At 42.3% G+C, this 72089-nt stretch overlaps 1 protein-coding gene across 1 annotated transcript; it reads right to left on the bottom strand.

The window, feature by feature from the left end:
* Positions 1-26787: 26787 nt before the first annotated feature.
* LURAP1L (leucine rich adaptor protein 1 like) lies at positions 26788-54169 on the bottom strand. Its single transcript, XM_007053424.4, has 2 exons — positions 53185-54169; positions 26788-27517 (listed from the first exon to the last, which is right to left on the bottom strand). Exons 1-2 carry the CDS (start codon positions 53416-53418, stop codon positions 27140-27142), a joined length of 612 nt encoding a protein of 203 aa, XP_007053486.1. The 5' UTR covers positions 53419-54169; the 3' UTR covers positions 26788-27139.
* Positions 54170-72089: the final 17920 nt, after the last annotated feature.

The following is a 72089-nucleotide window of genomic DNA, read 5'->3' as shown; positions in this document are numbered from 1 at the left end:
AGACTCAGATCAATACATGACCTGTCACCTAGGTCGGAGGTACATTTTATGTTGTGGTTTCCTGAACCTTACCAGTTTAGATGTTCCACAAACTATCTTGCCTGGATCATCTTGGTGGAGTCTCTGAAGCACCCACTTTTCAGATGTGGAGGTTAGTGAGTGGTTTTCTCCATGAACAACGTCTTTGTGAACCTCTGCCCTGAGATAATTCAGTTGCTGGCTGGTTCCCAGCATTTTTCATAGTGTCTGTCAGTCCTTGTCTTTGATACACACAGCCCTATTCTGGGGTGTTTTTCAAAGAAAGAATTGCAGTAGCTTGGAAAAACAGACTAGATAGTGTATAGTAGTACATTGATCTAGTCTTGGAAGTAAAGTCAAAGATTTCCATCTGCCATTTCTGGAAATCATCTGTGAAGGGGTCAGCTCACCACTGGCACCTCCTCATGGCCAGGCATGATGTGTCAGCTTTCCCTCTGCTGAGTCTGCTGCTGCTGGCTGCTCTGGCTTTGCAGCAGCCTGCATCTTCCAGTGACTTGGCCCTCCGACCTGGTCATTTCCATATCCCTCCCCTTCCAGGGTAGTCCAGAAGCAAAAAAGCAAGGGGAATTAGCACCAACTAACTGTGTTAGCAAGAAAGGGGAATATCTCCTTCTCAGGACATATCAGGATCCCTTCTGTTGGGGAAGATCCTGCATTCCCTTAGCCCTTTCCTCAGTAGCCGCGGGTTGAAGGTCTGTTCTCTTCCCTCGTTGGCCCACAAGTGAGCTCTTTTGCATCCCTTTTAACTCCTCCTCCAGCCTGTGCATGCCTTGCAGGTATGGCAGGGCAAGGCAGGGCTGGACTGGCTGAGCCCAGAGCAGCACTTTAACCCCTTCTTGTCCAGTATGGGGCTTGTATGCCCTATTACATATTATAGAAGAGAAAAATAAAAGCAGCATAGTTAGAGGAAAGGACTAGGAATTGGGAGAGCTGTTTTCCATTCTCTAGTCCTCCACTGACTTGCTTTACGACAATGCACAAGTCAATGACACTTTGTTCTTTTGTTTTCTGATCTGTAAAATGGGGGAAATGCTATTTACTCACCTTTGTAACGTGCTTTGAGATACTTGACAGAAAGGTTTGAAGTCAGTGAAAAGCAGTGTTGTTCTTTATTGTACAATGGATGACAAATCAGAGCCGTATTTCCTGCAATGACAAAATGTACCTGTAGGGAATCCCAGCAGAAGCAGCACATTGCAAAGGGGGCATTGCTAGATGAGGACATTCAGAGGGCTCTTTGATGTAACAGATCAAGGCATAACAAAATCTAAATGCCAGAAGTTGATGCTAGAAACATTCAAACTGGGAATAAAGTGCAAACTGTTAACAGTCAGGGCAATTAACCATTAGAATAGCTTGCCAAGAAATGTGATAGATGCTTGATCACTGGAAGAGTTTAAACTAAGACAGGAAGTCTTTCTCAGAGATATCTACAAGTTATTGGGCTCACGTCAGGAATTGGTTGGTGAAGTTTTATGGCCAGGAGATCAGAGTAGATAATTATCGTGGTCCCTTCTGTCTTTAAAATCCATTAATGTAATTGGGGATTTTAACTCAGACCCCAAACCTTTCTGTACATTTGAGGTTTTACTCCTGCATAAATCAGAATCGGAGGAAGTTCTGTTCCTGAATTAGACATCACTACCATTATAATTTCTTATAGGAGGTGTGACAAAGTTCCTCTTCTACCTTGGTGGGTCTTGCGCTTATTGGCGGATTTGCTCGCTTTGGAGATTCACAGCAGCCCTTGGTGTGGCCGTTTTCTTGAACCCACAGTCCAGGTCAACTCCTCCTGTGTCTGACCAGGAGTTGGGAGGTTTGGGGGCAACCCGGGCCCGCCCTCTACTCCGGGTTCCAGCCCAGGGCCCTGTGGAATGCAGCTATCTAGAGTGCCTCCTGGAACAGCCATGCAACAGCTACAACTCCCTGGGCTACTTCCCCATGGCCTCCTCCAAACAACTTCTTTATCCTCCCCATAGGACCTTCCTCCTGGTGTCTGATAATGCTTGTACTCCTCAGTCCTCCAGCAATACGCCTTCTCACTCTCAGCTCCTAATGACTCTTGCTCCCAGCTCCTCACACGCACACCACAAACTGAAGTGAGCTCCTTTTAAACCCCAGGTGCCCTGATTAGCCTGCCTTAATTGCTTCTGGCAGCTTCTTGATTAGCTGCAGATGTTCTAATTGGCCTGTCTGCCTTAATTGTTTCCAGAAAGTTTCTGATTGTTCTGGAACCTTCCCTGTTACCTTACCCCTGGAAAAGGGACCTACTAAACCTGGGGCTGATATATCTGCCTTCTATCACTCTCCTCGAGCCATCTAGCCTGGCCCTGTCACAGAGGTAGTACGTGTCCCCTGAAGGCCTTTTTTTGGGGGAGGCGGCTGGCGGGGGGTCACCTAGCCTTTTTCTACCTCTTGGAGGGATAGTAGGAATGAATGCATCTGGTCACATGTAATTTTTATTTCACCCCTTTTATTAAGAGATCTCCTTCTCTGGCCTGTTTTACTACTAGTGAAATGAACTTTTTAACTGTAATACGATAAATCTATCCATGCAGTAATTACTCTTTATCCATTATTTACATCTATGAGGGGGTGGATGACAGTGCCAGCTCTCTATTTTCCTTGAAGTCGTTTCAGCATAACTCTAGGGGACATTCAAGAAGGCAAGTTAATATTTTAGGATTTCCTTCATAGTTGAAGAATGCTATGTTCACCTTGGCCTAATGCCAAAAACTAAATCTGAGAAGACAAAGTCTAAAATTAGCACCTTCATTACATTTAGCAGTGACTATAACATCAAGGCATGCCACTTCTATGCCAAACCCTAGCTGTGGCTTTATTTAAAAAAAAACCACCACAACAAAAATCCACAGCCCTTTATTAGCTCATTAGCTCTATTACCAAGACCCAAAGGATAATGGAAAAACAAATGCCTTCAAGTCTGCTTATTTCACAGCTGGTACACTATTTTAATGCCATAATGGGAGATACATTGTTTATACTTTTTCCTCAAGACTATCTGCCACCATAAGGAAGTGGTGGATTAAAAGAACCAGAGGGCTTGTCTACATAGAAAATTAGAGCACAGCACTCCAGAGTGTGACTCTACAGTTCACCAGCTTGCTGCACACTGACTTGCCACGTAGATCCTGCTACCATAAACTAAAAGTTCCACAGTATGGTTTGATACAGGTCAAAGAGAAGTGCATAAAAGCATTACTATGGAACTTTTGGTGCACAGTTGCAGGGTCCACAAGGCAAGTTAACGCATGGCAAGTTAATGCGCTGTATATTCATACCATTGCTTGCTGTGCACTAGCTGACCGTGTAGACAAGCCCTAAGAATGTCAGCCTTTAAGTGTCCCCCATTAAGATCCTCATCAATTCCTGTTTAAATCAGTAGCAAAACTCCCATTGACTTCACAAGTGTTCATAAGAAGTGTGTGCAGTTCTGGTCTCCCATGTTTAAGAAAGATGAATTCAAACTGGAACGGGTGCAGAGAAAGGCTATTAGGACGATCCGAGGAATGGAAAACCTATCTTATTGAGAGGAGATTCAAAGAGCTTGGCTTGTTTAGCCTAACCAAAAGAAGGCTGAGGGAGATATTATTTCTCTCTATTAAAGAGAGAAATAGAAGTTAAGTGCCAATGTGGACACCGGAACAAATGGATATAAACTGGCCATCAACAAATTTAGGCTTGAAATTAGACAAAGGTTTCTAACCATTAGAGGAGTGAATTCTGGAACAGCCTTCCCAGGGGAGCAGTGGGGACAAAAACCCTAACTGGCTTCAAGACTGAGCTTGAAAAGTTTATGGAGGAGATAGTGTAGCCATGACATGTAGCCCATCTGCAACTGCTAGCAGCAAATATCTCCAGTGGCTGCTGATGGGACACTAGATGGGGAGAGCTCTGAATTACTACAGAGGATTCTCTTCCAGGTGTCTGGCTGGTGGGTCTTGCTCACATGCTCAGGGTCTAATGGATCACCATATTTGGGCTCGGGAAGGAATTTTCCCCCATGTCAGAATGACAGAGACCGTGGGGGGTGTTTGCCTTTCTCTGCAGCATGGGCATGGATCACTTGCAGGTTTAAACTAGTATCAATGGTGGATTCTCTGTAACTTGAAGTCTTTAAATGGCTTTAAATTACAGGAGTGGGTGGGCGAGGTTCTGTGGCCTGCCATGTGCAGGAGGTCAGACTAGATGATCATGATGGTCCCTTCTGACCTTAAAGTCAGTGAGTCTAAGTCTCAAATTTGGTCAACAGCAAATTTTTCTCTGCTGAAAAGGATGGAAAATATTGCAAGTATCCTGGTCAAAATAGAGCATTTTCACTAAAAAGATATATTCTCTTGTGAAAAATATATTTGTTTGAACTGAAAACTGGTAGAATTCTAAATGAAGCCACAACATTTTGGTTTTTGACAAAAATTGTTAAAAATGGGACTTTTCCTCTCTGTTCGGTGGCAGTGTGCCTTCCCCTACCTCCCAAGCTCTAGTGTTTGTGAGAAGTAATTTGAGGATTCCCCCTTCGGCAAAGTTTTTATAGAAAAATGCTGGAAACATTTGTAAAATTGCCTAAAACTAAATCAGCTTCTGCATACCATGTTGCATATTTGCCCTTGTAAAACAGGTTTTCCATAACATGGAATCATAGAAATGACAGACAGACAGGACCTATTAGGGGATCCTATCATTTCTCTACCAGTGCAGGATTGTTCTTTACTATGCAGTATAATTTCAAGAGCCTCATCCAGTCTAGTCATAAAGTACGGACTTAATTCCCTAGACTAGAGATCTCATACTTGGGAAAAACTTTCCTGATATTTAGTCTAATGTTTCCTTTAGTCTGTTTAATTTTCTCATCTGTGCCTGGTGTTTATACCTTGCAGTTACTTGTGGACAATGCTGTGGCTCCATGTATTCTTTGTTTAGACAATCGTGTAATGATTTGAATCTTTCCTCATAATTCAGGCCTTCTTGATTTTTAATATTTTTATAGACCTTTTCTGAATACATAGAATTTATTAAAATGAGTTTTTCCAAGGACTGAGAACAGTCACAAAAAAACAAAAACAAAAAAAACAACCAACCAAAGTTATCTGTTGCTCTTCTGCTTTGGGGTTCTGTAGGCTACGATAGACTGTGTACTAAGAAGGAGGGGATTACAGAGTTTATGCCAATCTTGATCCTGCTCTCAGTTAAACCAGTTTTACACCAAGTTAACACTGCTGATGTCAGTGGAGCTACTCCTGATTTACTCCATTGCAAGTGAGAATGGAATCAGGTCCACTGTTTTTCCTTCTCTCAACTAACTACATTGTAGACGCTAGTAGAAACCGCATCACTAGATATGTTAATACAAACTGTAGCCTAGGGATCCAAACATTCTGAGCATAATTTGAGCCAAAAATGGAATTACATATTTTCAGAAAGGTATTTGAGGACCATGGGTCTGATTCTCGTTTACACTAATGTCCCTTTACACTACTCTGGCAGAGTGAAGGGCCTTAAAGTGGGCATAAATGCCAAAGCATTGTAAAAGGGCCTGGGTGTAAATGAGAATCAGGCCCATTAAGAAACACTCTGTGGTAGCAGCAATGATAGTAAAACACCCCATTCCTGCTTCTGTTGAAATAAGTGACAAGACTGACAGATTAGTTCTTTGTTACTGATCCCAAGCTAAAAATGTTAACCCACTGATTGCTTCATTTAATGGCAATGAGGAAAGTTTAAGAGATTTTTTAAGGCCAGAAAGGTCTATGTGATCACCCAGTCGGCTCTCCTGCATAGCACAGGCCAGACTTTCACCTAGTTACCCCTGCATTGAGCCCAACAACTTGTGTTTAGCTAATGCATTTTTTCCAGAAAGTCATCCACTCTTATAGATAAACAGAAATGGAGAATACACAACTTTTGTTGGTCGTTTATTCCAATGGCTAATGATTCTCACTTAAGAATTTCTAACTTGAATTTGTCTGGCTTGAACTATTGTTCCAGCCCAGTATCTTGATCCAAGTGATTAGACAGCCATCCACTGAGGCAAACATACATATATAGTCATGCCAGCTCAAAACTAAAAGGAAAACATTTTATGAAAAAATAATCTCTTTACCCCTTTCAATTCTCTTTACTGCTGTATGGTTTCCCCTTGTTTCTGTTGCCATGGATCTCTGCCCATCCAGTCTATAGGTTAAAATGGCAGAGCAGAATCTTGATACTTGGCTGCTTCACCATACTGTATCTCAGTTTAATCAAGAGAATGAAAGTGTTTTTTCTCCCAATGCTTTCAGATTGAATCTCTGTATTGAATTTAGCCCTGGAGAATGATACATTACAAAGTAAATACTTGTATTTTAATAGGGGAACCAGCATTAAACAGGAAAAACATTAATTTCCTCCTTTAGAGTTTTAAATGGCTTTATTGGTAATAAGAGCACAGGCAAAATGTGCAGCTTAATACTAGTGAACAAGCATTGACAGATTTTTCTTACTACATATGCTGACCCTGAAATGCACTTTATTTATCCTCCGATTCTTACAAGTAAATCCAGCTAAATAATACTCTTTTTATATTAGAGAAGGATAAAATCCATTTTCTTAATGATTCTGAAGCAGTTTAATAAGGGTCTCTCCTCTCCTTCTGTCCATTCTGCACACAGATGAAAGAGCTTTGGAAAGCTGGGAACCTTACAGTTTGTATTTAGTTTTCATTTTTCTTCTAAAATTCTCATTATATGTCTGTAGAGCTGTGCCTTTGAATTGTCTCAAAAAAGTGAGGGCAAAAAGGATCTCCCTATTGCAAACAGCAATGTGAATGAAAGAGTGGCAAATGTTTTTTTCCACCAGTAATGACAAATTTGGCATTGTGTGTGTGTGTAAAATGACTGGAGGATAGCCAATATGACTCCAATTTTTAAAAAAGACTCCAAAGGTGATTCCAGCAATCATAGGTGCCGACTTCATGGGTGCTCCAGGGCTTCTTGCCCGGCCGCTGCCAAACAACTGTTTGGCGGTAGGCTGGGAGGGAGGGGGAGGAGTAGGAATGTGGCATGCTCAAGGGAAGAGGCGGGGCCGGGGTGGGGATTTGGGGAAAGATTTGGGATAGGGGCTGGGAGGGAGTAGGAGGGGGCTGGGCCTTGTGGAAGTGGTGATGGGGCTGGGGGCAAAGCGGGGGTCGAGCACCCACAGGTGGGAGCAGAAATTGACTCCTATAATACAAACTCTTCTTCAAAGTCTAACTTCCTCATTACCCCTATCGTCCAGAGGAGAACCTCCTGACAATCATTCCATCACATTGTTTTTAAGCTGTGCTACGTGGAAGAATCTTTTAATCTACTTAAGAGCCATTTGATGTTATCCATCATCTATGACTTTAGCTGTTCCCATGGGAAAGCCAACCACAGGTGGATAAAAAGGGAGGAAAACACCACTAATACATTCTCACTTAAGCTCGCCCTTATCATTCCACTAGCAGGCAGGAGGAAATAGTTTGCCCAGTTTTCATCATAGGAATAGATGACCCGATGGCTTCTGCACAGAACACAAAATCTTTCCACGCAGTGCGCCTGAGTGTCTGCTTCACTTCTAGGGCTTTATCAGACCTCCCTTCCGGTCCCTATCAGTGTGGTGCCATTACAGCCACCCTGCCAGGGCTGCCCCAGGCTCAACAATGGATGCTGGGAGGGTGAAGCTTCAAGTAATAAGAGCAACCAAAAGCATGGTCTCATTCATATACTGGGTTTGCAGTTTTGTTTATTTGCTTTCAGTACCCCGCAATATCTTCCCCTGGGATTTCACCCTGGTGTGGAATACAGATGCCCAACACCCCTGGAAAGTCATGGGAGAATAGGGAGCATAGCCCATGACAATCTGGGGACTCTGGTAAGTCTGCTTTCTCCACTTTGCAGAGTGTCTTTCAAAAATTTGAATCTAAAAATCTCAAATTTCTTATTAAAGTGCAGGAAGACTTGGGAGACTCTAACCAAATTAATAGGCACAAAAATGTTTTCATGTGATTTTTCTTTTTTAATTTCAGTGAACATTGTTTTCTTGTTAAATTAAAACACATTTCCCTGCCATGATGGAAACTCCAGCACAACAGTTTGTTCTAGGGTTTGAGATCCAGAAAATGAAACGTGACCACAGGAAGTGAAGAGAATTAAACAAACCAGAAGAATTCCCCTGCCCAAGCTGAGGGGAAGGCAAATGTTAAAAGAGAAGGAACCAGCAAAAAATAGTGAACACTGAATTTCATTTTTTTAAAAATGTGAATTATTTCATCCCGGGACACACTTGGTAAAATATGCATAATGTGACTTCTCTGCATAACCTCCTTCTAACCACATTGTAAATCCTAGTCATCCATGCGGGTACCTCTCTAGCATGTCTTACTGTACAAATTGCTCATCCTGTTTTTTGAATTATTCTCAATTTTTCATCAATTGTCAGCTACTTGGAGTGATCAACAGGACATGATATTCACACCTTTCAATTGCATCTATTACTCAGCTCCAGTATGTATATTAAGACGTGGAAATAACAATGAGTTAAGGTTTCATTTTCTCAGAGCACTCTCTCTTGTGGTTTCACAGAAGGAAGATACCGATGATTTGTGTTGTCTAGATTTTAAATGTGCCTTCTAAATCGGAGGAAATGGTTAAAGTTGAGATTTGCCAATATTTTTGGGAGGCCTAACCCTTTCCTCTCACATTTATTTCCTCCATGCCTAGCAAACTTTAAATATTCCGAAACTATTTCTGTCTCTCAAATGAAAGCTGTTATGAATGGGAAGTGCACTGTCTGATGAATTGAAGGTCTTTTCTACACCACTTTGGAATTGTGGATGACCTTGTTTTATGATACAGGTGTTAAATCATAGAAATTAATGTATGTATGTGGATTCAAGATGAGTTAACAGGGTTGTGTATTGTCTTGGTGGTCACTTTCACCCCCACCCCGCCAAAAAAAAGGGAGGTAACGTGGTAAAAGAACTAGAAAAAAGAAAAACAAAGAAAAACTCTGAAACCTCCAAGAAGGAAAATCTTGTAAATAGAAAATGATCAAAGAAACATTCTCCAATCAAATACTTAAATTCAGAGACATAAAGGAAAGACACAGCAGTCCAGGTAGGACCCTCAAACTCCAGTCTCAAGGTTCCACACAAAGAAAAGGACTGTATAGACATCATCATGACCACCTGGTGTTTGCTGCATGTTTGCCTTATACTGCTCTTCTCTACTGGAATCGCATGTCAGCGCTGTACCATGCTTCACTTCCAGCAGAACAAAATGATCAAAAAGAGCTTGGAGCTTCTGAAGAAAATGAGTGGAAGTTTCCCCCCACAATGCATAAGTGAAAGGGCAGCTTTCAAGCCCACCCAGGATGTTGTCCAACTTTCAGTGGCCCAGAAGGAGAATGCCAAGGTGGCAACCCAAGAGATCCTTTAAGAGATCTTCAACATCTTTAGCAAAAACCTCACCCAAAGTGCCTGGGATGGGACTTCCCTAGTCAGGTTCCAAAGTGCACTTTACCAGCAAATTCAGTGGCTGGAGGCATGTTTGAGAGCACAAATGGAGAAGGAATTAACCAAGCCAGAAAGTGAGGACCTCCAGCTCACCAGTGGGAGAGTGAAACGATACTTTCAGGGGATAGATGCTTTCCTGAAAGAAAAGCAATACAGCCTGTGTGCCTGGGAGATCATTCGCGTAGAAATACCCAGATGTTTTGTACTGATTGACAACTCACTAGAAGACTTAGTAACTAAGGTACAGTACAAATTTTTTCCTTGGAGTAAATGAATTACTATTAGTGTCAATTATACAGCTGACCAGAGATAGCAGATATTTTATAATACTGTTTATACAAGGCCTGATCCTTCTTCTACAGGGTCAATAACCAAATAGCAATTGATTTCCATGGCAGCAGCTTCAGGCTCTTCCCGTCCTCTGCTGGAAATGGATTTGCAAATTACATGGATTTATTTTTCTGTGTTTCTTCTGTTATTTAGGTTTGCGATTCTTCATAATCTCCCACATATCAGGTGCTGTTATGCACTACATAATTGGCAGTCCATGCAACAAAGTACACATATTTGGAATCCTTAGCCACCTCACCAGTACTTTGATCATCAAATAATGATGGTTTCCCTCCACCTGCAAAGTACTCTGACTTCCAGATATGTAGTGTGTTTCTATTATGATCATGGTTGCTATTTATTAATTGGTCCTCATCATATTCCACAGCTTGACAAGTTTCCTAGAGACATTTATAAAACATATGAACTGAGCACAAGACTCGTGAGATTATGAGGCATGGAAAGATATTTTCATTTAATGTATTGACATTAATACAATGGAAAATGTATTTTTCCCTTTGTGTTTCAACCAAATCTCATTTCATTCCATCTGAGGATGCAGCGAAGACGGAGGTTAAAACAGTTGGATGAAGTTGTTCCGTGCAGTGGATTCCCTCCTCTCTACTGATCTTTCCCACAATGTCTTCTAAGACTCCATAATACTTGGCCTTGTATTATGCAATACACTCACCCCATAATGAAATGCCAACATATTACAATTTATGTGATAATACTCTGTTGATTTACTCAAAGTTTAAATTGCAAAATGAAGGATATTGATGCAAAAAAGTTACAAGAAAATTAAGGGTTAGACCTTAAACATTGTTGACATTATGTGTTTGCTCTATATTTCTGTGGTTCAACTCCTCTCTGATCAAATCTCATCTCTGAACCGTAACATGCAGCATAACCACACTATGACAATTGTAAACTGGAAAAACTTTCAAAGAAAAAAAAAAAAGATGTGCATAATTTCCCTCTAATGTCAGAATGGAGAGACACATTTCAGGTGGCCCCAAGGGGTTTTCAAGCCTCGAGTGACCCTGAAGAGGAATGGCAAGGTGGCAATCCAGGAAATTTTCCAACTTATTTCCTGCCACTTTTGCAAAAATCTCTCAGAAACTACCTGAGGTGAGAGTTCCATTCAGAGATTCCAACACAGACTCATCAACAAGTTGGGCATCTGGAGACGTGTGGTTGCAGTGATGGAAAATGGGACTCTCTGACCAGGAAGAAAGCACCTACAGTTTCCCAGGATGAATGTGAAGAGATACCAATTATTTCATAAAAGACAAGCCATTCAGCCTCCGTGCTAGCAGGAGAATCCATATGGAATGATGGGGTTTTCAAATATAGGACATACTCACAAAAGAAGTTTAGAAATTTAAATACCAACATTTTTAGAAGTACTAACTGAAATCAAGTACTATTTTACACATGATTTAAAATGAGAGGAATTTTAAAAGCTGTTGTTACTATTTATTCTCTCTGTACCGTGAAAATATTTTCAGATCATTTTACAATATTTGTAACAGGATATTTATGTCAGTCTATTATTTATTTATTCTTCTTATTTATGTATTTACCATAGATATTTGTTACTTATAAATAAATATTTATTTTATATAAAATGACAACCTATAGTAGTAATGATTTGAATTAAATACCTATTGAACCAAAAAGAAAAAAGGAGAATAAAAAAGCCCTGGCATTGTTCAGCCTTAAAACCCCAATTCAAAAAGAGTACTTATGCAGGTGACTAATTCAAAGTATGTGGGCCATCCCACTGATGTTAGTGCTTCCAGTTAGGAACATGCTTAAATACATTGACGAATCAGTGTCCCCGTTCACGGTAATTCCATATTAAAAATAATCGTTACTGAATGATAATTATCCTTTCCATTCAAACAGACCACACACCCCACCTGAAGTCTGCCACCTTTTCCTATTCTGCTTTTTACCAGGTTACTTTTCCCCCAAAAAACTTGTCAGTTTGGTGTAGTAGACGGTTGTGTTGGAAGACGCTAGATTGGTCCTCTTTCCCCCACTAAACAAGACTGCATGCACCCCTTAATACACATCAATTTTTAGTTTGTAATTAGCCTGACCATATGCCATCAAACAGGTTTATGTGCATTCACATACCCTCCCCCCCACCAAAATCAAATCTGGTTTGTATATATCCAGCACCTATCCACAATATATTTACTAGCACTGCCCCCAATATTAAGTCTGTGCTCACATGCACTCTTGTCAGGTTTGTGGCCCCACCACCTGATCCTCTATGTGCCCCCAGGCTAAATTCATTCTTGGGCGAACACCACAAACAAAATTACATGTGCATAATGAGAGCAGGAACAGACCATTTTGTACTAGGATTATGAAAGTTTCTTTTTGTCACCTCTAAAAATGCAGCTCCCCATTTGGTGGAATACATCAGTCAGTTACTACCCAGGAAAAATACGGAATTCTTCTGAAAATGTCTAACACCAAACCCATACAGCTCTGGGGGAAATCTATTCCCCTTCATTCCATCACACCTTTAATAAAAAAGGGCCAGGCTGAACAGAGTGTTCTGTTGAGCTCTTTGACACTATCACCCAAATCATAACAAGCAGCCATCCCTGTGGGGAATCCCAGCTCGCATTTCTTAAAAGAGAGAAAATATTTGTGAATATCTCCCTCTGAGGTTCTCCTACATCCTTTCAATCATGGGCAGGAGGGGCGGGTTAATCTGTCAACTTCCTCATGGAAGTGGCTGTCATTCCATCTCCAGACTCAGCAGATTCTATGGTCTCTCCACTGATCGAAAAGATCTCTCCAGACACAGAGAACTGCATCATCTGTCTCAGCTATGGTCCCACTAGATTCCCTGTCCCCGTCCTTTCAGTGCCAAATAGTATTTACAGAACTACTATCCACCCACACAACTTGATCTGAACCACCAGCAGGTTTATTACTATAATTTTGAATGTTGGATATCGGTAATTTTTAGGCATTGTTCATGTTAATTCTGAAAGTTTAATACACTCTGTGCACCAAACTGGTTCTTGGTGGCAAAGAGCACACAAGCCTGATTTGGAGGGTGTGGAGGGGTGACACTAGTCGGTCAGAAAACTGAGTGATAGAATTGCTGACTTGAGTGTACACATGCCTGATTCATATGGCTTGATTTGTTTGTGTGTGGGGTGGTCTGTCTGTAAGACTTGTGAATACTAGTTGATATTCTGAAGTTGTTATCATGAAATTTCCTAATCATAGGAAACCAGTTTCGATGTGTACCCACCCTGTTGGACAGGACCTACAGCAGGAACTCACTAGGCTGAGGACCCTGGGAAACACTTAATTTTAAAAACAATGTTCTAATGACAACATAATTATCCTAAGTAGGGAAGCAGTTTGGCCAAGTTGGTGTTTAGGAGAATTGGGGATAGGAGAGGAAAGTTACTGAAGGTCGACAAAGAGTCAGATGACAAAAACAAAAGGTTCTAAAAAAATCAACAGGGGAAGACCCACAGGACATTTGGACAAGAGGAAGGAAGGGGATGAACTGGCCAAGGTCAGGTCATCTGAGCTGGGAGAGAAGGCTCCGTTTTTGTGCATATAAGTGCTGCATTGCAACAGAAGCATGTTGGATGACCCAAAGTAACCCTGATTGGGGCCCACAGAATGGCCTGGTGTGTTGAGGGAACTGAGGCAGTGAATTTGTTTCAATCTGTGAGACTCACTTGCGGCCACCAGCGGGGGCCAGCCCCGCTCTGGCCTCGCGGCCATCGGTAATTTATTTACTGGCTTTGAAATCCTGAGAGTGACAAACGCACAAGCAATCCTGAACCATGCAGGTCATGACCTCAGACAGGTAGTGAGCTGGTGAAAAAAAAAGAGTATTTAAGAAAGCATATAATTACAGGAAAATTTAAATTCCAGTTTTTGGAGAGAGTAGCTAAACCAGGGCTAATGAAACTGAGTCGTTTAGACATACATGCATACCTGGTTGGATGGGCTCTACACTATGCTGTTTAAGACACTCTAGCAAAACTTTCCAGACTGGGAAGAGGAAGAGTTCTGATCTTAGGTTGAAATAGTGCTGGGAAATGTAGTTCAGTGAGCAACTACAATCATTTTAATTTGCTGAATTGCAGCATCTAGTCTGTTCTATTATCCTGAGCGACAATGTCTCGGAACTACTCCACCATAAAAGATCCCACATTCCTTCTGCTTTTGAAGAAGAACATAATTAGGGCACTGACAAACATTTAGCATCTGATTTTCAAAAGGCTAGAATGGTGGGAGCAGGCAGGTATGGATCACTTTTGAAAGTCTATCCACTTCACTAAAGCACCCAAATGGGAACTGAGCTCTTGAAAATGTGGCAACAAGGGATCGATTCTGCTACAGCACACACTTTTAGTATCTTATTAGTAAAGTTCCCCACTGAAATCAGGTGACGACTCATGGAATAAAAGTACCCCCCAGTGAAAGTAAAGGAGAGAGGAAGCCAGCCCTTAATGCACAGAATGTGCCTTTTCTAGGTTGGAGTTTATTTATTGTTCCAAAGCAGCACAATCTATGTAGAATTAAGAAACAAAAACAAAAAATAAAAATAAACCCACCAACCAAATTTGGGCTAGGCCAGGAGCTAAGTAAATTCTATTCTTAGCATCACAATTATTTATATGACTTACCAGCAATACCTATCTCATCCAAAGAAAAGGAAGTTTCAAGTAGGCAATCTTTGATTTCATTTTGTATGAAATTTCTTCCAAAGGACTTATGGAATATGGAAGTAAAGATTTCAAAAGCAAGTGCAACCTGGAGTGATTCCCCCCACCCCCTTAACCTTGTATCCAATATGGACAAAGTAAATCACTTCATGTTAATTTGCTGCTGAAAGAATCCCTTCTGCAGATAGGGGCCTGGCAGCACATGTACTCACGCAATATAAAAAAGTGACCAAGGACAGTCAGTCATTTACTGTTTGCCAAAGGTGCTATCATCAGCGAGCCTGCCTTTGAAGGAAGTAGAGCTGGATGTAGACTAGGGTGGAGATACAGCGCTTGCCATGAGGTGTAGGAAAAGAGTGGACAAGGAAAACTACAAAAATATAGTTGTTTCAGACATGCTGCAGTTAAAGCAATGCAAGAAAAAGCATTGTAACAGGGTTTACTCACTGCTATGCACTTCCTCAGGGCCAGGCATGGCAACACAGTGTCCTTGTGGGGTAGCAGCCCTTGTCACCAGTCACTCTGGGGCTGTGGTGGTTTCTTTCAGATAACTCATCCCTCCAGCCAGGGCACAGTCTTTAGCCCGTTCCTTCCAGGGTCAGCTATCCAAACTAAAGTTCAAAACTACCTGAACAGAAATAAAAAGCATCCACTCCCTCCACAGCTCTTCTTCAGCAAGGTCACATTCTACCTGCAGCTCCCTCGCTGGGCTCAGCTACCCTTGTACACCACTTCCTTGGGGCTGGTAGGGGAATCCAGTCCCAACCTCAATTCTGAGTTACAGCCCAGGGCCCTGTACTGCACAGCTACATCAAATCCTCTACCCATATTGCAGTTTTCCCTGCACCATTTCCTTCCTCACCTCTTTACTTCCCTTCTAGGTCTCCCAATCTGTTCTCCAGTTATTCAGGGTGCCCCCCTGCTCACTCAAGGACCTGCTGGCCCCTTTTGACTCCCTGCATTCTCTTTCCTCCAGCCCTTCCTCAGCTGGGCCCACTCAGCAGTTAAACCTGGAATCACCCAATTTCTCTCAAGTGGGGCCCATTCCGTAATCAGGGCTGGCTTAGTCAGGGGCTCTCTATTATTATCTCAGAGCTCTGGATGATCTCTGAGTGTTGATCTCTCTCTCTCTCTCTCTCTCTCTCTCTCTCTCTGTATATATAAGAATTTTATTGTCAGGCTCTGGCTCTGACCCTCTTGCACCAATCACTGTAACTGACTTCTACTCTGGGTTATCTGGATTCTTCTAATGATATTGGGCCAGCCAATGGTGCCATGCTGCATTCCATGAGCTGAGGATCTGGCCCATTGTTCTCATGTTGGGCCAGATTCTGCCACCCTTAGGTTGACTAGTACAATATCCCACAAGCAAGGCCCATTGAAATCAGTGTTAGTAGAGGGAGGTATTACTCAGTGTTAGTAGGGGTGGCAGAGTCTTGCCTATTATGTCTAGCTATTCTTTCCACATGTAGCAATGTAAATTAAAAGCTATTTTCTAAATACTACACTTTTAAAAGTAGATTTTCTCCCTGCCTAGTGCAGCTGCCATCTTGTCCTTAAGATGCAGCATGTTACAGTCACTGTGTTTTCTCTGTCATGGAAAATTTCTATTTGTTCAGTCTTTGGGCCCAATTCTGAGAAGTGCTGTGCGCCCACTACTTCAGGTGGAGTTTAGAGTGCTCAGTACCTTGCAGGAAGAGGTTAGTGCCTCTTAGGGTTAAGCCCTTTCTTTGATGTTTTTCCGTGACCTGAAATGAAAACAAACCTAGACTGAAGAGTATGTTTTACTCTGTGAGTATGAGCATGAAAAACATCGTTCCTGTGACTTGGAAGCACCTTTGCCATAGCTTGTGGAGGTTCTTCACCTTGTGTAATATTTTGTGTTTAGGTAACAACTATAGCACCTCTGTCTTATCTATTTATGTCCTTCTGCTTATACGTCAGCCTGTGTTGTGATCCTGTGTGTCATATCAGTGCACTTACATTTTCTTATACATTATACAAAGAAGTATCTGACAGATGTTCAAGGAGCAGATGTATACCACACAGACTTATACATAGGGAGAATTGATGCATTCTGACTTGTATATTTAGTATATGTTTTTGAAAGTCATAACATTTCAACATAGAAGATAGTTTAACATTTTATTATTTTGCAAATGTCAGTTGCATACATACTACAACTATATGTGCATTTGACCATCACCAGCATGAATACACAGTCAGGTAATTGAAAACAATCACCCCACTAGATATGAAATTGTTCTTTTGTGAAAGGAGTTGTGCTGAAGGGTTGTACATTGTCAGAAGTTCAGACGAATACAGGCCAAGATGAGCTTGTCTTTTAGCCAAAAAGCTCCCCAACGTTGGAAAGCCACTCAAGGGAAATCAGGATGAAAGGGGTTTATTTGATGGCCCTTGCTAGTTATCTAGCACGGTTTTGGTCTAACAGGGAGATGAAGCTGTCCAGAAAAGGAAAAGTACAGGGAACCTTGACACAGACCAAGAGAAAGGAAAAGGAAGAGAAATGATGTGGTAAATATGCCATGAATTTTGTTGTGGTGTCATAATTGTTAGATGAACAGTGGGAGTAAGGGAAAAATAAAAGATAATTATTTAGACCTGGTTGGAAGATCTGTTATTTTCTAAAAGCTATTTATGGACTGGACAGCCCAACAGCATTTGGCATTTTATAAAACCTCTAGCTTTGTGAAACAGTTTTTATGATGGTGGTAGGACAATAAATATAACAGTGTCTAGTAGAATGGAGAAAACATCCTCTCCAAAACAAAAATGGTGGAACAGTAAACTGGGTGCCTTGTATAAATATACAGGGATGAACATGAAGAAAAAAACCCACTACAGGAAAAATATGTATCTCGCTTTCTGTGTTTTTTGACAGGCGGGATATGAGTTTGCTCCATGTTTAAGAATCGAAAACAGATCCAAAAATCAGGTGTACTTCTTCTAGGTCCAGTTATAAAGTAGCCAAAATCTCATGAGCGGGTCTAAAAATGGGGGTGGGGGGTGTCATAAAAAGAGTCGGCGCCGGCCCTGGCCTTGCTGACTTTCTTGGTTTCCTGTAGATGCCAACAGACTTGGCAACAACAGTCTATTTGGATGATCTCCATCTGCTTTTTCTATCCTTTGCTTTTCCCAGGTTAGTCATTACTGACAGGGAGTTTAGATAAAGTGTCTGAAGATAGTTTGTAAAAGTGAAGAGTTAAAATGGCCTGCTTGAAGAGAGATTACATCAAGTTGCTTCTATGCTTTGGCTGGGCCAATATTTTTCTTGCCCATTCTGTCAAAGTAAAGTGTCTACACTTCATATGCTAACCTCTAGTGTTTTCATTAAAGCAATTTTCCCCCTCAGCAGGTCATCCAAGTTTGGGAAATATAGAAAAAAACATGATGCTACTTGTTTGTATTATAGTGTAATATACCACTATTTTCAATTCTGTGTGGCACTTTATCAAATGCAATAAAGTATGGGATCATATCTAGGTTAGCCTCACTCCATATCCGTTTTGCAATTTTGACATCAAACCAATTTACCTTGGGGCTTCAGAATAGCTAGCGTGCACTCTGCTTGAACTTTGCTTTAGAGTTAGGCAAGGAAAAGTGGTCAGACAAAAGGATAAAATAAGATGGCAGGGATATGGAATTGACAATTTTGCCATTAGTCAAACAAGCATCATTTTGTTCATGGCCATGCACACACATTGTGCTTCTGTGCAGAAGATGACGACTATGTATTAGCAACTTGGAATGCATTAGCTGGTGCATAGCTTTGCCCCCTTGTTGTTGAACCACATTTCCTTGGGTAATGTAGTAGTGTGGGGTACCTGGACTGCACCTTTTAACATTATCTTGAGCACTAGATTGATACCCTATACTTGGGGAAAGAATCATTACACCTTATTCTGGCCCTGTATCAGACTAGTCCTGAGAACTCCCAAGTTATTGCTTTTTGTTAGGTGGAGCACTTGGTTTCCATTACTATGTCTTTAAACTACCCTAATTATCCAAGGATTCAGGATTGTTCATTCTAATCGAGTGTGTTCACATAAATTCAAAAAATTTGGTTGAAGGTTGTAAATAAGGATTAAGAACAAATCAATACTCGGGCTTTTTGTTTTCTTAAGCTTGAGGATATGCTATACATTGTACATCTTAAGTTCGTCGACTGCTGCTTATCTACCACATGTCACCACCGCTTATGACATTAGAAACAACTCACTATGGAAGTTATGAGGTCACAGAAAAGGGAAGATTATGGTATGCAAATATCCTTAGCAAGAAAATGAGGCAAGAAATACAGAACATATGGGGCCAAATGATGCCACCTCTCAACAAAGCTCAAAAATCTGGCTTTCAGTGGAATATTTTGCCCCTTAGCCTGCTGGGTTGGCATGGAATAGCTGCACTGGTGCTCTAGTGGTAGATACAAATGGTTGGTTGTCACCTACTGCAGCACAGACCTGTCTAGTGGCTACACCCGCAGCCGTCCATTCTGCTGCAAAGAAAGGCAGGACAGAGTCCAAGGGGCATAGAGACTTCCCAGCACGCACCCTGCTCTCAGCACAGTACAGCTATTCTGCTTGTATTCTGGTTTTGTATATAAACAGGGGGGAGGACAGCACGTGTGACTTAATATAGTGGCTGATTAGTTTCTAAAATGTTTGGGAGGTTTTCTACTCCAGGAGGTGCCAGCTTTCATTCTTTTACACAGCAAAACTGAGCAAAATTGAAGGACATGTCCTCTGACCTTATGAGGTCTTGCCCAAGAAAAGCAAGTATGTCTTAGACCACTTCACCTGTTTACATTGTAGAGACAGTTTCCCTTTGTACAGCTTCTAGCAGATCTAGAGTGCTGTATACCCTGAGACGCAGGACTGAAGGAGATAGGCCTGGGACATACTTCTGTAACCACAACACAGTTTCAGTGTGTATATTTTCCTCACATCATGTGCCTGAACCGCTTAAAGCATTTTGCTCAATTTTACATAAGGTGGTTATATCTTGACAAAAGGGGGGGGGGCGGTTACATATTCAGAAGGGAGGGATAGCTCAGTGGTTTGAGCATTGGCTTGCTAAAGCCAGGGTTGTCAGTTCAATCCTTGAGGGGGGCCATTTAGGGATCTGGGGCAAAAATAAGGGACACTATGTGGTCCTGCTGTGAAGGCAGGGGACTGGACTCAATGATCTTTCAAGGTCCCTTCCAGTTCTATGAGATAGGTATATCTCCTTGTTTTTTTTTTTTTTAAAAGGAAATATGATCTTATAGTCACAATATAGCATATACAATATAAAGTGATGATTCTTGGCCAATGCAATGTTATAACAAATACACACATGTGGCACTCAGTTATGGCTCTAAGAGTGGGAGGGGGAGCTGCACTGCCTGAGTGGTAGAGGCTAAAGGCATTCCTAGTCTTGGGAGCATACTCTCCCAGTGTCCCTCAAGTGGCAATTGCTGCATCTACAGACCAACAATAATATATGCTCTCTTTGGTGTGGGCCTACATACACCCCACCCCACCCCACCACCACAGCATGTGCATATAAGGAGTGTGTCTATGGTCATGCTCTTCACCCACCAGACACACATGACCCCTTTGTGCTGCTGATGGATACCAACAGTACCTTCCTTACACTCAGGCCACATCTACACTATGGGCACTACAGCAGCATAGTTATAATGTTGTAGCTATGCTGCTGTAAGTGTGTAGTGTAGACAGACAATGGCAGTGGAAGGTTTGGGGTTTTTTCCATTGCTATAGGAACACCATCTCTGAGCAATGGTAGCTAGGTGAACAGAAGCATTCTTCTATGGACCTAGTTGCAGCTACACTGGGGGTTAAGGTGGCATAGCTACAGTGCTCAGGGATATAGCTCTTTCATACCTCAGTGCCATAGTTATGTTGACCTATATTTTTAGTGTAGGCCAAGCCTCAGTTAGTGTAAGCACACATATTACAGCCGCTCCCTCTACAGAAATTATGGAGAAGGGATTGCTTTCACCCCATTCACCACTAGAAATACCCATGCTGTGTGGAGCTGCTATTGTTATGTAAGGACGAGGGTGTAACTGTAGAGACAGAGGTCATCCGGCCTCGTGAGAGCTGGAACAGCAGACCATAACTGCAGGCCCTGGTTACTGTGTTCCACTATGTTTAAATACTAGTAGTTTGTTAAATACAAGCTCTCCCTGCCTTACTGTGCAGTACCCCACAAGCAAAGATTATCATAATTTGGCCCTTATTATTTTGACTAATTATACTTTCATATTAAACAGCATTTCACCAATGGAGTTGTGTATACTATTGGGAGAAAACATATCACAATCACAATAAGAGTCCATGACAATGTTACATTTCTTCTGGGAGGATTAGATCCTCAATATCTGAACACATCTTTATGAAACTTGTGGCCAGAGTTGGCACCGGCCCTGTTATATTTCTTCTGGGAGGGTTGCTCTTCAGCCAGACTCTCCCCTTTCATCAGCACTTCAGTCGCTTGGTATGATGATGTTTGTAGATGTAGCTGGAAGAGAGAGGAAGAGCATGGCAAACATCTCTCCCTTTTTTCATATTCTTTCTTCCCTCTTGGCTTTGTCCCCCCCGCCCCACTTTAGACTCAGGTGAGCACTACCTCATCGCAGTCCCAAACTGTCCAAAGGAAAGGGGGGGTGACTCACTCAAGAGTCCAACAGATTCTTTTGTTGCTGCCTAGGCCAGTGTCCTTTGTTCCTGTGAGGCTGGGCTGGGTTTGTCCCATACATGCCCTGATGACGTGTGAACTGACTCTCTGGTCTTGGAGAGTTTTTGCTTGGATTTATTTTAAGCCATGAAAACACATTTTCAGCCTCACAACTATATACATGAAATTATAACCTATAACATTGCTGTAACAACAATTACTATAACATCACTATGACCACAATGTTAAGTGCATCATGAGGCTTCCAAAGACACCCGACAGAACAAACTTTGCATTAGATACCACACAGTCATATTATAAGGATGAACATTGGGCGTCTAGGGTGTTCCCATGAGGTACACAACGTCACACCATAAAAATGTTACATTTTTTCTGGGAGGATTAGATCCTCAATAGCTGCACACATCTTTATGAAACTTGCAGCCACAGTCGGTGCCAGCCAAATGAGAGTCCATGAAAATGTTACATTTATTCTGGGAGGATTAGATCTTCAATAGCTGAACACATCTTTATGAAAATTGCGGCCAGAGGTGGTGCTGGCCCTGGTCTTGTGGCCATGCAAGTCAGCATGTACAGTTTTCCTCTGGGTGTCTTCTTAGGGAAGGGACCCAGAATATCCACAGCTAAATGCTGAAACGGAACCTCAATTATGGGGAGTGGCTGGAGAAGGGCCTTGACCTGGTCATATTGCACCTAGGAGCCATACAAACCATAGGCGTTGACTCTGTGGGTGCTCCGGGGCTGGAGCACCCATGGGGAAAAATTAGTGGGTGCTCTGCACCCACCGGCAGCCAAGCTCTCCCCACATCCGAGCATTCTGCATCCCCACTCCTCCCAGCGTTTCCCGCCCAGACGCTGCCGAACAGCTGTTTGGCAGCATGCTGGGAGGGAGGGGGAGAAGCTGGAACATGGTGTGCTAAGGGGAGGAGGCGGGGAAGAGGCTGAGCCAGGGAGGGGATTTGGGGAAGGAGTTGGAATAGGAGCAGGGAGGGGGTGGAGTTGGGGAGGGGCAGGGCTGGGGGCAGAGGGGGGTCGAGCACCCACGGACGGGAGCAAAAGTCTGTGCCTATGCCGGCAATTACAGGCCAGTAAGCTTGACTTCAGGACCGGGCAAACTAGTTGAAACTATATTAAAGAACAGAATTGTCAGATTCAAAGATGAACATAATTTGTTGGATGGATACCATCCATCGTTTTTGTAAAGGGAAATCATGTCTCACCAATCTACTAGAATTATTTGAGGAGGGTCAACAAACGTGGACAAGGGAGATCCAGTAGATACAGCATACTTAGATTTTCAGAAAGCCTTTGACAAGGTCCCTCACCAAAGGCTCGTAAGCAAAATAAGCTGTCAAGTTATAAGAGGGAAGGTCCTCTCATAGATTGGTAATTGGTTAAAAGATAGGAAACAAAGGGTAGGAATAAATGGTCAGTTTTCAGAATGGAGAGAGGTGGTGTCCCCTAGGGGTTTGTAAAGGGACCAGTCTATTCAACATATTCATAAATGATCTGGAAAAAGGGGTAAATGGTGAGGTGGCAAAATTTGCACACAACACAAAATTACACAAGACAGACTATGAAGAATTACAAAGGGATTTCACAAAACTGAGTGACAGGGCAAAAAAATGGCAGATGAAATTCAGTGTTGTTACATGCAAAGTAATACACATTGGAAAACCTAATCCCAGCTATACATACAAAATGGGATCTAAATTAGCTGTTGCCACTCAAGAAAGAGACCTTGGAGTCATTGTGGATAGTCCTGTGAAAACATCCTCTCAATTTGTAGCAGGAGTCAAAAAAGCCAGCAGAATGTTGGGAATCATTAAGAAAGTGATAGAAAATAAGACAGAAAATATCATATTGCCTCTACATAAATCCATGGTATGCCCACATCTTGAATACTGCATGCAGAAGTGGTCACCCCATCTCAAAAAAGATATAGTGGAATTGGAAAAGGTTCAGAAAAGGGCAACAAAAATGATTATGGGTATGGAACAGCTTCTGTATGAGGAGAGATGAATAAGACTGGTATTTTTCAGCTTGGAAAAGAGATGGCTAAGGGGATATGATAAAGGTCTATAAAATCATGACTGTGTGGAGAATGGAAATAAGGAAGTGTTATTTACTCCTTCTCATAACACAAGAACTAGGGGTCACCAAATGTAATTGATAGGCAGCAGGTTTGAAACAAATAAAAGTATTTCTTCATACAACACACAGTCAACCTGTGGAACTCTTCGCCAGAGGATGTTGTGAAGGCCAAGACTGTAACAGCGTTCAAAAAAAGGGCTACATAAATTCATGGAGGATAGGTCCATCAATGACTATTTGCCAGGATGGGCAGGGATTGTATCCTGCTGTTAATTGAATTGTCTCGTTAGACTGACCTCACGCTTGGTAAGGCATAGATTTATACCTGCTCCTGTATTTTCCACTCCATGCATCTGATGAAGTGGGGTCTAGCCCACGAAAGCTTATGCCCAAATAAATGTATTAGTCTCTAAGGTGCCACAAGGACTCCTCATTGTTATCCCTAGCATGTTTGCCAGAAGCTGGAAATGGGCGACAGGGGATGGATCACTTGATTACTACCTTTCTGTTGATTCCCTCTGCGGCACCTGGCATTGGCCACTGACAGAAGACAGGATACTAGGATAGATGGACCTTTGGTCTGACCCAGTAGGGCCATTCTTATGGAATCACTCTTTTAGAACAAGTCACAGGTTGTAAATGTGTCCCCGGAATTCACTAAATGCCTATGAGTTCAGGGAAAGTAATTTTCTAGGCATTAAAAAAAGGTTGATTTTAGGTGGCAAATGTCAAATTGTTAAAAAGGAAAATTTTTCTCCACCCAACACAATTAGCCTGTGGAACCCATAAGATATCACTGAGGCCAAGGCCTTAGCAAGAATTTAAAAAGGACTGGATAAGGATAACAAGAATAAACAGAATTATAATAGTAAATATTGAAAAAATAAACAAGAGTTTGGGAAAGGATCTAAGTTCTCAAGCTTCAGAGCAAACTAACTAATCAGGGTTAGGAGAGGGCTGCTTATCCCTTAACTGCCTACTCTGGCTGGGATTGGCCACTGTGAGCAATAGGTATATTAGATGGACCTTTGGGTATCATTGAGCAGGGCAATTGCTATATTTCATAGCAATTGAATTACATAGTCCAAGAGTTTAAAAAAAATGGATGCCTAAAGTTAGGCTCCTGCATCCATATTTAAGTGTGTAAATGTGTCGACACTCTCTTCCCTGCTCTGGCAATGATGCCCACATGTTTTTCCTGAGTTGAGACAGTTAATTTAGAACGCTGCAGCAAATCATATTGCAGTGTATGTATTCCATAGAAAGCAAGGGAGACAGACAAAATACTGGAGAACAGCCCCCCTCCAAAAGCACGCTAGTACCCAGGCCCTTATAGACTAAAGCTGTAAGAAAGGCAAACAGTCCAGATACCCCAGTAGATACTGTTTTATTGAAGGCAATGTGAGTTTGTCTGAATAAAGGCTAAACCCAAACATTATGTTGAAGTCTAGAATATCTGTTGAGTGAGCGTAAAGTGATAGAAATAGTTACAAGCATAATGGAGAGCTTTTTTCCTTTGGAGTATCAGATTCAATCATCATGGATTTGTGGTCTGTTACTATCTAATTTTTAAGTCCTCAACCATTTTTGGCCTTTAAAAAAACCAACACACACACACGATTTTATGAATTGCACCTGTGAGACCGTATGGGCTTTCAGCTACTAGTTTTACATATAAGGGGAACATTCTTCAGCAGGTTTAAACATGTATGCACCATTGACGTCACCAACTGAGGATTTAACGCTTACACTTCATCTAAAAAAGGGAACCTCCAACGTCACAGCATCTCTTAACTGTGGTACCAGTTTAGTGTTGTCTCAAAGTGAAAGAACCACATACTGACTCATCAATACCATTTCCTCAAACATTTAAGTTTTCTTTGGAGGTCTTTCATCCTAATACTTACCCACCCCAAATATGCTTGCTGTGGGATCCTACAAAAACCCACGGTGGAATGGCCTATATATATTATGGAAATACATGTAAATTCCAGTGTATTTTATGAAGATTTTCACTCTCTCTAAATCGGGTCACTTGCGTTAGTGTTAAGGGTGCATTTTTGGACAGCTTGGCGCATCCATGAACTGACAAGTAGGAGAACACAGAACAAGGCCTGAAGAAGGTTAGGATTCCTTCAGGGGTTTCTCCAGCCATATCCCCCTACACATAAAAAGTCTACTGTCTGAGCATGTATCAGAAGAGTTAATTCAGTCCCCTATATTCTATATACTAATAGTCCTGCTGGAAACAAACCAGTGGCATCTATAGCATAGGAGTCTCCTGCAAAGGGATATTTGTGGGCCACTTCAGATGCCCACTAGTTCCAGCATGATTTTTGTGGATTACAATGCACTGGCAGCATTAAACTTCATGACAGGAATTATCCATTGCCATTTTATTAGGCAGTCATGGGCTGATAAACAGGAAAGTTTCTCATCCTTGTAACTTATTGAGATCTCTCTGCTGTAAATTAAAACATCAATATCGAATACCCTTATGCATATGTTTAGCTTTACTCATGTAAAAAGTCCTACTTTATCCTGTAAAGGATCGAGGACTCCTAATGCCCCTCTATAGCATGTATGGACTCAGGTTTCACAAATCCCTAGAGAAACCACTTTTTTGAGGGGAAAACCCCCAGTTGGGGCTTCTTTATTAGTTTACAGGCTCACAGTCTCACCCCAAATGATAGTCTTAGTGAAAGCTCTGCAAGGTACAACTGGTTGTTCATATGGACTCCTAAAAGCCCCGTGCCACTCCTATTCCTTATGCTGGACAATTGGATTCCCACCTCCCTGGAGTCCCCTGGCAAATAAGGAGCTTAAACAGTCCTTCTCATTCCAAGGTTAAACTCATGCCAAACAATTATAACCCACCCCACCTTGACTTCTATCTTCTTCAGGAGATTCTGGCTACAATTTCCAGCCACCCCACCTAAACTTCTACTCCAGGCAGTTGTGCCTCTCAGACCCCACGGAGAGCCTGCAAAGAGCCTCATTTATTCTCCTGAGTGCTGCATCATACAAAATGCTCCTAGCCATACACCAGCTGAGACTGATAGCTCCAACAGAATTTGTCCCGGGGTACTCAACTGAGCTACACTGGCCCCACTGAGAAGCAGCTACCTTGTCTCAGGGGACTAGTCCCAGTCCTTATCAGAAGGAACATGCACCCTGTGACATAGTGAAATGTGGCTACTCACCTGAATAAAGTTAATCTCTTGCATAGGTGTTAGCAGGTTCAAGGCCAAAGACTAGAGACCCAGAAACCGTAAACTCCTTCAGTTAAGATAATGCCTTTTGGAAATGAAGACTATTAGTTCCTCAAGAAGATTAAGTACGAACTACACGTATCAGTAGGTGTTTTATTGTCAAACAAATATAAACTGGTACTTTCAATCCCTGATGTCTTGTTTTGAAGATAAAAGCTTTTTCCTTCATCTTTTTTAAAGTTGTAAATATGGGATTATAAAACAAAACCCAAACCCACAGCAATAAATTAAGATAAAGAAAAGGAAAAAAAAGCTAACAAACTACCCAGAATGAGAAAAGTTAGAAGCAACAGCAAAATTCTAAAGTGGATTCAAAGTAAATTTTCTTTTTAAAAAGGATTTTTTTTTTTGCACACAAAATAAAATAGCAGCAAAGAAGGAAGATAAATACAAGTGCACACATGTCCCTCTGGAACTTCTTTTTATTAACCAAAACAGTAGTATTCATCAGACTCAATTTTGGGATGCTTGTGCAGAGTCTGTGAGGCCTCTAGAATAGAAGTATCAGTGAACTGTTCCATATCTGAAGGGGTGTGGTGACCTGGGACATCATCCACCAAAGTGTCCAGGTAACTCCCCACTGATATTCCATCCAGTCCATCACTACAATCTTGTAAACTGTTATAGCTGCCTTGAAGGGAGGTCTCCTGACTTTCCAGCAAGCTGCAAAGGCTGCCACTCAAACTACTACCTCTGCTGATGATGGCTCCCTTCTCTTCAATCACCCACTTTATTGATTCGATGCTTTCGTTGATGATGAGCAGCTGGCGCATGAGCCGGACGTCAGTGGCTCGGAGATTAACCTACATGGTAAAACAACAACAAAAATCAATTTTACTGTATTTTTTTAAACAAATGGGTGTGAAACCAATTTAAACCATAGTAGGCTGTGACCAAACGGAGAGGTAAAAAGTAAATGATAGCAGATTTCAAGCATGAAATCTGGATTTGATATTTTTAATAAAGCAGTAGTGGATACTAACATTTGAGAGATATTATTCCATGTCCGTATTCCACTATAATGTACTTATAATCAGTACCTTTGCACTTTGTAATTGTCCTGGGCTATACAATAATATAGGTCCCAATCCAACTCCAGCTGAAGTCGATGAGATCCTTTCCATTTACTTCAGTGGGAGTTAAGCCCTTATAGACATTTAATAGAAACTAATCTTACTTCATTTTTAAATTAGTCCACCACAGGACTCATCGGAATACTGGTGAAATGTTATTGGAAGAGCCGCTACCATTTAAAGGAACAGTGTTGAGTGTTTTCATTTCCTTCAGGTCTCAAAGAAACAGGACATAAATTCAACCTTTTACCTGTAAACACGCTGAATGTAGGACACATATTATATGTACAAAACTTACATTCTCCTGCACTCTCTTTATCCAGAGCCTCTCTTATTGGTACTGTAACTCAGAGTATTGACTGAGTCCTCAACTGTGCATAAGTTGTGAGGAAGGCTTGCAGTACACTGACTCTCAAAGCATATCCGAGTTCAGGTTGCAAGTTTCAGTATAAGTATTTCACAGTTAAAAAGATAGCTTAGCTGGGCTGCAAATCCTAAATTAATTATGTAATCTCAGTTACTGCCACCAGACATGCACAGAAACACATACATATGCCAAAGACAGTACTGTTCTGTGACTTACAAGCAGCCAAGCAAGTTTTAAATAGAGTTGTAAGTTCTGGTGGCCGCAAGAGAACGGAACTAACCAGCTTTGCTGAGTAAAGCAGTAGGGGGAACAAAAATTGAGGGAAGTTTCCTCTGATCATGAAACTTATCACTGAAAAAGAGGCAGTATTGCTCATTGGATAGGGCAATGCCGACGGATCAGGAGTTCAGGTTCTAATTCCTGGCTCCGCCACTGAACTGCTGCATGACTTTGGAGCTTGAAGTCATTCTTCCTCTTTATCCTTCAGTTTCCCCTCTCACTTTTTGTCTCTCATCTATTTAGACTGTAAACTCTTGGAGGCAGGAATGGTCTCTTACTACATGTATGTACAGTGCCTAGCACAATGGTGCCCCAACCATGGTTGGGGCCCCTAGGCACCACCGTAACACACATACACACACACACACACCAATGCCTAATAATTAACTGAAAGTAAAATAATTACATTGCTGGCATTGCAGATTATTTTTAAAATCAGGTCAGGTGAAGTTTATTAATCCAGCAGCTCACTAGTGATGGATTTAAATAAAGTAAATAAAAAGCCTATATGGCATCTTATCTACATTCTGACAACAATTTAACTGTATTGGTTGGCACAAACTATTGAAATGTCTGTGACTCGAGCACAATGGACTGCTGTAGTGGTACATTTCAATGGGAATATCAATGTTTAGTTTCTTTATTTTCTTAAAACCCAATTAAAAGTTACAATTATTGTGTGAATGTGGGAATTTGAGCAATCCAGGGAATAATGATGTAGCACAGGTGTTTATTTGTTGCCTTCCCATGAGAGGGGTTGTTAAAAACAAAAATATATTCCTTGCCAGGATTGATCAGAACCAGAATCAGGGTTGCCAAGATTCTGTGCAGAACTGCAGAATTCTTCACTTAGAAATAATAAAACCGCAATTGTCACATGAAAGAAATGCACTGAATATGAGGGTCAGAGAGGCCAACAAGACTTTAGTCTATGTATCCAGCACCTCTAAATTCATGAGCACCTGACGTTATCAGAACAGTCTTTCCTAACTTCCTCTAACAGTGGTACAGTATTTCCCAGATGATACGATGAAGTTGGCCTATACCGATAGGTAATGATATTCGCGGTAGGTCAGGTGGAGGGGCAAGAGTATCTGATAGTAACAGTTCCTGGAATTATCAAATATGACAGCAAGGGTTCAGGTTGCACAAGGGTAGGCTGGCAATTTCGGAGATGTCGATGTGCAAATCAATCCTCAGGTGGGAGACGACAATAGTTTTAAAATGCTACTAATCACAATCTAAATACACCAGTGAGGTGATTCTCTGCTTCCCTAAAATTTGTGTACTTGGAGTTAGAGCTATCATAGAGACCCTGTCTCCAGACCAGTATAAGAAAGGTGTCTGGAGGTAAAGTTAGGTAAAAATTTCTCTATCCTGATTTTTGGCCTCAGTGTCTGTGTAAGATTGAAATAATTGGTTTGTGCAAAGCAGAGAAATCCTCAGTTTCTCCCAATTCCTGTACTAATGTAATGCAGTGGTGGGCAAACTACAGATGATGGGCTGAGTCTGGCCCATCAGATGTTTTAATCCGGCCCTCAAGCTCCCACGGGGGAGCGGGGTCTGGGGCTTGCCCTGGTCTGGTGTTCCAGATGTGGCCCTTGAGCCAAAAAGTTTGCCCACCCTGATGTAATGCATAGTACTCCCTTGCAAAAAGCCATTTTTTTCCCTGTCAAAGAAACATACATTCTTAAGCTATATTTTAAAATAGTCTTCATATAATGTAAAAATATTCTACTTATAAAAATCACCTCATTTCACGTTATCTGTGAAAGTTTTGTGAGGGTTTAATGGTTCTCAGGATGCCTAGGACTAAGTGTCACCTTGTTACCTCCCTGCCTCCAGTGAGAAGAAGGAGCATTCCCCTGGCACTGCCAGCCCTTCCCAGCCATCCAAACTCTCTTCTCTAGGCTATGCCATCTCTTTCTGTGCCTTGCAGGTTAACAAGTGTACCTCAGTACACAAGCCTCTTTGTATTCAAGCCCCTGTAGTATTCAGCCCTTTACCCATGAACACTCACAGAATTACCAGGTCAGCTGTCCCCAAAAGGAACAACAGCATGGATGCTTTAATTTAGGATCAGCTTATTGTTCAATATCACAGCATTTAAATATGTTTAAAGTTAAAACAGTAAGTTTATTAACAACGAACAGAGATTCAAAGATTCAAGTGAGTAGGGATAATGGAAGCAGAAGGGCTAAATATAAACCAAAATCATAAATTTAATCTAGAGAAAATGTGTAAAGTTAACGAGCTAACCTTCTGTCTAATGAAGTTTTATCTGACCCCAAATGTCTTTTGCAGAGTTTCGAACCAAGGCTGATTTAAAAATTGCTCATGGAGAATTCACCACAACTCTTGGTAAATTGTTCAAATGGTTACTCTTACTGTTAAAAATTTACATCTTGTTTCCACTCTGCATTTATCTAGCTTCCATTCCTGCCATTGGATCATGTTATACCTTTCACTGTTAGACTGAAGAAGCCATTATTAAATATTTGTTCTCCAGGGAAGAACTTGCAGACTATAATCAAGTTGCCCCTTAATTTTTAATTTGTTAAGCTAAATAGACTGAGCTCCTTGAGTCTATGACTCATGGTTTTCTAAACCTTTCTCATGGCTCTTCTCTGAACCCTCTCCAGTTTATCAACATCCTTCTTGAACCGTGGACACCAGAACTGGAGATAGTATTCCAGCAGCAGTTATACCTGTACCAAGTACAGAGGTAAAATAACCTGTCTACTCCTACATGAGACTCCTCTGTTTCTTATGCATCCAAGGACTGCATTAGCCCTTTTGGCCACAGCATTGCACTAGGAGCTCATGTTCAGCTGATTATCCACCATGACTCCCCAAATCTTTTTCAGAGTCACTGTTTCCCAGGATAGAGTCCCCCATTGTGTAAGCGTGGCCTACATTCTTTGTTCCTAGATGCCATATTACATTTTGCCATACTAAAATATATATTGTTTGGTACATAAATGTAAAGTGGGGTTTTCAGAAGCACTCAGCATTGGCCTTACTCTGGTCCCATTGAAGCTGATGGTGAAATTCCCATCAACTTCAGTGGGAGCAGAGTTAAGCTGAGGTGGATGCTTCTGAGAATCCCAACCATTGCATACTGCAGATATAAGATTTATATATGTACAGCCATATAGGCCCTTAATTCTGGAAACATGCATGTGTGTAATATTTCGCTCATGTGTGAGTAGTCCCACTGATTTCAAGTGAACTATTCATGTGGGCCATAGTTCATAAAATATAAAAGACATAAGAATCCTATGCACCTGAAAATATTGGTCTACAAAAATCAAATAAAGGAAAATGTATAAATTATTAGTACATTAATATTTTCTAAATATATAAATTATGTTTGTCACATGGAGTTTAGTATGTCTATAAATGTATATATTTGTATATAAATATGTCTCTCTCTCTATATTTAAAATATTAATATATTAAGTGAAAATGTACATTTTTTTAATACAGTGTAAATGTGTTTCCTCCATATGAGTTAACATGTCAATTTCTGTGATGGTTAATTCCGAAATGATATATACTACTGTAAATGTCTATTTTAAATATGGAGTTTCATTCAACTAAGACATAAAAAAGAAAATGAATAAAATTTGTCATGCCAGGCAACAGGCATTTTATCTTGTTCTCCAAATTCATAAATTTCTGTACAGGAATACCGCATCACCATTGTTAATCCACAACAGCCTGGAAAGGAATTCATACTCTGAGGAATTGAGTGCTTTATCTTATTTTGGCAAGGCTACATTCTGGACTTGATTTTTCCATACATACTGTATTTTTAAATTGCAAATCCTTCAAAATATACTAAATTATATTACCTTGATATAGTTGCTCACAACCCCCCCCCCCCCCCTTTCAATAAATCCTTGTTCTGTTAGTACAGCAGACATTTCAAAAGCTTCTCTGGATCTTATATCCCTGTATTTCAGAGCCTGTTTAACTCTTATGCATGCCTCCTCTCCCTCCCCCATCTTAGAATGACTTTTAAATTATCCTCACGGCAGTATCACAAGCATTATTAAGTTAACGGATCTGGGACTCTGCAAGGCAATACTGCCAATCACAACTTTAATCATATTTTCCACGCATCATTATTTTTATGTGATGTTTTGAAATCAGAGATTCATGATTTCCCAGCCCCCCTGCCTAAGCAGCCTCCTCTGCTCCCCTCAATAAATTACTGCAAGACATCTGCCTGGAAACTGGCCTGCTATTGTGACAGTAGCAAATCACCCCCAATATGTAATGCAAGCTTGTTGAAACTGAGCAAATTTAGGAAAAAGGAATTTCCCCGAAGGCTAATTAAATACAGTGCCAAACAACACTAGCATCAATAAAGTTACTGATGTAATGGTTTCTTCTTGATAAATTAGAAGATTTATGTATTTCAAAACTAGTTAACAGGAAGCGCGTTGTTGCCATAATTACATCCACAGCTTCAGCTCTTGTGCAGAAGAGCCTACTTTGTAGCAATTCTTTGCATTCTTGGTGACTTGCACACGCTCCTTACAAACCACCACTTACTCCCAAGTGGCTCATACCAAGGTTGTACTTTTCCAAATGCAAACACAAAAGGTGGCCCACACAATACTGTCTCTCCTCAATGGGGTTTATTTCATCAGATAACGGAGTGCTATCTATGGCCTTCTTGCCTCTTATATCTACTTTAGTCCAGACATAATCACATTAGTTTGGATGCAGTCATGTGATTTTAGCCAATGTAACTATAGTGGTAAACAAATAAAATGCAAGAACATTCAATTAATGTGACTAAAGGAAACATAATCCCATCATGTTTGACAGCTCCATTTATTACAGCGCTGTAACAGATGCATTTCACAGAGACAAACTGAACAGGTTGGATTCATATCTAAAACTACTTTAGAAAAGCTTCTACAGCTGCTCTTATGAGTTAACAGCAGTGCATAACAGGGGCTGGGAAAAGTTCAGATGAGTAGGTACCAGTTTTCTGGCAAACAGTTGTTGTCTTATCTTCCTCCACAGCATGCAACCGGGGCTACAGGCTGGCCCTTATGCCCTGCCACTTAATTTGATGTCATCCCCAGGGAAGGTTCTTCAAATGCTCTCCTAGCTAACTGTAAACATCAACCAACATCAAAACAGATGAATGAGTTGGAGGGAGTGACACAAAATTATGAAAACAATCAGGTGACTCCCTTCCTTTTTCAGTTTAAGCCACTCACGTATAAGACTGTTCTGCAAAGAAAGGTTTTCTTCAATGAGAATATATATTTTTAAAGAGTTTATAGTAGAAAACTATTATTTCTCCTGGAGAGTGAGCTACAGTGAGTTAGGGATTGATTCGGATTAGATCAGTTTTAAAATCAAGCTCATAATGTCTATAGCTGCTAGAAAAGGCCACTGGCAATCAATGCTCAGCCTATGGTTTTCTGAATACAGCACACTACAAATTCCCTTCTATACATGGTATTATTAAATCCTTAGAAATATTTTTTGACCTTTTTCAATATTCTACCACTCCTTTATTTTAGTTGATGAAGCGATGTGACTCTCTTTGCCAAGAGCAGAGTTACGGCAGTATTAATGGTAGCTATAAGTGTACTTTAATTACAAATAATTTCTTTAATTTTAAATTTTACAACACTTGGCTTTATTGTGTGTGCTTTACAGCATGGATGGCAAGTATATAAAACAGAAGATGGACAAGGAAGTGTGACACAATGTTGCCCTAAAGCCAAATCCTCTGCCCAGAGTGCATCCCAAGTAAATCAGGTGAGTGCTGGGAAACTTTGTGGAGATATATGGGAAGGAAACCCATCGCTGGTCTAGAGCTGAATAGTACCAGTCCTGTCCCTTATAATTTTGGAGAGACATCCCACATTTTGTGGAGGGGGAAGGGAAAGATTAGCAAAACATGGTGGCTGCTTAAAAGCAGCTCAAAGGGTTGGAGTGTGAGAAGTAGTTCTGGGGAGAAGGATTAGTGGGCAGAGGGTAGGTAAACTGGCCACAGATGCAATGTTCTTCCATTTTGAGAAACAGTCCCAGTTCCAATGATATTTCCCATTTTATATACAGAGAATCTCAAACCAGTAGAATCTTTCAAAACAGAAGTAACATTTTAAATGCAACCGCTGTAGTTACCTCAGCTAAAATATTAGAATTAGTTACTGTAGTTTTCCTTTCATGAGGTGTGTAAAATACGTGAGTCTCAACTTTTTTACCCTAATTGTTCTAGTTCCTCTGTTATTCATACTGAACAATTTTCTGGCACCATCTATGGATATCTCCCTCTTTATTTTTTCTACTGGGTTAGCCCTGCTTTCTTTGGAATTTAATCTCAATATATTTCAAGTTTACCAAGTCTTTTAAAAAACATTTTAACAATAAATCAACATCGAAAAAGTTACCTCTCTCTGAGCTTTATGAGTCTTCTCCATTTCCTAGCAAAAACAATAAAGCATACTCTGTTTTTCCTGATATTAATTTTCCCACTACAAAAATTCTCACGTGGTAGCAATTTAGTGTAGTTTAGTGAATTCATTAATTTGTCCTTTCTTCTGGGTAACGGAAGAAATCATCTACACCTAAGCAATATATAGATGGCATCATGCTATTTGAAAATATGTGGTCTGACCAGCTAAAAGAGCAACCACAGACAGCGTATCAAACCCACCAACAGCAACACATAGGCCAGTCCTTGGCAGACGACGTATATCACAAATTGAACTCTACAGAAATTAATAGACTCAAGTTCAGACCCAGTGTATGTGAGCACAATTCTGTTGAAGTCACTGGAGTTACATTTGTTTAGAAAAGGGATGAATTTGGCCAATAAACCATGAAACCAGCATTCTTCATTTACAAAGTGATAACCACAAGCAGGGCACTAAATTCTGTACTTGTAGGTGAATGGACTCCGTGAGCTATTGTTTAATATTTGTACTACAATAGCGTCCTGAGGCTCCTGACAGGAGAGGTTTCCCATTGTGCTAGGTGCTGTACAAACAACCACCACATCCTGTAAAGGTTATAGTGTAGGGGGTCTTACATACCTTTCACTGTGATTCTATTACTGATATCTCACTATGTAATATAGTCAGCTGAGTCTTTTTCCCAACAGAACGCTGAGTGCTGCTATTAATATTACCTTGCATTTGTATAGTACATTACATCTGAGGATCTGAAACCACTTCACTATCTTTAACTAATTTAGCCTCACGATGCTCATGGGAGGTAGAGAAATATTATGACCCCTTTTATTACTTATGAAAAAGGTGGCATGGAGATGTTTAAGCATGAAAGTTTGAAAGTTAGTCCCTTAAGTTAGGATACTAGATACATGAGCAACCTGATTGATTTTCAGAGGAGCTCCTGGAACTCCAGGCCACTTGAGCACATCAGTAGTCTCATTGGCTTTAATGAGACCTTGCTAAATCAAGGTCTTAGTGTTGATTAGTGCACCTAAATTCATACTGATGCACCAAAATCAGAGGCCTAGATTTTCAGGAGCACAGTTCATTTTTAAAAATATCAGCCCATTTATTTAGATGCAAATATACAAAATTTAGGTGCCTAACCTCTCACCCTGAAGTTTGAAAATACTCACCTATGTGATCTTCCCAGGGTCATACAGGGATTCTCTGCCAGAGCTGCAAACAGAATGTGAAAACCAACCTTCTCCACTAAAAGTTAAATTGGTGGTGATTTAGAAAACAAATTTTGCATTTCTTTCTTCTTTGCTTCTGACCTGATCTAGGTTATGTTGCATGGCTAATAGTATTTTTTATTTCCCTATCGCCTTGAGTTTTTTAGATTTACAATGGATCTTATCTCATTTTTGAGGGCTGTAGTTCATACAAATTACATTTTTAGTGAAAGATAGGTGGGAGTTGGAGCTGCTAAACTCTTGGGCATTGTAAATTATCCATTATCAACTGTACTTTTAAACATTTATAATTACTCATATTTAAAATATTTTGGCAAATCGGAGAAGCACATAACCTTTGCATTTTTTTATTACCTTCTTTTCATGTAATGATTATGAATGAGATTAAGAATGATTATGGTGAAAAATAGCTTAAGAAAATATTGGGAGAAAAAAAAAGGGAGTTAGCAGCTTCCATTTCTTGCCTTTTAATACCTCTTCTTTCAAGCCTCCAAAGTACCCAAAATAATGTTAGTTGATGTTACCCAGCATATATCACAATTAGTTTTAAGTCATAGCTCTTTTAAAATGAGCAGTCATTAAGGCTTCACTGTTGCTGTCTGAGCCCTTGACCTTGCTGGTTTAGAGGGAGACCACAGCCTTGCGATGATCTCCTTTCAGTCTGCTGCAGTTCAGGAGAAACTATTCATTCAAAGCTCACAACAAAATGTTTCTTTAGGACTTTTGTAACATGTTGTAGCAACATAATGAAACTTTCCGATGAGCGGCCTTTAAACAGGAGAGAGAGACAGCAAATGCTTTGGCTTCAGTTTATTGAGAGATTTCTTTTTTAAACTGTAAGCAGAAATCCACTTAAAGGCAGAATAAGAAAACAGAGCACCTGAAAATGGCACAGAACCAAGCACCTGTTATTTTTAATGAGGAAGTGTGCATGGCAGGTCAGACTCACTACTTTTACACTAAGCAGGCAAAGCAACTTGCTCAATGAAGTGTTCTTAAGTGCTCAAATCATCCCACAAACGGTTCCCAAAACATTTTTGTGGGTGCCTGCAAAATAGTTTTAAGCATGAATATTTTAATAGCATAATTACTCATGGTTTTGATACAGTAGATGAGACTATTAATGATTTATAGTTGTCTTAATATGCTACAGAAACACAAACAAATGTAAAACTTTGTTCATTAAGTGATCCACTTTCGATTTGACAGAAAAGAAACACACACAGTCAAGTTGTGCTGCCATCATGTTAGTTTCTCGAGGTCTCTTCTCCCTCTTAAATTACACTTTATTTATTTGGGTTATTTTACTACAATCTGCTGTTCTCTTTGCCAAATATTTAGCAATATTTGTGCTACTCACAAAATGAACCAGTTGTAATCCACAGAAAAATAATTCTGTACTATACCTCCTCAAACTGCGTTCTCTATCTTGAAGTTACATATGACAACTAAAACACACATGCCCCAAATATACTGACAATTCTCTATTGTGTGAGAGGAAGAAATAAGAAAAGGAAAAAACCCTCACTATGTCTATGACAGTTATACTGTATCAGACTGATATATTCGTCTTCTGTTCAACAGCTTAACAGTGAGCAATGCAAACCACTAGGAGAGTCAGGTAATCTTAGCTATTTTTTCATGCATTCTACAATAGCGGAAATTAAGTCCTGTGTAAAAGGTTGAACATACGTGGAAATTACCATAAACTAAGGTCTAATTCATCACTTCAAATACTGCAAGACCCAGAAGTAAGCGTGATAAAGACAGATGTCTAGCATATGGCACCAGAATGACCACTGCACCTAAAAGAGCCTCAAATGTCTTTTTTTATGTTCTAGGGAAACAATAGTGTATGGAGGTGAGAGGAGTGGAAAGCTTCATTGCTGTCCTGACTTATGATAGCCCAGATTTTTCTAAACCCCTTTAAGTATGCAGATGCTGCTGTTTATAAAAACAACTTCTGATGTTATAAATATGTCTCACATCACATGGAGGTGAAACAAAATGTTCAGAAAGTTGATGTGGACCCAAATACGTTGGCAGACATGATAATACAAGTGCAAACATTTAGGTCAACAGCCAGTGGCAAGAAATGGCTGCTGGTGTCAGCAAGTGTTGGAGCAGATGGTACAGGACAGAGTTATCATCATATGCTCTGGACATCTGGCTCAGCAGCAACACACAGCTTCACTTCTCCCCCTCCCTCTCCATCAGATGGCATTCTGGCTCAATAACATACGTAGTTTTTTTCCACTGAATTTCAAATATGGCACAGTTAAGTCTCTGCATTATCCCTGCCTGTCTTGACATAAGCCTATTTAATTATGACTCTGAGTAGACAGTATGTACTATAGTGTAGTACTGGGTGCCTGAATAGGAAAACATTTGCTCACTTCTGAGTTTGCTAAGTAAGTGCTGATTCCTGTTCTGCTGATCCCTCTTAATCTAATGGGCTTAGATCCAAACACTGTGTACAGTCAAAAACTTAAGAGTGCAAAAGAAAAGAAATTGAAAGATCATCTTTAGTATGCAGTATGGATTTATACAAATCTGAAGCTGTTGCTTGGATTTCACCATGAAAGACTGTAGTGTGCCATATGGTCAAAAGTAACTCTCAAACTAAGGCAATTTTTTAAAAATATATACATTAAAAGTATATATTGAGAGTATAATATGATATAATATCCACTTCAGAGTCCAAAAGTTAAGAACTGGAATTGGATCCAAATCTCAACTTTCTTGAAGTACTAGTCTGTTCATATTTGATTTCACAGTACAACTAATTAAAAAGATGCATGTGAGATGCAAAATTAAAATCAGGGTCTGACATTCCCAGAAGTTTCTATCAGGTGTTTGGCATCCATTTTAAATTATATTGCATTAGAAGTGTGCAAGTTTTTGATTACGGTATTTGTGTTTCATAAAGACAGAGGGAATCAGGCAACTTTTCAAATTCAACATTTTTGTTTTGTTTTTTTTAAAGTAACCACAAACTGAAAACTTTTCAGTTTAAAGCCAAAAGTTTTTGGCTTTCAAGTTTTAATTTTTTCAGCAGAAACATTTTTTTTCAGTTTTGTTTACATTTTTCCATGGGACAAAATTTCCCCAACCCGGCGCTACTCACTCCTCTACCAGCTTATTGTCCATGTGTGTTTCATGGGCTTTGCTCCATGCCATGAGTATTAGTAAACTTTGGCTCTTCCAGACACAAAAGGGAAGTGAATTTCCTGATTTGAAGGCTTTTCACTGAGAATGCCCTGCCAGTAGCTCTTTCAGGTATTTAAATCTATAGATAGTTAGCTCAAGCACCTTAGTTGATCTGAGCTGATGTGGTTGAGCACAGATCACCTCTTTCCCTCTCAAACAGCCAGCAGCCAAATGACATGTGGGTCCTTTGGTCAGTGTCTTCACTTTTAATTGCATCCAGAAGCAAATGGGAAGCTAGTTTAGTTTTGACAGGCTGGTGCAAAATGCTGCCTTAGACCAAAACCAATAAGCAAGAGAGCTGCTGAATTCTACACCAGCTGTAGCTTTTAAGTGCTCTTCACAGGTAGTCCCAGAGCTCATTGAAGTAATCCATTCTGGAGGACACAGAAGCATGACTTTCTAGACAAACTCTACATCAGTGAAACACTGTCACAATCATTGTGCCAAGCACAGATAAAAAAAACAAACCAAACCAAAACAAAAACCCAGACACACACACTACTGGCCAATGATGTCTCCTGGGAGACTAGCATCAGTCAAAGATCCTGGCGTAATTAGTTTGCTAACTTTTAGAGCACAAAATGAGCACACAGGATAAAGATATCAACCTTTCTATATTCTCTGGTTGCTTCTGCTAACCCGCCAGCACGACACCTTCTTATCTGGAATACGCCACAGCCAGCTTGCCCTAACTATGCCCCTATCTTAGCAGGGTGTACTGTCCCTTTATTGGACAGTCTTACCCCCAAGCAGTAGCCTTTTACAAAAAAGGGTACAAGGTAAGCATGGTCTGGTCCTGGTTCAGCATGGAACATCAACATCATTGGAGATATAGTGCTGTGAAGGATGTCTGGAAATCACAGGCTAGGCTAAAAAAGGGTAGGGGGAAGGGCTGACTTCTGTTTGGATTTTTTTTTTGCTCTAAGACTCTTGTTGCATTCAGCTGGAGGGCTGAATCCCAAAACACGATACCTGTCAGGGAAGGCCATTGTTGACTCAGGGGGAGGGAAGGGGCAGGAGGGATACTGAGGCAGCAGCCGTGTCTCCATTCCAGGGACTACTACACACTAAGACTTTGTCTACACTGCCAATTGAATGACAAAACTTTTGTTGTTCACAGGTGCTTAAAGAAGCCCCCCTCACCCCGAAAGATAAAAGTTTTGCCGTGGCAAGTGGCAGTGTAAACGGCTCGTTGTTGGCAGGAGCACTCTCCTGTCGACAATGTGAACTCCACTTGTAGCGGGTGGAAGTGCTGACAAACAGTGTTTACACTGCCCGACTTTTAGCGACACAGCCATGGCGACATGGCCATGTCACTAAGAGCTGTGTAGTGTAGACAAAGCCTATGAAAGCATGGACAATACTTTCTAGATTTGATGGAAAATGGAGTGTGAAGTTGTGCGTTATTTACATGCACTGCTTCTACTCTTCTCTTGCCAGTACACAAAAAAGGCTTCCCTTTTCACTCCTGCATTCCTTACAATTTCTCTTCTGACCTGAAATATTTACTATACACATAGTACTAATTCCAGGGACCCACACCAAATAGTCTGTCGTGTGCTAAATATTTCCACTGGAAGCTGGAATTCTCCCCACTAGGCCAAGGAGCAAGCTACATAGTCACTGTAGGGAGGCTGCTTCACTCTGGTGGCTGAAGTAGCCCTCTGCATGTGCAATGCACCCCCTGCTATGAATTAGGAGGACTGGAGGATTCTTGCAGCAGTTCTTCTGGTCGCACTCCAGCCCCAATCCCACCTGCCCATTTTGTGCTGCTATCCAAGGAGACCCTGTGGGCTGTGAACTGTGCACCCTCTTCTTGTGTAGCTGAACCACACAGATCCAGTTATTAGGAAGACCTCTCTGACCATGGAGGGAGTTGCTGGATTTGGTCTTTCCATAATCCCAAACTATAAAAAAGCGCACGTCATCATTCTGTCCTCACCCACACCTTGCTCTCAGCACACACATCAGTTGGCTTCATCTTCTGGAGATGGTGGACTGCAACAGAACAGTAATTAAAACAGAGAAATAATCACACTAGATACAGAAAGTCAGATGGGGGAGGGGAGGAAGGTCATGCATTTAAGGATTAATAACAAGGATTTTTGTTATAAATTGGGGACACATAACTTGGAAGTAACAGAGGAGGAGAAGGACCTCGGAATATTGGTTGATCATAGGATGGCTATGGGCTGCCAATGTGATATTGCCGTGAGAAAAGCTAATGCAGTCTTGGGATGCATCAGGCGAGGTGTTTCCAGTAGAGATAAGGAGGTGTTAGTACAAGGCACTGGTGCGACCTCATCTGGAATACTGTGTGCAGTTCTGGTCTCCCATGTTTAAGAAGGATGAATTCAAACTGGAACAGGTACAGTGAAGGGCTACTGAGGAATGGAAAACCTGTCTTATGAAAGGAGACTCAAAGAGCTTGGCTTGTTTAGCCTAACCAAAAGAAGGCTGAGGGGAAATATATCAGAGGGATAAATATATCAGGCTCTCTAGAAATATATCAGAGGGATAAATACCAGGGAGGAAGAGGAATTATTTAAGTTCAATACCAATGTGGACACAAGAACAAATGGATATAAACTGGCCATCAGGAAGTTTAGACTTGAAATTAGACGAAGGTTTCTAACCATCAGTGAAGTTCTGGAACAGCCTTCCAAGGGGAGCAGTGGGGGCAAAAGACATATCTGGCTTCAAGACTAAGCTTGATAAGTTTATGGAGGGGATGGTATGATGGGTTAGCCTAATTGTAGCAATTAACTGATATTTGACTATTAGTGGTAAATATGCCCAATGGCCTCTGATGGGATGTTAGATGGGGTGAGATGTGAGTTACGACATAGAATTCTTTCCTGGGTGTCTGGCTGGTGAGTCTTGCCCACATGCTCAGGGTTTAGCTGATCACCATATTTGGGGTAGGGAAGGAATTTTCCGCCAGGGCAGATTGGCAGAGATCCTGGGGGTTTCTCGCCTTCCTCTGTAGCGTGGGGCACGGGTCACTTGCTGGAGGATTCTCTTGAAGTCTTTAAACCATGATTTGAGGACTTCAATAGCTCAGAAATAGGTTAGGGGTTTGTTACAGGGGTGGGTGGGTGAGATTCTGTGGCCAACAGAATCAGAATCAGCGTGAACAGCTGATTCGCGGGAAGCGGGGTGGGGTGGGGCGGAGAAGCAGAGTGGGGCAGCGCATTCAGGGGAGGAGGCAGAACAGAGGTGAGGTGAGCTGGGGCCGGGCGGTCAAATGGCTCTGGAGGTCTTAATTAAAAAGCCTGGGAAACTAAATATAAAGCTAGTATTAATCCAAACTGAGGCATGATTCACAGCACAATTCACATGTTTAAGTCCATAGGTATGTGGGGAGTGGGTGAAGGATAGGTGGAGTTTTGGCCCCACCCACCAAAATGCAGCTGAGTTGGCATGGAGCTGGAAATTAGGTACCTAAATACATTTTACAATTTCTGCCTCAGCCCCTCTGTCTTCCTTACTCTTGGAGTACCACATTCCTTCTTCTATTATCCCACTTGCCACAGAACAGATGAAGTTTCCCCTATCTCTCTTCTTTAGAGGGTAGGGAGCTATTTATGCAACTAATGAGCACTCCCATGATGATCAAGAGTGTGCGTGATTGTCACCTGGAAACCAGCTAAAGGCTGAAGAGTCGAGGACCTAACTCATTTTGTGAGGGTTACAAAAAGACTTCCTCATTTCCTATCCGTCTGAATTACTATATTTAAAAATAAATTAGTGACATAGCTCACTCCTTCAACCCATCACATTTATTATATATTTTGAGTTTCAGGATAGTTGCAAAGAGTTCTTTTTAGCCTAGTTGGTCATATCCATCCTGACCAGTGGTGAGCTGGAGCTGGTTCGCACCGGTTTGCTGGAACTGGTTGTTAAATTTAAAAGGGCTTCTAAATTTAACAACTGGCCAGAAGTGGTGCCTTCAGCGCTGACTCCATGGGTACTCCAGGGCTGTAGCACCCACGGGGAAAATTTGGTGGGTAGCTCCCCGCCCGGCCCCAGCTCACCTCCAATCCACCTCCACCTCCTCCCCTGAACGCCCCCGCCCCCAACGGCTTCCCGCGAATCAGCTGTTCATGTGGGAAGCCTGGGAGGGCTGAGGCCTCGCACTCAGGCCCACGGAGGCAGAGCGGAACGGAGGTGAGCTGGGGTGGGGGGCAGCGTGAGGAGGGCTGCCCGCGCTGCAGCAGGTAACCTGGGGCGCGCAGGGGAACCGCTCCCCACCCCAGCTCACCTCTGCCTCCCTGGGCCTGAGCGCGAAGCCGCCGCTTGCTTCTCAGCCCACCCAGGCTTCCTGCGTGAACAGCTGATTTGCGGGAAGCGGGGTGGGGTGGGGCAGAGAAGCAGAGTGGGGCGGCGCGTTCAGGGGAGGAGGCGGAACGGAGGTGAGGTGAGCTGGGGCCGGGCGCGGAGCTGCTGGTGGGGGCTCTGCACCCACCAAATTTTCCCCATGGGTGCTCCAGCCCCAGAGCACCCACGGAGCCGGTGTCTAAGGCGCCACTTTTGATGTGATCAGTGCGGGAGTGGCCGCTCCCCTTACTTTCCCCCTAGCTATGCTAGCCTGCCCCTAGGAGCTAGAGGGACCTGCCGGATGCTTCCTGGGAGCTGCCCCAGGTAAGCACCACTGGGACTCCCCACCTTGCCCCCCAGCAGGTCCCTCTGGCTCTTAGGGGTGTGATGGGCACCCACTACGGTGGCCCACAAGACCCTCCTGCCCGGTTCTGGGGGCAGTCAGGGGACAGGGGTGGATGGGGCAGGGGTCCCGCAGGGGGGGCGTCAAGGAATGCGGGGGGTTGGATGGGGCAGGAGTCCCGGGGGACGGGGGTGGGCCATGACCCCTCGTGGGCTGAGGAGGGAACCAGTTGTTAAGATTTTGGCAGCTCATCACTGATCCCGACCAAATTCTGCATCTATACTGTATGCAAATTTCCTCAATAAATTGAAAGTCTATTTATTTTGTGACCTCATATGGGATTTGAAAAAAGCCTTTGGGATTCATGCACAAGCTTTAGAGATCTGAGGATAATATATTTTGTGCACAGTATAACATTCCTTTGAATAACCCTGGGACTGATAGCAATGACGGATTAAAACAGCTCTGATGCCAAAATACTTCCTCCACACAGTCAGACAATAATTATCATGGAAGAAAGTCACATGTCTTGATCTATGTAAATTGTTTTAAACATTAAATGCTATAGGAACCTCCAATGCAGTTCAGAAGCTACTTTCTTTGGGAGTACAACCAGAATTCAAAGCATGGTGAAGTGCTTGATGTACTCATTTGAATACCAATATCTAGAAGCATTTCTACCTCAAATTTTTCATAGTGATGCTATTGGCTAACGCAGTGGTTTTAAGAACAGCTGGTCTACAGGCTGGAAGCAGAGGTTTGGGTATGCAAGTGGATTTCACGAATGCTTGTCCATATTGTTCTTTAATAGAGTTTTGGAGGCAGCAGGAGTCTTAGGTCTTGTCTACGCTACCTGCCGGATCGGCAGGCAGCGATCGATCCAGCGGAGATCCATTTATCACGTCTAGTATAGATGCGATAAATTGACCGCTGAGCGCTCTCCAGTCGACTCCGGTACTCCACCAGAACAAGAAGCGCAAGCGGAATCGACGGGAGAGCATCAGCTGTCGATTTACCGCAGTGAAGACATCGCGGTAACTAGATTTAAGTATGTCAACTTAAGCTATGCTCTTCACATAGCTGAAGTTGCATATCTTAGCTCGACCTCGAGTGGTAGTGTAGACAAGCCCTCATAAGCAGTAGGGGTGAGGAACTTGACTATGTTGTACAACAAGTAGGATATGTATGTGTGTGGGGGGGTCTATATGTATATATGAGATAATGTTTTCCCTGTGGAGTGTTCTGTGCATCCTTGTCAGATGTGAGGATCTCTATACTAGTTCCCCAAACCTATGTACCTTCCACCTCAAGACTACAAGCTCCTCATGACAGGTACATTCCTGCTGGCAAAGACGACCCAGACACAGTAGAGACAGCGTGGGCTAGCAGATAAGGTGCTGGTCTGGGAATCAAGAGGCCTATGATTCCATTCCTGACTCTGTCAGTGAACTACTGTGTGACCTTGGGCAAGTTACTTCACCTCTGTTCCATCTCCCTGTAATACAAATAATTACTAAGACAAGGTGAGTGAGGTAGTAATTTTCTATTGGACCGACGTCTGTTAGTGAGAGACAAGCTTTCAAGCTTATATAGAGCTATTCTTCAGAACCTGAAGCTTGTCTCTCTCACCTACAGAAGTTGGGCCAATAAAAGATCGTGCCTCACCCCCCTTGTCTCAGGACTAATATTCTCCAACCACTGCAGACCTGAAGAAAAGCTCTGCTGTGTAAGCTCAAAAGCTTCTCTCTCTCTCTCAGCAACAAAAGTTGGTCCAATAAAAAACATATTACCTCATCTTGTCTCTCTAATATCCTGGGACCAACATGGCTACAATAACACTGCATACAAATAATTAACAACAACAACTCATTGCAGTTGCTCATCGGTGGAACGAAGGTGAAGCAGCCCCTCCTACCCAGACTTAAGACTGCGTCAGTTGGCTATTTTATTTACAGTCAAATTTTAACCAAAAAATTCTAATAACCAACTTAATAGAAAATCAGCACTTAGCTTTGTGATGCTGTGTACACATGCTGGGCCGTATCTCCACTGAAGACGATGAAAGTTCTAATTAGCAAACACCATTATAAAGGGGCTAGACTGCGTCTATAATTAGGTGATATGGTGTGTTTCAACTCATGTTAGCTCAATTTTAAAAAGCACCTCTTTTTTACTCATTAGACAGACCCTAACTTTGTCCCACTTAGTATGACAATAAGTGACACTAAAGTTGGTGTAATCAATATACTAATGGCTAGATGGGAAAAGTTAAGCAACTAATACAAAGGTGTAACAGAAAAGTTAAAGCAGCCTTGCCCCTAACCTTCTTTATCTTACACATTCTCAAAGCTTCTCAACCTGAGAGAAAACAGGAGAAGGAAAGGAGATGGAACTCCAGGAGCAGGAAGGGCTAGGTTACGAAAATGAATATATTTGCCTACTGAATTCCAGCAGGTGGCAAGACTAATAGCTCTGCTTCATTTTTACTTTGATACTTAATCTAGGTCTTCCACCATTGCAATTAACCTCATAATTTAAAAAAGAATAAACTAGAAGAGAGCATCTCAAACTGTGGTCTGTATACATCACCAGTGGTCTGCAACCTACTTAGTAGCTGGGCATGCGTGTACATAGGTTATGCATCTAACTCCTGTAATGTCTCACACACCACTTCTGAATGTGTCCCCCACCCTGTCTGTACTGTCTACATCTCAAATAGTTTATTGGGCAACCCCAAAATTCTCTCCACTTCTTTATCCCTTCCTTCCAAAAAGCACTGCATCCAGGGTTGGCTGGGCTAAGCTTGTAAATGTCATCCTTAAATAAGCCATGAGAGACCACTGTTAAGTGCAATATACACTCCCAACATTACTAGCCTGCCTTGTCTTCTCCAAAAAAAAGGCTAGGGCTACTGCCTTTGTCGTGTTCCCTTGAAAAATTAAAAAGGATCCCATTATTTTACTGATGCATATTGCACATACTGTAGACACAGCCAAGGCAAAATACTCCTCAACCTGTCTTGTCCGATTTTTTTTTTCCTTGTTTTGTTTCTAAGATACAAGAAAGTTGATTTTTGCAGGGTCTCCACTAAGAATCTCTTTGCTTATTTTTACTCCTCTCACGTGTTTTAAGATCATGTTTTCCCTGGTTAATTATGTGTGGTTATTGTGAGAAGAGAAACAAGGCTTTTGAGGAAAGCAATATTTTATAATTGCTTACAATAGCAGTTAGGGTCTGGGAATTAATCCTGGCTATTTACTGCAGTATACTGCTATTGAGGCTGTATTCGAAGGGAAAGAAGGCTGAATAAATCAAGAATGAAAAGGTGCCCAGTTAGTATTTAGTGCATGGCTCTGCCCTTCATTTTGATCTCCTGAACACAGATCCTTCCATTTACCCCCCAGATCATTTGTGTATAGAGTACATGGATTACTACCGTGGTGCTGGATGTTCCCTGAACTATATTTTCTTTTAGTGATTGATGTAGAGGGAAAATTCTTCACAGTCCTGGAGATCAAAGCCCTCCAATTAACAGAGCAGGTGACTCATGGACATCAGTAATGCAAGCTTCCTCACACTCTCACCAATGGGCCTCAGCTCTGATCAGCCCAGGCGACCTCTAGTGTGTGAGAAAACAACTCTGTGCCCATGGCCTTAACCAATCCTTGGCCACTTTTCCTAGAGTGTCAGCAATAGTCAATTTGCAAAGATTACACTGGTTCACTAAGAAGGGGACTGAGATCACTAGAAGCCACTGATCAGCTATTGGGTTGTAATAACTTTGTTGAGTACTGACTTGGGATGGATTTGAATCAGCAGCGTAACACGGAAAGTTCTCTTTTTATGTTACCATATAAGAATAATCTTAGTGTTCAATATGCTTTATACAAAACTACAGAGAGCCTCCAAGGAGATTTTATATAGGGACATAAATGGGCCAGTACATGCCAGTATGCCACAACACTGAAGGAATGATTAGAGAGGTTGGAGGAGAACAAAGAGAGGACCGTCATGGAAGGCAAGGGAGGCCAAAATTCCAAGAAGAGGAGCATGGTCAATAGCGTCAAAGGCAGCTGACATGTCAAGGAGGATGAGGATGGTATACTAGTTCTGACTTTGGCTAGGAAACAGTCATTACAGACTTTGGTGAGAGTGGTTTCAGTGGATGCCATGGCCCTGGATTGGAGAGAGTCCAGGATGGAACTGGAGGAGAGGAACTCCAGACAAGATTGCAGACAGCATGATCAATGAATGTAGAAATGAAGGGGTGATGGGCAATAACAGAAGAGGCAAAAGGGGTCAAGTTTTTGTTTTTTGTTTTAAACGGAGAGATTAAAGCATGTTTGTATAGTGAGGGGAAAGAGTCAGGAGAGTGAGAGGTTAAGCAGAAGAATTAGAGGGAATGAGAGCAGGCACAGGAGAAAGAGCAGTGGAGGGGATTGGATGGGGGGGGGGGTCAGTGGACAAGCAGAGGGGTTGGAGAACCCTGTGTGTGTGTCTGTGACAGAATAGGTGCTGGAACTAGGGGTTCCTCCTGCACCGCCCGGCTTGAAGTGGTCTCCATTATATATAGATTTACAGTTTGGTTTAATGGCTCTCAGCACACCCATTATACAAACTGTTCCAGCATCAGTGTGTGACAGTGGAGGAGGGGAAGGGGATGGTCACATTGTATCTTACCCCCCATCTGGCCTTATTCATGCCACGAGGCAGGAGTATTTTCATAAACAGGCACCAGCACTCACTAATGCCAAATTAGCTTCCTCTGTTCTCTGTAACCTACTTTATCTTGCCCTAACACAGCACATGCATCACTCCGTAACTGTGCTGTGCTAGACTGAAACTTTGGTTTGCATCTTTAAGTGCCACATAACAAATAAACCTAATGAACATCTAAAGTAACAATTTGACACCATTACCTTCATAGAGTGATCATTACAGTAAGTATCAAGACTGGTTTAGGTGAATACTTTGTATAAACCATATTCAATGAGGTATAAAAGCAAGAGTGATAGCTCTAGTATGAAATGGCCATTCTTAAAATTTAGGTTGTCAGGCTACAGAATAGGCATCTGAGTTGTCGCTAGCTCTCAGTAAATTAAGCCTTGTTTTTTCCTCCCCAAACCAGATGCTTCATTCCAGCCCACCCCCATCAATGTATACTACATACAAAAAGCATACCATGTGGTGGATTATAAAAGTAGTATCAGCATAAGTTTGAGACTGCAATGTTACTCAGGGGTAAGGCTGCGAGTTTGTCATGGAGGTCACGGATTCCGTGACTTTCTGTGACCTCTGTGATTTCTGCAGGGGCCAGCGCGGCTGGCACAGGGGCCGGCCGAGGAGCTTGGGCAGCCCCTGGGCCAGCCGCCCTGGCCACTGCTGGGACAGTCTTGGGCCACCGTGTGTTGGATCATATTAAAGAAGTTCTGTATTAAAACCACAAATGAGTTTGATTCCCCATAGTTTAAATTCCAGGGTATTACTAATTAAGAGGTCTCTTGGTTTTTGGTACTGTTTCTCTCCCTCTGTGTGTGAAAACTTGCAAGCTGCTAATTGTGTTAGTACATTCTAAGACAGAGTCTGTTCTCAAAGCAATTCACAGAGACTCAAAGCAATACTCTAACAACAGAAACAGCACCCAGAGACTCCCCGCCCTTTTGTTGTATTAACAATTGTGATTAAAATAGAGATAGAGGATGTATGTGGATGGATGCTTGGTGTGGATAATAACTGAATGATCAGGGAGGTGCCAGCCTAAGAATCCAGTGTCCATCGGCTGAAGAAGGCGTCAAGTGGAAATAACCAGAGGACCCCCGGAGGGCAGACTGGAATCCACCCAACAGCCTCAAGAATGGGAGAACCAAAGAACAAGATAACATCTTGGAGCCGTCAGGAATGTGCCATCTGCTGATTGATTCAGCAACAGCATGATGCAGCAATTCCCATAGACTGGCATAGGAAGAAATTCCTATAAAAATAGACTCTAAAAAGTGAGAACTTTGGGGTCTGATTCTGCAAACCAACTTCCAGGAGCATCAGATGAGCATCTGACAAGGCCCTGCTCCCTCCTCATGTCCAGGCCACCTGGCCAGTGGCTTGGCATGAGCAACTCTAAGGCTGGTAACTATGATAACAACTTTGCAGAACCTGTGTGTGTGTGTGTGTGTGTGAATGAATGTGTGAATAAATATGAGATTGAATGCAATGTTATAGCTATAACTAACTGCTTACTATGATAACAACCTTGCAGAACCTGTGTGTGTGTGTGTGTGTATGAATGAATGTGTGAATAAAGATGAGATTGAATGGAATGTTACAGCTGTAACTAACTGCTTACTATGATTCTTTCTGTATTCACAATAAATGTGGTATTTTGCCTTTTTCCCTTTAATAAGATCCTGCTAGTTTTTATTTTATTGGTACAACACGTGCCCCTCTCCCACAGCAGCAGCGGGAGTTTTGGTGTGGGTTGAGGCTCAGGGCTGGGGGCTGGGGTACGGGAGTGGGTGACGGTGCTGGGCAGAGCTTACCTCAGGGGGTTTCCCAGAAGCAGCATCATCCCTCAACTCCCAGCAGACAGCTCTGCGTACTGCCTCCAATTGCAGGCACCACCACTGCAGCTCCCATTGGCCATGGTTCATGGCCAACGGGGGCTGCAGAGCTAGTGTTTGGGGTGGAGACAGTGCACGGAGCCTTCTGGCTGCACCTCCGCCTGGGGGGAGCCATGAGGAGCCAGGTAGGGAGCCTGCCAGCCCCGCCACACCCCACCCCCCAGCACCAGTGGGGTCACGGGCTGCTTCCCCCAGAGCACCCGCAGGACCCCCGGGCTGTTCCCGCCCCCCACCGCCAATCACATGTAGCACCCACAGGGCCGCCTGTCCCACCCCCGCAAAGATTTAGTCAGTGGTACAAGTCATAGTACAGGTCATGGACTGGTCACAGGGCCATGAATTTTTGTTTACTGCCCATGACTTTTACTAAAAATACCCGTGACTGAAACATAGCCTTACCCATGAGTAGCAGAGCCCCGAGTTATTTATGCAGCTCATCCCAAAAGGGACCCCACAAAGCCATCATATCACACCACACTATCGGCTACTATAGAGTTTATATTAAAACTGTATGAGAAGTGTTATAGAGAGTTACTACAAAATGTATTGGTACGATTTTCATATGCCTGTAAAGCCAGGTTCCCTTAATACCCGCTGTCTACACACTTCTGAGTTACTCTACACTTACACTGATGTAACAGAGATCAGAATCCGACTACTAGCGATAATGCATGCTGTTCACTAGGTGCTCACTGTGAATTTCATGGTAGGACAGCCTATTTTAAGTGAAACCTGCATTTTACTTAAAAAAAAACAAAAAACCAACAGTTGCTTAACAGAGTTGGTCTTCTAATGAAAAACAGACTTAACCCAGTACATAACACTTAGCATAATATAGCTGGACCATTTACATAAGTGTTGAGTTAAAATATGAATAAATATTGCATGGTCCAATGGCAGACCACAGACAAACAGCCACTTTGCCAAATTATAAATGGGGTTTTTATGGAAGCATACAGAGATTCCAGTATACTCAGTTGAGAAATAAATAGATCTCAGAAGTTTAGTCTTATAAACTGAATGACTGATGGCAGGACAATTTTTAGGAGTAAAGAGCTCACATCCTTTTAGAAAAGTATTAGTCACATTAAAATGGAGTATTTGTATAGATTTACAATAAATAGAATTCAGGGCATTATCTTAAATGCTTACCAATATGCTAACATACCCCAGACGTCAGAAGTTATCACTCAGAGGACTAAAATCTACCTAAACACCGCTGGCTGTCAGTTTTCTTCATTCTGCCAGCTAATCGTATGAGGTACATATATCCTGAAAGTCATGGAGTTGGAAAACCTCTTGAGCAGGTGAGAAACCTGCTCACTGCCACTTTGGTGGCATTATGCAATTGTGACCACAGCATGGACGTAGGAGTTGCTTTGACTGTGCATGGATTATAGCAACTTTTGTTATACATGATCTTTTCCTAGATTCTAAAGCCAGATGGGACCACCGTGATCATCTAGTCTGATCTGTATAGCACAGGCCATAGAACATTCCCAAAAGAATTCCTAGAGCATATCTTTGAGGGGGAAAAATCCCATCTTGAGTCAAGAATCATCAGTGATGGAGAGCCCACAACACTTGGTGCATTGTTCCAACGATTAATTACTCCCACCTTTAAAAATGTATGCCTTATTGCACAGACTCTGAATATGTCTAGCATTGGATTGTGTTATACCCATCTGTGCTAGATTGAAGAACCCATTATTAAATATCTGTTCTGCATATAGGTACTTACAGACTGTAATCAAGACACCCCTTAACCTTTTCTTTGTTAAACTAAATAGACTGAGCACCTTGAGTCTATCACTATGGTTCCTTAAGGGGCCATATTCACATGGGATTAGGAAACCATCAATGAAGTGTGTAAGGGGAGTGGCTAGACCTTGCTAAAGATTCTGAAAGATATTAGTGGCTCCCTTTCTAGAAAGGAAGCGGGGAATGTATTTAGCTGCTCTCCTTTGGCCTAGCCGGAACAGGGCTGTTTTCAGAATTGGTTTTGTGTGGGTAGGCAGTGATGGAAATTAATTGCACAGGGGCCTAGAGATCAGCAGCACTTCTCCCTACCAGGAAATGGGGGAGTTCAGCAAAGTATGTGGAGCAGATCATACCAGATTGTATTTTTTTTTTTTTTTTTTACAAGAATTCAAGGAGCAACAGGGCAAGGACAGGAGTTGTCAGTTAGTTAAGTCTGAACTGTAAAGTATATCAAGGGCCACCAAGGGAACACCCATTATTTAGCGCCGTCCATAATCCACTCAAAGCGCCACCCAGCCGTGTGCAATACAGAGACCCCAGAGGGCTCTCTCGCCCCGCTTGTCAGCAGAGGTGTGGGGGTGAGGAAGAAGGCATTCAGTGGCACCCTCTTACACTGCGCACGCTCACAGGCACGGGGCTGGCGAAAAGGGAATGGTGGCCGAGCAAAGTCCAGGGTGAGCGGCGCACGGGTTGGTTTGCCAGCCGCTGGCGCGGGGCAGTGAGACGCGGGGCGCAGCAGGGTGAAGGGGACTCCGCCCGCCCGCTCCCCCTCCCGCCGTGTGCAGCGCGCACCCCCGGGCGCGGTGCCAGACTCACCATCTCCTGCTTGAGGAGGTGAAGTTTGGTCTCCAGTCTCGCCAGGGCACTGGCGCTGCTGCTGAGCCGGGAGGCCCCAGGGGCTGAAGCAGGGCAGAAGCCGCTGCCCCCTCCGCCGCTCCGGTCCCGGGCAGCGGGCTCCTCCCCGCGCAGGGAGCGCGCCAGGCTCTCGGGCACTTTGCGCCCCAGCTTCAGCTCGACGTCCCGCAGGTCTGGCAGGGGACCCTCTTCCATGGCTGGTGCGCAGCGAGGCTTTCCGGACTGAGGGCGGTGCAAGGCGCAGCGGACGAGCCAGCACTAGCCGCAGTGGCCCGGGCTCACCAACCTCTCCATGTCAGCAGCGTCTCTGTGATCCACCGCAGCAGCGCCGAGAGGGGCGGACAAGCCGGGCAGGTGACCCGCGGGAGACATGAGGAGTAGCTGGTCGCCAGCAGCATTGTTTGATTGGCAAACCACTTCTGCCTCTCTCTCTCCCTCCCTCCCCTTCCCCCCCGGGCGCGCACGCTGTCACCAGCTGCAAAGCAAGAAACTGCGGAAGCAAAAAACTCTTTGCCCAGCAGAGAGGCTGCCCCTTCCTCCTTTTGCTTCTTGCTTTAGCTGGTGAATTGCGGCGGGCTGTTCATTGCATATAATCTGTCCTTCTGGAAGGAGTCAAGTCCAGGTACAGCAGACTCCCAGGCTGGCTGTTTTCTCTCCCCCCATGTAGTCATGTGTCTGCTGCTTCCTTAATGTCTTTGGCTTCTAGGATACACGCTGAGCAGCTTACAGCCTGTCATGTGCGCGCCTACGGAGCTGTCTCTCCATGTTCTCCCCATATAGCTACAGTTTATCCACTTCCCTGATGAAATCAGACTTTCTCTCCGGGCAGTTTGATCCAAGTCATTGTATTTCCCGATGGGCTGAAACTTTAAACCCCAGTGGCAGGTGGACCAGATGAGGGCCAACCCTTGTACCGTAATGCACAGAGAAGAGACTCACTCTGATTGCCCAGCCCAGTCTCTTAATGATGCATGCATGCTGCCGCTTTTAGACTAAAGGAGGGAGGGGGGCACAAACTAGATTTTTGTGCATTCATTTAATGTCTCCGCTGTTGAAATACTTAGCATATATTATATTCAGAGGACAAAGTGCTTAAGGTTCTGACAGGAGCTAATAAAAGCAAGGAAGTTCAAAGTAAAGGGACATTAAAGAACTCTCCATTGTTCATAAAAATTCACTGGAAACTGAAATCTGCTTATTGATGTGTGCAGGTGTTTGTGCATATAACCATGATGTATAGTTATTCATGTTTATATACACTAGGATTTTTTAAATCATACAATTGCTCATATGTGCAGGATTACAGGCACTGAATTTTTTTTAAAGAAAAAACCCCCAGAAGCATTCAAAAGTTGACAATCACATGAACTTTGAACAAAAGAAAACAGTCTGTCAAGTTTGGAGCCCAGCAAGAGTGGCAATGCCACTTTGCTTTTTGCCGCTCAGGATAGCAGCACATATGCCCTTTGATTTTAGAAAGGCTTTTGAACATAGTCCCACAACATTCTAACAAGCAAGCTTGGGAAATGCAGTCTAGTTGAAATTAATATAAGGTGGGTTCACAACTGGTTGAAAGAATGTACTTAAAGAGTAGGAGTACTAGTGGCACCTTAGAGACTAACCAATTTATTTGAGCATAAGCTCACGAAAGCTTATGCTCAAATAAATTGGTTAGTCTCTAAGGTGCCACTAGTACTCCTTTTCTTTTTGAGAATACAGACTAACATGGCTGCTACTCTGAAACCTACTTAAAGAGTAGTTATCAAACTGGGAGGGTGTATCTAGTGGGGTCCCACAGGGGTCAGTCCTGGGACCAGTACTATTCAATATTTCCATAAATAATTTGGATAACAAAGTGGTGAATATGCTTATAAAATTTGCAGCTAACACCAAACCAGGAGGGTTACAAGCACTTTGGACGTTAGAATTAGAATCCAAAACTACCTTGGGAGATACTATTGACCTGAAAATCCAAAGCTATTATCATTCATAATGGAAAACTGTATTTGGATATTTTACCATACATATACGTATCCAATAAAATTAAAAGGACTTTTAAACAATATTACATTTTGTTTTTTAAGTGGTTTATTCTCCTTTTGGTGTCTAACAGTGCATAAATTTCATGGACACTAATAGAAGTTGTGTACATTAATTTGAGTGTAGACCACATATTATGTATTTAATAATTGTTTAGCCTCAAAACCCTTTAGGTTTGAAATGGTTTTTAATGGCAGTATCTCTCATGTCTGCCACAAATGTGTATATAGCTCCCATGCAAAAGTCTTTGGGTATGCAGAGAAGACATTTCTAAATTTAAAAAAGTTATCAAGGTGAGTAGCCTGCAAGTTATCAACAACAACAAAAAAAGTCAGTTTTAGTTTTATGGGAATATAAAAATAAATTTAAAGCTACTGACCAGTCTATATTAATTATCCTCCACAATTTTGGAGAACTGATCTGCTCTATAGTATGTGTCAGACTGGAGGATATTTTCTGGAAATTATCCATTTCAGCCAGTAGTCTTTAATAAGAGTGTGACACAACTTTAAGTATAGCATTGCTGGTATAATATCTTTGTATCTGAGAGTTGAATTTGGCCCACAGAAGGTAGTTTCATTATAATGTCTTCACATATGACACTGCATAGGATATCATGCTTCAGCATCACATTCAACCGGTTCTCATATAATACAAGAAAAATCAAATCTTAAAACTTGACAGATGGTTTGCTATCAGTATGCCTCCATATTTTGGTTCCAAAGAAGTAAGTTTTTAAACAAACCTAGGATCAATATAAATATTCACAAACTTTTGTCAATTCCAAATTAAGCAGTTTAGGAAAGACAGAAACAAATAAACATTCCTGTACAAATTTGCCTTTCAAACACTGCTGCCAACTGATAAAAGTGAAACCATCTCTTTTCATTGTCCAAACTGAGTGAAATGCAGAAAGTAAACAAGCCACATAAATAAAAGTAAATTAGTTATTAAAGATTTTCAGTTTTAATAATCTAAAGTGTCATTCATGTATACATAAACATGATTAAGGAAATGTGGGGGAGTTTTTCAAATTATAGTGGGCCTTATTCTGATCTCCCACAGTTTTACATCAGTGTAACTTCACAGAAGTCAATGGAGTTACTCCTGAACTACTCTGGTGCAAGTAGCAACACAATTAGGCCCATTATTGTAAAATGGATGTTCTCCAATTCTGGATGACAATCTGGTCTGGTAAAAAAAAAAAAACCAACAGCCTCACAAGAAAACAGTTTATTCCTTAAATAAGGAACAATAATACATGCAGGCTAGGGATGCATTTTTACTACATTTAAAAAGTATCTGGTTATATTTTTCCCCTGTTAAAGGGTTCCTCTATGCTATTTTCAGAGACTAGTGAATTGGTCCATGTTGTCCACCCTCTTCTCCTCCCCTGGCTTTGAACTATCCACACTTGAGGCCTAATCCCAAACCCAGTGAACTAACTGAAGACACTCCCATTAACTTCAGTGGGCTTGGGATCAGGCCCCTGGGGCCTCACTTTGCAGTCACAATTTTTTTACAGGTAGAACTAACAAGACTTTTTTCAGAGCCTGTCAGTGCCACTCCTTGTTTGACAAAGGGATTGTTGTTGAATGACACATAGCACTGTCCCCACCCCAAAGTCTCAGACAACAATCCTGCAAAGTGCCAAGTCCTTTCAACTCCTATTGAATAAAGTGGGAGTTGAGGGCAATCAGTACCTTGCAGGGCTGAGCACTGCATGAGCATTATTTCTGGTCTCCTGTCTGTACTGGGTCTGAGGAGTGAGCGGCTGGGAGCAGCCTGCATTACCATACAAAGCAATACCACTAGGCCACCATGAACAGAACCAACCACTCTAACATGTGATCCCTTCTCTAATTATTTTAAGTGTACTGGAGTTATTATAACAAGCTGTTCTACTCCATGGTTTTCCTTGGTGCCCTAGCAACCTACCCAGATCTGGAACATGATATTCCCTTTGTCACAGAGGATAGTATAGTTGTAAACAAAGACATCATGAGGCTGCTAGCCCCTTTATATAATTGAGACCTGGATTTTCACAGATCACATTGTCAAAGTGATTTAAAATGTTTCAAGGCACATAATTTAGCAAACTCACAACTCTTTATCCCTTAAGAGAACTACCAACAAATTAAGGGGGTTATCTTCAACTTTGGCTCTTAAATGATTGCTCAAGCTAATCTTGCAGGAGATATCTGGGTACAAGTCATTAGACTAAGAGGAGGACAATTACTGACAATGGAGCACAAATAAGTTTTGTTCTGATTATTCACACACTCCCAGCAGACTTTGCACAGAAGAAAGAATAGAGGTTAACTAAGAGGGGATTGAAATAGGATTACAGCAAATGAATGGCAAAAGAACTCCCCTCCCCCCCTCGCAATATAGCACAATAGCAATGAAATGAAATTTTCTGCAAAAGACTTTAATTTGTATAATAAACAACATACTATCAAAACGTTAATAGAAGTATGAGAATTGCAGTTATTCTAAGTTTCTATCACCATTGAAGTCCAATAATTAAAAACAAAAACAAAAAAATCTAAAACAATCTTGGAGGCTGAACTTGCAAACACTTCCTACTGGTGACAGTTAGGACCTAGTGAGTAATCCCACTTACTACTCAATATGTTACTCCAGGTGGGAATGTTTGCAAGATTGGACCCGTACACATGTAGACGACTTGATACCACAAATCCTCCTGTGTAGCACTCTTGTTGAAGTCAGGTAGAGTTCTATGCAAAGAGGGTTTGTAAGGTCAGGCCCTTCTTTAGTCCTATTGAGGTCAGTGGGAGTTTTCTTCATATAATGATGACTAAGGGACTGGTCCAAAGCCTACTGAAATCAATATAAAGACTGTCCAACTTCATTGGGCTTTGGACCAGGCCGTAAAGAACTGCAAGATTTGGCCTTTAGTGTGCATTTTGAATGCTTAATCATATTGAGCCAAGTGTTCCTATTTAAATTAAATCTTCATTTGTTCTTGCGTGTATTGATGGGGCTGGAAGAATATCCTGATATAGTGCCAGCAGGTACACAAGTCCCCAGAAGTCTTTCCATTGCCTTAATCTGGCTTTCAGCTCCAGATGGATTCCGATGGCATTGGGGGTCAAAGATTCCTTAAAAGAAAGATTTAACATGACATTACATCATGCTGAATTGTGTATGAGTAGGGATTTAAAAAATGGTTTGCTGACTTTCTGGAAGGCACTCTGTGTTTTGAAAGGATGAAGCTTTGTGATGTAACAGAATCTCTTTGTTTTTTTATGACAAAGCTATTCCTGATTGCATAAGTGTACTCTTCTTGAAATACAAGTTAGAGACAATATGTTCACATTATTTATACTCAGTGAGTAGCCATAGACACATGGAATCTGAGTGATGAATAACTTGAAAAATCTGAAGTTTCAGTAACCTAGGTCCTGACATATCTTGCAATCCCTATTTAAGGAAATAATCCGTACACAAGTAATACCTTTAAAGTAAGAGGGTCTGCCAATGACAGTAAAGGCAACAGAACTGGGCCTTTAATCTTCTCTTTAAACATTGTGGGAATATTTAAGAAGTTTCAGATACAGTAAAACAAAGGGTGGAGCAGAAGAGAGCCCTATATGCAGGTAGTCACCTCACTGATAATTACTCCCTAAAAGCTTCTGGCAGAGATTGGCAACATTCCCTGCTTACCCAAACCAGCTACAAGTAATGACCAGAGATGGGAGAGGCAGTTTAAATTATGGAGGCTACTTGGGCAGCTAATTCTTGGGGCCAGATTATTACCCTTACTCATGTTGCTTAGTGTCTAACTTGCACAGCCCCATTAAATGTGTAAGCAGTGTCAGGATGAGCTCCACCCTGACATCTGGTGGTGAGGTGTGGCAAGTTGTGGAAAAAAACTTCAGGGGCCGATCTCATTTGCATAGGCACACCCACCCCACCTAGAATGAAGCCATAGCTGCCCAAATGGTCACTTTGGCTGCTGTGGGATCCCCAGTGTCTATGTTATTGGGGCAGGAAGAATAAAGTGTTATTACCCTGATTATGGGAACTGTGCTTGGAACTGTACTTGGCCTTTTGTTATGATGGAGGGACTCACCATCAACTAAGTAGCACTCGCTAGGCAAGGGTCATGGGTTCCAAAACTCTGGATTGAGAGAGGTTGGGGACAAGTATTAATACTTGGTGGTATGGGCCTGTTGGTGAGAGCCTTACATGCTACTTGCACTTCCTCCTCTCTCCACTGTGGAATATTAGAGCTAATTTTGATTCTATTAGGAGTCTAGTTACAAGCTGCTGAGTTCACTTTGGGCTAATGGTGCACCAGTACTGAGGCTCCCCTACTACAAGCTGAATTCACTAAAGAGCTGAACTGACTAAGAGCTGAAATCACTGAGCGTTGTGTTAAGTAGTGGGGGAGCCTGAAGATATATTGTGGAGCAGTTTGTGGGTCGGCTGCAGTGCCTTGTGGACAGGCTGGTGGAGCAGTTCATAGGATGGCGGGAGCCGCTTGTGGGACGTGGAGTGGAGCAGTTCGTGGGACGGCGGGAGCTACTTGTGGGCTGCGGAGTGGAGCCGAGCAAAGCAGTATGTGGGGCGGCTGGTGGAGCGGAGTGGAGCGAAGGCCTATGGAGCTGTGGGGCGGTCAGCTTCAGATCATGTAAGGTGCCCCTTAGCTCTCTTCCCCGCCCCCCCCCCCACACCCATCTCCACCCAAGTTGGGAAGTAAAGCTCTGCAGATAAACTTTTGAACTCTGGGGCTGCCCTGACCAGGGACAGAGACTTTTGGGTCATTGGACTTTTGGGACTTTGGGTGATTTGGGGTTGCTGGACTCAAGAACCAAAGGGAAAGGGCATGCCCCAAATTTGCTTGGGGTGGGTTTTTGCTCATGGGTTGTGTTATGAATCCTGTTGGTGGTGTTTCCCCAACATAATGCCACATTGTTTCTCTCTGTTATTAAAAGGCTTTTTACTACACTCAGACTATGTGCTTGTGAGAGGGGAAGTATTGCCTCTTGGAGGCGCTCAGCAGGGGTGGTATATATTTGTCCCAGGTCACTGGGTGGGGGCTCGAGCCGGTTTGCATTGTGTTATTGGAATGGATCCCCTAGATATTGAACTCGGCCTTGTTGCTGCCAACTCTGATGGGCAGAAGGGTTACAAATGAATGAAGATACTCTAGGAATAAGAGACTACTGAACCTGAATAAGGTGAGTTGGGTAGAATCAAGCCATTAGTAATTACGTGATCAAGACAACCATATTACTCTCTCAAGCTCTTTCATATGACAAAAATCCTGCTTGCCCAAGGGGTTTTTGTTGTTCTGTTCTCCTCTATTTTGGGTCAGAGGCACTCGTATTAGGGACAGGAAGAGAGAATTCACCAGACAGTAGGCTCTCTTTCATCCATACAGTAAAGAGAACTGCAAAGTTTTGCACAACTCAGTCATGAAATGCACCTAGTGCTCAAGCATAACTGCTGTCGTCATAGCAGTTGAAATACTGGTCCACTGTATTTTTCCATGCCCATAGCTCTGTACACTGTGAAGCATGTGTAGGCAGAGAGAGTATCGTATTTCTGTCACTTGTGACACATGGCATCAGAAGTGCTTTCTGAAAGCGCTTGATCGCATCATTTCCCTAACTCACTGCCACAGGCTAGATGAAGAGGAACATATTCAAACAGAGTTTTATTTTGTTAGGTTAGTTTGTGAGGGGAGAAGGTGAGAATGGCAGACAATAGGTGCTGGCAATATTTTACAACAATCAGAATCTACACTTATGTAGAAGAGGCCCAGTGGTGCAGAGTACTCCCAGTGGGTATTACTAGCTCATATCAGTAGTCCCCCTGGCTTAAGGGAGACTACGCATATGAATAAATATTACTCACTGTAAGTAAGGACTGCAGTACTCTGCCTAACATGTTAGTCTTTTTTTCCAGATACCCAGCCACTGCTGCTATGCAGCTGCCCCTGTTGCTGCTGCCTGCTCTTCTGGTTTATTCAGTACTTATAGCCCAACCCAAAAATCAGGGACACTGCTTATGTAAACTGGGCTTTGGCCCTACCTCCGTAATACAAGGACACAACCAGTATTTGCAATGGAAATACACTGAACAAAAGAACCTGCAGATGAGCTTTAATATAAACAGCTGGAAGGCTATGAACAAGTGTGTATGAGTCTCCCAGGACACCCTGCGTCAGTCAGTGATGGTGTACAGACTGAGGCCTGGTCTATACTCACAAGGGGTTGCCAGGGCAGCTATATTAGCAAACCTTCTGAGGGGAGGCACATTTATACTGACAAGAGTTCTTTTGCTGGGATCACTCATACCCGTTTCCCCAAAACAAGATAGATTATATTGGCAAAAGGACTCTTTACTGTACACACATTTATACTGTCGAAGTGTTTGCAGCCACAGCTATGTCAGTCAGGCAATGATTTTTTTCACACTGCTCACTGACATAGCTGTGCCAGCCACATTTTTTAAGCGTAGAGCAGGCCGGAGGCTGGGATCTAGCACTTTCAGTATAAAAATAGAGGAAGTCCTGGGGGGAGGTTAGGTGGTAAGGGAGCAGCAGCTGCTAATGGGATAACTATTAACTGTGCTCCTCCATTGCTGGTCAAATGGGTTCTCCCAGGAAGGGTGAGATTTACCTGGGGAAGTTCAACTCCTTCAGTCCTCCTCCTCTGCCACAACAAGGAGGCTTTCTTCCTGATTTCCCCTCCCTATGAGGCCACTGCTTCTCTCACGTTCCTCCCCCGCCTTCCTTTTTAAAATAAATATTTTTTGTCATGCCACTCATGCTTTGGCTCCTAAGGAGACCTCATGTTATTCACTCCTCATGAGGACTGGCTGTGGAATTAAGAGTCAAGCATCATCACTTTTTTTAGTGTCTATAAGCACCCCACCGATCTGAATTTTACTCAGCGTTGTACTCCCAATGCCACCACAGGATGCAACATTTCTAGTGTGCTAGTTTTTCTACATCAATAGAAGAAAATCCATACAAAGGCAATTTGCACTGGGTGCCACATAAATGTCAGGCTGAAACCGGAGAGATGCCGGTAGACATTCTCCTGAAGTGGAACAGGAAGCGAAGAAATAAGATGAACTAGTCGAAAAAGTATAATGGGAAAGTAAGGGAGCAATGATGGTCTTGTGGTTAAAGTACTGAACTGGGCTTCAGAAAACCTAGGTTCAATTTATGGCTCTGCCACAGACTCTTTGCATGGCCTCTGGCAAATTACTTTACCCCCTGTGCCTCAGTTCCCCATCTGTAAAATGGGAAGAATAGCAATTCTTTTGTCTATTTAGATTGCAAGAGCTTGAGAGTGGGGACTGTCTTTCACTGCTTCTATAGCGTTTAACACACTGGTACCCCAATCTTGGTTGTGGCCTCTAGGCATGACTGTAACAATAAAAATAATGGTGAGGCATAGTAGTGCCCCAAAATCTGAGCCTGACAATAAGGTGTAGGAGTACAGGATGAAGCCAAAATGCCTTTTTTTATTAAAGCGTGGGAGGAAGGGAGGGAGAGCTACACAATTTGGGATCCTATGGGTCACCCCCATGTAAGCTCATTCACTTTTTAAACTGTTATTCAGCTAGCAATTTAGCTGCACTTTATTGAGGACTTGTACCTTTACCTTCTGTGAATAAACTTGCTTTTGAAATAAAGCTATGGACATTTAAAAAGGCTGTTGTGAGCACATTTCAGAGAGGTCTGAGCACAGCCCTAGGAGCTAGGAAACCCTGTCTTGTAATCCCACTTTTTACACTGACTGCCTAATGGCAAAGTGAGTCACAGTAGTACCTTCCTGCCAGCTTTCCTCTCTGCAGAAGAGGGGATAGTAGTACTCTGGGCCAGTGGATTCCTCAGTTCCATGGCTATGGAGCTTGTTAGAAAAAAAATATCCAGCCCTTGCTGTGGAATTAAGAACATAGGAATTGACATATCGGATTGGGACAGTGATCAACCTAGTCTCATATCCCATCTGACAGGTGCCAGTAGCACCTTCCCTTGAAGCAGCTGCAAGAAGCCCTGCCATAGGCAGTCATGGGATGATTTTCTTCAAGGGTAAGTTTCTGCCTAACTTCCTTAGTTAGAATTTGCAATATACCCTGAAGCATGAAGGCTTCTCTCTCTTCAAAAACTCTTATTTATAATCTTTACTGTAACTCTGGATATTCTTGTCATCCATAAAAATGTGTAATCCTTTTTTGAATCCTGATTGATAAGCTTTTGGCATCAATAGAATACCTTAAGTCAATGAGTTCCACAGGCTATTGTGCATTATTTTCAGAAGGTATTTCTTTATATTAACTTTAGGTTCAAGTATTGATCAAAATGTAAGCTTTCATTTAATATTGCAGCCCTCATGATAGGCCATACTTGGAAAGTTATTGTCAAAGTGTAACCTAACAAAGTGTCATCATCTAGAAACAATAGCTCTAAGGAGGGTTAAATACACATTCCTCTTAATTGGATGTTTATTCAAACTTATGGATAACAACATACATGTTAACATTAACTATTTCTCTAATTATCACATTAGTAAAGACATCCATCTAAAGTTCTTATCTATATGGGCAGCATAACATGGTGGATATGGGATGGAGGCAGGGAAGCAGCTGATTGCTGTCAAAATTTACTGGGGGGAAGAGAAGAGCATACCCCTAAAAGATATTAAGTAACCTTACCCCTTTCCATAATGGAGATAGATGTAGGAGATATTTCCCCTTCACATTGCTAGAAGGCTCAACCACTTTCTGGGAGCCAAAAACCACACTTTCCTTGGTATCAAAAGCCCCAAATGTACCCTACTCAGGTGCCAAGACCACTCCTTCTCCAGCATGTACAGTACAACTCTTGCTTTCAAGATAAAATTGTATGGCAAGTCAGGAGTATGGTATGCAAAGCAGGAAATGGAAGTACCACTGCTTATTCTCTATCAGAAGTTTTTTATTGCAGTGATCATCAATGAATATGCTGAGGCTTCTCTTAACATTGTAACAGGGCACACTCACCATCTCTCACAGGGCTGCAGACTCATTACTCCCACTCTGCAGTTTGGTTTCCTAGTGTGGATTCTTCTCAGGTGGCTACTGAGGACTTCCTCTCACTCAGGCCTCTCTGACAGCTGGGTTATGCTTCAGGCCGTTTCTTTAGCTCTCCATAAGGTAGGCATCCTTAGCCCCCTCTCCAGGAGCGGGGCTCTACTTCAGAAAGTTATTAGCTCTCTCCTTAGATCAGACGTCTCCCCAGCTCCCCTCTTAGAACTGGGTTCTAATTCAGGCCAACTGCAGGCCCTCAGCCAGCCTCTCTTCCAGCTGGGCCTTTCCCCAGAATCAGCCCTCTCACTTTCAGGTGTGGAAAGTTCAGTAGGCAGATCTTCTCCTGCTAGTATATCCCTTACAATGAGGAGAGAGGTAGTATATATGCTGGTCCCCTTCCCAAAGCTTATTCTAATTAGCTGGGAGAGCGGTGAGTATTGCCCCACCATTCTGAAAGGCTTCTGGTTCCAGATCCTTAAAGAAAGAGTAACCCCCCTCAACCCTCCCAACACTACTTATTCCTAGGACCACTTCCTCTCTACCAGTATCTCCTATTTCCGTAGGTACTTTTATACATCCAACCTATACACAAAATCTTAAAGGGCCACACTATCGGACGGGGTGAGCTGACCCTAGGCTGTAGTACCCATAAGGGGACTGACTAACCCGGACACAGACATGCTGGGGGAGGTGGGGACTACTGAGAAAGAATCAGTTGGAAAGTAATTAAATGATGGCATCATTTAATTACTTTCCAACTGATTCTTTCTCTGGGCAAGTCCACGCAATTTTTATGTTATTGTTGCTTTCTTTCGTCTCTTTCCCCCACATGGGCAACATAGCAAAGATCTCTGTTCTGTATCTCCGTTGTCCAGTTTCCTCTGTGAACGACATCACACTTTTATGGGGTGTGGGAAAGAGAACAAAGAAAGCAACAATAAAGTAACAGTTGTGTGGACTTGCCCTGAATTCTTTGTTATTCCCCCTTGAGGTGGTGCATGCTTATTTCCCCTTTCTCTTGTCGTGAGGCTGTAGTTTAGCCTGCGGTGCGGCAACATGGAACATAGTGTAAGGCTTCTCTATGCATGAAGTTATTCAGGAATAGCTATTCCAGAATACCTCCATGGATGGATACTCATACAGCATTAAGAGAGCTTTATTCTATGGAGGTGGATTACACTAAATCAGAAAAAAGGCGTTTTTATTCCAGGATAAAAGGGTCCACACAAAGTTATTCTGCAGTAGCTATTACACTTTAAATTTACACCCTGCCTTATTAGAATCATAGAATATTAGGGTTGGAAGAGACCTCAGGAGGTCACCTAGTCCAATCAGGACCAACACCAACAAAATCATCCCAGCCAAGGCTTTGTCAAGTGGGGCCTTAAAAACCTCTAAGGATGGTGATTCCACCACCTTCCTAGGTAACCCATTCCAGTGCTTCACCACCTTCCTAGTGAAATAGTGTTTCCTAATATCCAACCTAGACTTCCCCCACTGCAACTTGAGACCATTTCTTCTTGTTCTGTCATCTGCCACCACTGAGAACAGCTGAGCTCCATCCTCTTTGGAACCCCCCTTCAGGTAGTTGAAGGCTGCTATCAAATCCCCCCTCACTCTTCTCTTCTGCAGACTAAATCCTAAACTGGGGAACTAAATCCCCAGTTCCCTCAGCCTCTCCTCATAAGTCATGTGCCCCAGCCCCCTAATCATTTTTGTTGCCCTCTGCTGGACTCTGTCCAATTTGTCCGCATCCTTTCTGTAGTGCAGGGACCAAAACTGAATGCAATACTTCAGGTGTGGCCTCACCAGTGCTGAATAGAGGGGAATAATCACTTCCCTCGATCTGCTGGCAATGCTCCTACTAATACAGCCCAATATGCTGTTGGTCTTCTTGGCAATGAGGGCACACTGCTGACTTATATCCAGCTTCTCATCCACTGTAATCCCCACATCCTTTTCTGCAGAGTTATTCCTGTTCTGGAATAATTTCCATATGTAAACAGGCCCTAAATCAGATTTGAAAAACATTCCACCGGTGGCTTGTGGCCTGCAAAACAATGCATTATCACTAGCCAGCATCTTTGTTGTGTAGTGTTGTGTGGGAGTGGTGCTCTGTCATTCACATGGCAGAAATATTTACAGTATATGTATTTGGCTAAGAAGGATCTGGGATGACCATATTTGTGATCGTCCAGAACACAGGCTGCAAGAGAATGAATTTTTCAAGCTGTACAGTTAACTAACAATTCATGACACAACTTCAAAGGGTAACTGTGTATAACAGAACAATAAAAACCCTATACTGTATCACTGACTCTCAGTCTCATTTCAAACCTTAACTCAAAACATATCTTTTCTCATTTTGCCTATTACTTTTTAATTGTAGTCCCTGGGATTGCATGAAGTGTAAGTGCAGAATTTAGTCCTATAAGTCTTACTACTGCATATGATTTATTTTTGTAGGAGATATATGTTCTGATCATATTACACACACAAAAACCTCTTAAAAGTACATTATTAAGGTTGCAAAGTCAAGCACTCAAAAATTAGGAAATTCCAAAATTAACACACTCTGTATAACTTTAATTTGACCCCCCCCTTTGCATATATATTATGATACAGTCTAATTTCATGATCACATATTATTTGTTTCCACCCAAGTTTGATCCCATCTGCCTCATCTCTTCCAATCTAGCCACATCCCAGTCCTGCGTCTTCTCCAACCTTCGCTCCTTATCCCAATCCCTTTTTCCTTGTGTACCTCATTCCAGTCTCCATTCCTCAGGCTTCTCATCCCAGGTCTCCTCATCTGAACTGTCTATCTCTTCCACTGGCTCCCAGTCCTAATCTTCCTCTCCAGGTTCCTCATCCAATTTCAGTCTCCACCAACCCTCTCCCTGGCTCCTTGTCCCAGTCTCTTTGCCCAGCCAGTTCACATTCTCCTCCCTTTCCCCAGCTCCTGATCTGATCTCAGTGTTTTTTCTCCCTTAGCTGCCTGGTTACTAATCCTTCCTCTGTTTTGCTCACCAGCTCCCAGTCTTATTTTCCAACCAGTTAAATCCTTCCCTGCCCCATAGCTCCTTGTCTCAGTCTCCTTACTAAGCCAGTCCCAATTTCCTCTCTTCCTCCCCTTCCGAACCCCAAAATCCTCCATGCTATCTCAGTGCCAGTAGGAGATCATTAAGAGCACAGGAAATGCAGACTCCCTGTTCTCAGTTCCAGTACCCAGCCCTGGCACAGAGCAACTGGGAGGGGCCATTAAGGAAAAAGTCTGGCTTTGTCCCAATAGTTCTCGGCTGGAGCATGATCAGTTATTCTATAGGGATGGCACATGCACAGTCCAATCACTGGTTGGATCTGTGAGGGCATGGAGTATGCTCAGTTGCCCTATGGGATGGTGCATGCACTGTCTAGTCTCCAGAGGGAGAGGCTTGAGCATGCTCAGTGAAGATAGAATTTTTGGAGATTTTAGTTGCTAAAAATCAAAGAAGTTCTATTAAACATATGAGCTACACTTTTTACAGAGGCTTAGAACTTGGCCAAACTTGGGCAGGTTTTCATGCAACAGCATGAACAGCAAAAAGCACATCCCTAGAACAAAAAACCACCCCTTCCCAAATTTTGAGTGCCTCCTCCAAAGCATAAGAGCACTGGAGAATTTCAAAGAAAAGGTCTCCATTTTTTTTTTTTAAACATGGGCAAAATAATGTATTTTCTTTTAGCCTCTCCTGGAAATGACTGACCATTTTGGCTGAAATTTTCCAGAAAATTCAATCTGAGGCAGACACCCGATCTGGAAAATATCAGTCCAAAGGATTAAAGTATCACAAAGTTATAAGCAACTGAAAACAGTGTTTTGTAATGGGAAGTGTCAGTCAACTTTAATAATAGGCGTTGACTCCAGCTCCAACAATAATAAAGCCACAGAACAGAAGGAAGCTGAAAAGCCACAACCTGAGCTTAAGGCTAAATAACAAACATGCCAACAACAGAACACTACATGCAAACTCCTTGACAATGGAGATGTTCTGATCTGGATCCCAGACTCCACAGTTCAAGCCCATCTTTACATAATGGATCTGAACCAGAACATTGGCTTCAAAGTCTTTGAAGTCTAACGTAGTCCAGATCTATATCTAAATGTCATGGCTTGGCCTTACTTCAGGTATAAATTAATGAGAACTAAGATCGACTGGTGAGCTTAATTAAAAAATTCCAAAGTGCTGCACATTTGAGTTTCATAACTATTAGGCTATAGTCTTCTTGTAAAGTTGTTTTTGTAAGTGGGGAAGAACTTGTTGATATACTACAAACTATAGTGCACCATAACAAAAAGGGAACTGCCTTCTAGTCACCAGCATTTGAACAAAGAACCTGCTTACTTTCACCTGTGCAAAAATATATGTATTAAATAGAGAAGCAAAATCATAACTACACTAAAGATTAGGTGTCAATTAATTGTAGCTAGTAAAACCTGCATTACATATAGGTCCATAATGTTGATGTTAAGCAACAGAATTGCATGCTAAGTGTATGTATTGTACATGGCAGCAGATATACTATAACTCATAAGTCTAACATATCTCAGTCACCACTTCTGTTTGCTCCTTTCTCGTCTGGCTGAGCACCCAAAACTTCATATACATATTCAAGCTCTCCAAATCTACTGAGTCAAATTCACCTCTGGTCTCAGTGCCATCAGCTGCAGTATAGTTATGCCAGGGATGAATTTATTCCATAGGTTCTGCAGAATTAGATCAATGAGAACATGACAAAATGAGAATTAACTGCCATGTAAGACTTCCTACTTTTGATTGGGCTGCAAATACTGATGCTGTTCTGTTATCTCTGCTTCCAAAAGTGGCTGAAATATAAAAGTGCAGCAGTGTGAAAAAACGAAAAACAACAAGGAACAGAAAAAGCTAACATACGTTTTCCAAACTCCAATAAAAGATTTTTCCCCCACAAGTTTGTGGTGAAGTCTTGGGTTGGTTCTTATTTCATCAGGCCCAGTTTACTCATCTCTAGGAATTTAATGCTCTCTTCCCTTACTTAATTCAGTGGCTGCTCCATCATTCTATCTTGCCATGAAGCAGTTTCCATCTCTAACTGGATGATGAGCTGCACAGTTTTGGCTGAAGATGCTGTCATTGGAATGTGCTATGTGGGCCAAAAGGCTGTTTTAATGCTATGACTGATACTTCTCCTGGCTTCCTTGTGAGCCCAATTATATTATGCCTTTGGAGCATGGATTACTCTTGTATAGATCCCAATATTATTCCAGATCCCAGGCCTGCTTTTAGAAATTTCCAGGCCATCTGGTTGACTCATTGTTCCTCATGTTTGGAAGCAGTTTATATATGCAATATATATTTATGCAAATAAAAACCCCATGGCACTTTATCATTCACAGCTTAATAAGTTTATGTATTTCTGTGGCCAAATTGTGCCAGTTAGGCACCAGCTCACATTGTAGACAAAACTTCCAGAGCTTCTCAGCATTCAGAGGTCCTGGGACTATGCCCACTGCACTACACTTTTGGAGGCTAGAGAGTGTGCTCCCACCAATGTCTAGCCAGCTTCTTTGGCTAGAATAGAGGAGACTGAGACCATAGGAACCTCATGTAGTGGCCAGGCAGAATCTGGCCTATTGGGTTACAGAAGTGTATGGATATGCACAGTGGGCTAGATTCACAAGAGAATTTATGTACCTAACTGCTACTGTAGGCACCTAAATCCCAAACTCAGACCCCACTGGGATTCACAAAATCCCCACTCAACCACTATCAAACTCTATAGTTGCCTAAGGTCATTCAGTGCCTTAAATTTTGCAGTAAAAATTCTTTAGGCTCCTATTTTTCTTCCTCTGTGCATGTGCGCTCCAGCCATATGCCAGCCATCCAGACACCTACCAGATCAGGCCCCTATAGGCAAGTTTCCACAAAAGAGCTGGGGTGAGTGGTTGGGGGGAGGAGGACAGCCTCCCTCGTAAATTATAACATAAGTAGTTAGGGTATGCACCTGGGGTGTGGGAGACTCCTGGTTCAAGTCCCCTCACCATTTGACAGGGAGAAGGGATTTGAACAGTGATCTGCCACCTGGAGGGTGGCTCTGGAGGGTGCTCTAACTGAGCTATGGGGCTCCATCAATCTCTCCTGTTGAGTGTGTTCTACTGTGCATAAATAATGAAAAGAATCATTGGGCCAGAGAGAGAGAACAAGAATGACTGTAGCTTCTTGCTTAGGGCACACAGCTGGAAGTGGCAAATCCTAGTTTGAATCCCTTCTCCCCTATGATTTGGACTGGGGACCTGAACCATGATCTTTCACATTCCAGGCAAGTATCTTAACTACAAGGCTAAAATTTTGAGGACATCCCCCCCCCCCCCCGCCCCCAGCTTCTTGCTAAAACAGCATAGGCACCTAATTCCAAGAGAGGGATTTCAGATGAGAATCCCACACACAAAGAGGAACCTCCATCCATCCCAGACTTAGACACTCATCCAGTTAGAAATGGTAACTGCTTTATGGCAAGGCAGAATGATGGTACAGCCTCCAAATTAAGTAAGGGAAGAGAGGATTAAATTCTTAGCAATGAGTGAACTGGGCCTGAGAAGCAAATTGATGGTCTCTATTTTTCACCTTGACAATAGAATTGCACAAAACATTGTCGAGTTTTGTGGTGAAACTATGCTTGATGACCCAAGGCCAACATACCTGTCATTCTTGACTTCACATTGACCTTTCATGACCACCTCAAGAAAGTAGCCTCTAAAGTGAAGATTCATGTCAACACTGTTCAATAGTTAGTGGGAAGAAGTTGGGGATCAACTGTCCCGGTGCTACGACCATCTGCCTTGGCCCTAGTGTACTCAGTTACAGAGTACTGTGCACAAGTGTGGACAAGAAACTCCCATACCCAGCACATGGGTAGGCAGCTGAATCAGACCATATGAATTATCATGGGAACTTTAAAATTAGTACCTCTATAGTGTCTTTCTGTATTAGTAAACATCGAACCTTCAGCTATCCATCAAGATATAGCCACAGCACGAGAACTTAAATGCACCAAGGACTAACCAGAACATCCCATCTGGAAGCTTATGGATAACATACCCCAACAATACCTGACATTGAGAAAACCACTATGGACCACACGTGACCACCCCATGTCTCTGGATCTGGCCAGGGAATGGCAAAGTGTCTGGATCTCATCTACCATTCCAAACAAGCACATTCTTTCTGACCCAACAAGCCACTCTCCTGGTTTCGACCTCCCACACAGACCTTGGGCCACACTGGAAGATGTGGCTACTTGACGCACAAGTGGAAAATCAAAGAATCCCCTTTGTGCAATTGTGGTGAGAACATCCAAACCATCAAACATCATAACTCAGAGCCCCAAGTATGGATTCAAAGATGAATTGGATGATATCCACAACATCACAGAGGAGGCCTGGAAATGGCTTATGGACCTACAACTGCATCTCTAGAATGTTGACATACACACAAGACAGGGAGACCTATCTCCATGGGAGGAGTGAGGCGTAGCACACATCCCTTAGCTTGGCACCTGCCATTGGCCAGTTTAGGTGAGGAGCAACCTAATCTGCTGTCCTTTGTGAATCCATCTCATAGGTGCCTATCTCTCCTCCTTCAATGGGTAGGGAGTCTAGGTACTGAACTCAGGTTTTGTGAATCCTGGTGATTTTCTAGGCACCTAAAATATTGTCGTGGTGATACTGAGTATTGCCACTCCTAAGTTCC

This window comes from Chelonia mydas, chromosome 5 (genome assembly GCF_015237465.2).
Source record: "Chelonia mydas isolate rCheMyd1 chromosome 5, rCheMyd1.pri.v2, whole genome shotgun sequence".
Lineage (NCBI taxonomy): Eukaryota > Metazoa > Chordata > Testudines > Cheloniidae > Chelonia > Chelonia mydas.
The sequence above is the reverse complement of the archived record's forward strand: the minus strand, read 5'-3'. Positions and strand labels throughout refer to the sequence as shown.

Excerpts from the sequence above, each read along its gene's own strand:
- LURAP1L (XM_007053424.4), bottom strand. The coding sequence starts at position 53,418 with ATGGAAGAGGGTCCCCTGCCAGACCTGCGGGACGTCGAGCTGAAGCTG. Across the intron at positions 27,518-53,184 it reads ACCTCCTCAAGCAGGAGATG|GTTAATCTCCGAGCCACTGA; the intron begins GTGAGTCTGGCA and ends TTTACCATGTAG.